Source organism: Lutra lutra, chromosome 6 (assembly GCF_902655055.1).
Source record: "Lutra lutra chromosome 6, mLutLut1.2, whole genome shotgun sequence".
NCBI lineage: Eukaryota > Metazoa > Chordata > Mammalia > Carnivora > Mustelidae > Lutra > Lutra lutra.
The window spans coordinates 84821524-84893612 of NC_062283.1; positions in this window are offsets into that span (position 1 = coordinate 84821524).

Sequence of the window (72089 nt, forward strand, 5' to 3'; positions counted from 1 at the left end):
GTTTGTTTGTTTGTTTGTTTGTTTAAATTGTGCACGGCATCTGGACTTGTAGCCATTACTTTAAATGAAGTCTTTACTTTTGCAGGTTGTTCCTTGTTTAAATAATATATCTACCAGGTCACTCAAAAGAGAAGAGGTATAGTTTAGTAATGCATTAATTTCTGGAGCTTAATTAGCTAACGGGGATAATTCATAACGAATCAATTCTTGTCATACAAAAGACATGCAGTGGAGACTTCTTCAAGTTGCTGTGAGTTGAAATTACACACCCTTGCACGGATACCTTCACTGGGCGATAGACGTCATCAACATTATAAGTGGATAAATTCATTTTCCTCCTCTAAGTACAACCCCATATTGTGCATTGATGCTCAATTGATGCATTGAGAAATGGAGCATAAACAAAAACCCCAATAAATTCTTCGCTACTGGTAATGTGTTATTTAAACAAAGTTAGCTTTTGAAAAGGTAGACTATCCCTGATGGACACTCCACACAGTTTATAAATTCAGGGCACTTGCAAGAATAATAGCACTTAAATCGCACACATTGCAAAGAACTTCACAGTTCTGTAGATATCTTTCCTCACTTATTCCATACAACAAACTGTTAAATGGGCAAGAAGTATTTTTAGACCCATTTTAGGGATTAGAAAACCAAAACCCAGAGAGCATAAGTAATTTTCCCAAGATTACGCAGCTGGTGAATGAATGCGGATTCAAACCCAGGCAGTTTGGCTCCAAATCTGGAGCTCTTAAACACCATATTACCTCTTAATGGACAAAAGAGAGTAGAGAGAGAGAGCGCTCATGGAAGGAAGTTCTCAAAAAGGGAAACCATTTCAAGTCAACTGTGTAAGCTTTCACTTTAAACAACTAGGAAAAGAAGAGTATAAGAACCCTAAGAAGAAGAAAATAATTAAAAGATCAGAAAGCAATGAAATTGGAAACAGAAAACAATAAAGAGAACCAGTAGACTAGCTTAGACACAAAACTGGACAAAAGAGAGTCGGGGTCTATTTTTTGCCTTGCACTACAATAATTGATTGTAGTTTTTGATTCATAAGTTAGAATATTTATTTTTAGGATCTTAGTATAAACTAGCCCTTATACTGAATCATCATATCTCATTACTGTATTTATAAACTACCTAGTAGTTTATATTATAAGGCCGAGAGTGTTTCTTTTATAGCCCATCAATTTCACACTTAAATAAAAAGCATGTGTTTTGAATGTGTATTAATGTTTTGTGCACACCCATTCTTATTTCACAGTGGTTTCACATATTGTGGAATTAATTGTTTTAGGCATAAAAATCATCAGCTTTTTCTGAAGTGAACATCTTGCCTCACAAAAGATATGGAAGGAGAACTGTGCCATTGAATTAGTCACGAATGCTTGCTCTGTTTTTTTTGCGAACTCTGCCAAACCAAAAGTGTTTCAGGGGTTTATTTTACCTTTCAATGGAAGGACCAATTCCTTGGAGGGAAATTATATTTTGCACATTACAGTTAAAAATTATGTTTATTTTATTTTATTTTTGCAGCGGAGGTATTGTGACAAAACCATTTTCTCTTTGCAGCCTCTATTTGCCAAGATAGCCTTGAAAAGTTTGCTCATTTTCCTTTCTGAGGACTCTGTTATTTCAAGTATGTTTTTTCTCTCTCTCTTTTTTTTTTTTTTGCCAGCTGTGCAAATTTTTATAGAACAGCTTTAATATGAATCTTTTATGATTGTTCTTCAGTCATCTGAGTTATACTAAGCACGAAAGGCATAAGAGATGCCCACTTTGGATACTGGCTAAGAGAGAAAGCAGCATGCAATGCACACAAAGGAAACTCAATCCTCTAACAGCTAATTAAAAAAGCATTACTTTCCACCAGGGCTGACCTCCAGCCATATAAAGGATAAAGATGGCTGTCTGTCAATCATGTTTACCTAACAAATTCTGGCACGGGATCATGATGAATGGACAGATCTAAAAAGGGACGATATTGCTCAGAACTCCTAGGTACTCTTAATACCACCTTTAAAGAGACAGAAGACCTCATCAGTAATTTGAAACCCCTGCCTCAGTGCTAGGGATACACCAGGGCTAAATTTGCCAAGGACGTCAGATACTAGACACAAGAAGGCAAGAGAAACATATTTTCACATCTGCAAAGATTTTGATGTAAGTGTATTTAAGATATCATAATGAGTTCATGTACCTTAATGTGTTTTTTTTAAACTTTTTTTTTTAATCACTTGAGGATATACCAGAGAACTAATAGTAGACTGTGTTTATTCTTCCCTGTAATTATCCCCAAATCAGTTAGGAGGAAGGAATCCTTGAAGTCATTTAGTCCATCCCCCTGTTTCCAGGCAGGACAGCAAGAGCCTTTTCTTCTTCAGTCATAAAAACACTAGGTGAGTCAATAATTTACTTTCCTATGATACAACAGATAGTGTAGGTTTTTATAGCCAGGAAATTTCTCCTATGTCTAAACTGAATCCTACAATTTTCAAAGTAGTATTTTGTTCTGCCCTTCATTAGGAAAAAAAAAAAAATCTTTCCATCGGCCATAAAATATCTCTTCACAAACTTTTCACTATGAGGACTACTTTGAATAGAACCCTGATAGGAAAAAGTTCACTCGAAGTTCATGCAAGGGAAGAGTAGCCAGTCTAGATCCTCTCTCTATCCAGCAAAGGTGTGATTATCTCTTGCAGGCTCTCTCTCTCTCTTTTTTTTTCTTATTTTTAGTTGAGGTATAATTGACACTAACATTATGTTAGTTTCACGTGTACAACATAATGATTCAATATATTGTATGTATTGTGAAATGATCACTGTAATGAGTCTAGTTAACATCTATCACTGTACAATGTTTTTTCTTGTGATGAGATCTTTTAAGATTGACTCTCTTAACAATTTCCAAATATGTAATGCAGTATAATTAACTTTAGTTACCATGCTGTACATTACATCCCCAGGACTTTTTAAATTTTGTAACTGGAAGTTTGTACCCGTTGACTCTCTTCCCCTATTTCACCCACTCCCAACCCCCTGCTTGTGGCAACCACCGATCTTAAAGTTTCTGAGAATTTGTTGCTGTTGTTGTTATTGTTATTGTTGATGTCTAGATTCCACATATAAGTGAGATCATACAGTATTTGTCTTTCTTTTTCTGAATTATTTCACTTAGCATAATGCCCTGAAGTTCTATCCATATTGTTGCAAATGGCAATATTTTTTCTTTTTATAGCTGAATGTTATTACATTGTATAGATATACCACATCTTCTTGATCTCTTCAGCCACTGATGGACTCTTAGGTTATTTCAATACCTTGGCTATTGTCAATAATGCTGCAATTCCATATGACTTCTGACCTGTATTTTTCAGGAGTCTTCACTATGTCCAGCTTGTCCTTATCATTCTTGTTGAGCTTACCTTATTCACTTCAGTACTTATTTTGGATCACAACAAGGAAAATTTGATTTTTTTTGTATTAATGGTAATAATGAAACTAACAGTAATACTTCTAATAAAGCACAGTGTCTGGAAAGCAGAAAATATAAATTTACGATTTGGATGGTTTATACCTCATTTTTGAGCTTCAGCTTTGTCCAGTGATGGCATGGTGGCAAGGAATAATCTGACCAAGTATGCTGGAGGAACATTCTCTCAAGATTCTTATTTCTTGGGGTTCTATTTGTGATTTTTGAATGCACTTTAATTTATTTTGCTAACTCAGGCTAAGACTATGAAGTATCATATCTCTTTTGATATACTTTATTTTGCCCTAGTTAAATATTATGAATTTTTTTTTCATTTTTTTGGCCACGTTCCTTCCCCAAAACCACATATCCATTCACCACATTTTTTTTGGCATGCACATATAGGTTGTAATACATTTACAATTGTTTTCTAATTATTTAGTGAAAGTTATTCTTGTCCATTCAAAGTCAAGAGGTAGTAGAGAGTAGTGGCTCTGGTTTACTCATTCCCTGGGGCAAGTTATAGAACTTCTTGTGCCTCAGTTTACGTTATTATGCCTCTTAAAGCCAGGTATCATAATAGTACTTTCTCTTAGGATTACTATGAAGGTTACAGTGATTGATGTAGTGCTTAGGACAATTTCTAATACATAATAAACAATGTATATGTAGCTACTATCTAGAGCTAACAATCCACCTAATATTCTAATGATATTGTTGGTAAGTCCAAGTAATTGATAAACACACAAAATTCTCTGAAGACGATATCTGGGTTTTTGCTCAGTTGCATTTGTCATATGTGTTTCTCTTTTTCTCCCCTACTGGCTGATATTCTAGTATAAGCAGTTTTTCCTGGTGAGGCTCCTTCTCGTGTGTGCTACTTTATAATTTGCATAACTACCTTATCCCAATTATTTCAATGCATTTGTATGACATACGTAGGTAATTGCTTTCAGAGTCAAGTCATCAACTTATGCCAGCATTCTTCTGATTTGTTAGATGTGCAAATCCAGGAAACAAATTGAGGGTTTTAGAGGGGAGAAGAGTAGGGGGGATGGGTGAGTCCGGTGGTGGGTATTAAGGAAAGCACCTATAGCATGGAGCACTGGGTGTTGTACACAAACAATGAATCTTGTAACACTACATCAGAAACTAATGATACACTGTATAGTGGCTAATATAACATAATTAAAAAATAAATAAAATAAACATTATCAATCCAATTCAGTATTGGTCTCATTCATCACCTTCAAATTTTTCTTAATCCAATGGTTTTGATCTTTATAAATAGATATTTGGGTGATAAGTTTTAATATATTTCTCACGTTTTGTGTATAATTTTGATGACCATAACCTGTTCCATATCTTTAACTGGAGAATGAATCAGGGTCAAACTTTGGTCTTTTCCCCAATTACTAATAAGAAATTAAGTTGTATGTATCTATATATTCTGATGAGATTATAGTTCCTTTTTATATTGCATGTCCAATATTTATTATTTTACTGTGTAAGGGAATGAAATGTGGAAGCTGGGGACTTCAACTTAGTGATAGGAAGTCAGTGTCATCTTGGGGCTCTGTGTGTGTGTTTGAGATTTCCTTGCCATTCCTAAGGAAGGAAAGAGAATTCGGGTAATTTATGACATGTTAATGATGCTTAGTGGAAATATATCTGTATCTTGTAATGTTTAAAAGTGGTGAGGAAATTTAATTTGCCCTCTCTTTTACTCATGTTATTAAAAAAAGAATATTTGAGTGGAGAGAAAGTGAAACATTAAGTGGGGAATATTATGTGGCTCCTTCTTATTTGCTTTCCATGAGCTTTACCCTAAAATTCCTGTAAATGCTTGTCCTCATAATGGCTTTTGGCACTATTATTTTTGGATAACTTAATAAAGAATGCAATACAAGAAACAAGTGTCAGAGTTTTGGGCTCTGAAGGCAAATTTCTGTAATCAATCATGAGATTTACAACAGATTCTAAAAAGAGAAGTGATTTTACAGAGAAAGGATTTAGGGTGGCATAATGTCATCATAGGAAAAATTCTAAGTGGCATTCAGTTCCAGTGTACTCCACAAGTGCAACTGATTATTTCATAAATTGTCTACATTATCATATTATGTCAAAGGGTCATAAAAATTGGGGCATTAATGAATGTAATTTAAAGTATTTGACCTCAAAATAAAGTCACTCTCTTGAGACCAGTAAGAAGAATAGCTGTCTTCCACAGAAAATTTCATGATGGAGCTTACTTAATTTCAGAATTACCATGGTAGAAGAGATTTCGAAGTGTACAGTTAGTGGCTCATAGACTAAAAAATCCAGGGAGTTACTTTCCGTAGCATGTTGCTCCTGCATGATGTGACCATCCAACACCATTTTGGAGGGGTTGAGGAGAGAGTGGAGCAGTTGTCCAGGCTCAGCTTTCAAGGAGGGGAATTACAGTATGGTGGAAAGTAAGTTGGATATTAGAACCCATGAATTGGCCATGTAGTCATTTAAAATACCTTATATGAAAAATGTTAAGTGAATAGTTTAGTTGAGGCATTAAAATAGTCCGTGCCACAATTCAAAGAGACCTGTGAGAGCATGAAGCTGTGCTTTCCCTTTTGGTTTCATGGAAAATTCCAAATATTTGTAGAAGTAGATAGAATAGTATAATGAATCCTTAGTATCTATGGCTTGGCCTCAACACACGGCCAACACATATCACTTTGTTTCATCTTTATTCTCACCCCCTCTACTAATACATTATTTGGAAACAAATTCCAGACATCATATCACTTAATGTGGTATATAATATCTTAATGTGATATAAGTAAATATCTTAATGTGTATCCTTAACAGATAAAGACTCCTCAGTGTTTAATATATCCATAATACCACTATCTTTCTGAAAAATTTGACTGTTTCCTTAATATCATCAAAATCCCACCAGTGTTTATATTTCTTTGTTTCATATTTTTTCATAGTTAATATGTTTGAATTAGGGTCCAAACAAAATTTATGAATCATATTTAATTGATATATCTCTTCAGTCACTCCTTTTATTTCCTCCTCTTACAATTATTTGTTGAAAAAGCTGGGTTAGTTGTCTTGAAGTTTCCCACATTCTGGATTTTGCTGGTTTCATCCTTGTTTAATTAAAAGTTCTGTTCCCCTTGTAAATTGACAAAGTTTAAAGGCTTGAATAACACCACATTTTCAAAGAAGATGGAAAAACTAATCCTATTAACCCTTCACTCATAAAGAGGGTGGAAAGAGTAAGGCTTAGAAAAGGAACATGTTTGAAGAGAGGAGTTAGTCTGTTATGGGTCCTTTTTACTTCAGATCAGGAGAAAAGGGCCTTAATGAGACCACCCTGAGAACTTAATATAAGCCCCTGCGTTTAGTCAGTGTTTGGATCCTGCCTAAAAACCTGAAAGGTCAGTAATGGAAAGACCAGCTACTTTGATGCGGAGCCAAGGAGAGCTGACTGGGTTGAGATCCGCATTCTTCAAGTTTGTCAGACTATAGGATGTGTGAGATCATCTTATGAGGCCACAGTGTGAACAAATGGCATGCGATTAGTTTAGATTCTAACAAGAAGGCTCCTTGGAAGAAGGCATTGGTGCCTCTGGGAAGAAGGAGCAAGAGATTGGCCAGGATACAGATGGATTTGCCCTAGGTAAAGGAACTTGGAGAAAAGATCTGAAGGCATTGATATGCTGTAGCTTTTAGGGGATAATTCTCCTAAGGACTGATGTCACGGCCAGTGCGACAAATCGACCAGGGATGTGAGGGTAAGAGGATGGTGAAAAGAAATTAAGAGACAAAGAGATGGGGGCAGGAGGAGCACTGAGGAGGATGTCCAACAGTGCTGATTTTATGCCACAAATTATAATCATTTATAAGGCAGACCACAATAGGAGGAGTAATACATCAGTATCTAGTTAGAAGACCGTAAGTTCCTATAACAAGTTTACATTAACTACAAGCAAATCTTGTGATGCCAGGTAGTCACGGCTAATGCCATTAGCAAGATAATCCACCAGGGAGTGGGTTATGGGAAGTACAGGAACAACAAGGACCAACTAAGAATTCATGACCCTGACCACATTGTTCCCTTCTGTAGGGAGAGTGTGTGGGAAGTCACATAGGCGAGCACACGACACATAGCACAGACCCTTTCTCAGTGTTACTCAACTTTCCTGTCCTTGACCCCTTATCAAGGTGTCCGGACTTTGAAGGAGACACAAGTCAGGGCCTGGTTTGATCCACAACTCCAACCATGCCGTGGCCTCCAACAGACTGATAAACCCCCCCCCCTCCAGAAGTTTGAGTCAGATCCTGCCTTCTGTCTATTTCATGGTCCAGTTGAGAGGAGCAGCTTGATTGGAGAAGCCAAGCTGATTCCTTGTAATTGCGGCACATTGGAAGAAAGACCGAACTTTTATGAAATAGACGTGATTATTGCTTAATGTTTTCAGTACAATCCAAAATCATGATGATACCTGATGTTTGTTCTTTGGCTCACCCCACCCTAATTCTGGACTATAAGCTCCAATATGGAAGGTTACTCTTACATAGATCACCAGCAGCTATTGCAACTGTGCCTGGCATAAACAATTGTCCAGGAAGTATTTGTTAACTAGCTTACAACTACTTTAACCTATATGTCTGAATTAAATCTTAAATATTGGTATCACTTCAGCAGGGTTTTGCAAAATTTACTTAATGGTTATCAAATTGATCTCTTTTGCATTCTTCACAAGAAAAGAATATTTTCTTTTCTTAAAAGATTTTATTTATTTATTTGGAAGTGAGAGAGAAAAGAAGACCCCCAACTAAGCAGGGAGCCCTTCGTGAGGCTCGATTCCAAGACCCTGAGATTAGAGCCTGAGCTGAAGGCAGATGCTTAACCAACTGAACCATCCAGGTGCCCCAAGAATATTAAGTTTCTTAAGTGTCTTTTTCTTTTCTTTAATCTTATTTACTCTAAGACATAAATTTAGAATTTCAGAGATTTAAAAGAACAAAGTCAACCCTCTTATTTTACAAAGGAAATAACTCAGAGAGGAAAAGTGTCTTATCCAAAGGCAGTGAAAAATCTATTAGAACAATTATTATTATCTAATAATTTAAAATTATTAGAACAATTATTAGAACAATCTATTAACAAGTGAGTTATTTGTTGTTTCTTCCATTTACATTAATTTGTTCTGTTAATTAAATTGTAAGATTATTGTTGAGGCACTGCTTTATACTTATACATAAATCTCCACAGCATGTATCCTAGTGTTGGCATATATGTAGTTTTCAGAAAATACAAATTACTTGAGTTATTAGAGTATCAGAATGTCACTCAAAATGATATCAAGAAAAATTACATTACAAAAAATGTGCTTTATTCAGGTACCTTCTTTCAACATTTAAATATTATTATAAAGGTAATTATGTTAAGTGAAATTGCATTTTATAGTCAGAACTATCTAACCATAAGTGTGGAAAGACAAGGTATCCAAGAGAACATTTACCCAGAGTTTTGTTTGCTGTTTGAACCATGGTTTTCCCATTTTAAGAAATAAGGGAAAATAAGGAAATAAAGAACAACTAATTTGAAAACATTTTTATTAAAAGGAGTATAGAACAGCAAATGGTCTAAATAAGTCTCTTCACTAAAGATGAATTCAATTTAGTGGAATGAACATATGGCTTAGAGTTGACTTGTAGACAAAGTCTACCATGAATTATCTGTGTAATGTGGGTTTAATGCAACTTTATGTGCTTTTATTTTCTTGCTCTATTATTTCTATGCATAGCTCACTGGTAAAATACAATAATAAAAACACTTTTGAAATTATAAAAGTCCATCGATATGGAAGGTTCTATGTGACCATGTGGACTTCTCTGTGCTTAGCCCCTGAAAAGAAAAAAATCATGCTTCTACAACTATCATCTATTTAGATTCATAGATCACAGAGGGAAAGGGACGGTAAAGGTCGCTCTCTTTACTGAAATGTCTTCTGCAGCAGATTTCCTAAAGTTGAAATGTGTACCACTGGTGCAACACGTGGGACTTTAGACAGTACACAAATGAATGTCTTTAAGTTATTCAAATGCTTATTTAAAGTGTTTAAATTATTTTAGAAAAAAGAATTCCAAGACAGAAAGCCTTCACTATGACAGATATTATTGTCTTTTCTTTCAACAAAATTACTTAGGCAAAAAAGTTATCATTTAGTGTAAAAAATTGAAACATGGTACATAAATGTGGTGAATTAATAAGTTTTTTTTATTTTTATTTTTATTTTTTTAAAAGATTTTATTTATTTATTTGACAGACAGAGATCACAAGCAGGCAGAGAGGCAGGCAGAGAGAGAGAGAGGAGGAAGCAGGCTCCCTGCTGAGGAGAAAGCCTGATGCGGGGCTCGATCCCAGGACCCTGGGATCATGACCTGAGCCGAAGGCAGAGGCTTTAACCCACTGAGCCACCCAGGCGCCCCAAGTTTTTAAATGACTAAAGCTTGGGAAATACTTTTCTACAACCATCTGTGAAGAAGAATGTTCACTTGGCTTTTGTTTGACATACCCAGATAAGGAAAATTCACTGCTGGGTCAGAAAGTTTATTCTGTCTTTGGAAAATTTTGAACATCTCAAAATCTTGCTCTTATCTGTGCAAAATCCCCCAATGTTTATAGCAGCAATGGCCATGGTCGCCAAACTGTGGAAAGAACCAAGATGCCCTTCAACGGACGAATGGATAAGGAAGATGTGGTCCATATACACTATGGAGTATTATGCCTCCATCAGAAAGGATGAATAGCCAACTTTTGTAGCAACATGGACGGGACTGGAAGAGATTATGCTGAGTGAAATAAGTCAAGCAGAGAGAGTCAATTATCGTATGGTTTCACTTATTTGTGGAGCATAATGAATAACATCGAGGACAAGGGGAGATGGAGAGGAGAAGGGAGTTGAGGGAAATGGGAAGGGGAGGTGAACCATGAGAGACTATGGACTCTGAAAAACAACCTGAGGGTTTTGAAGGGGTGGGGGGGTGGCAGGTTGGGGGAACCAGGTGGTGGATATTGGAGAGGGCACGGATTGCATGGAGCACTGGGTGTGGTGCAAAAACAATGAATTCTGTTATGCTGAAAATAAATTTAAAAAATTAAAAATAAAATCCATTACATTGTAGTATCCAATATTTGATGTCAGTTCTGAAAATTCAGGCACCCAGAATCAGTCTAATTTCCTCCCTATAGTCCATGGTCCTCTACCACACTGCCCTGCTAAATGTCCATATCTGAAGAGGGCAGCAAATTGCGCTTTAATAATATAGATTGGTGAAACTGACATTGTTCCAGTTTGCTGACTCTCTCCAATATTTTGATTCCGGCCAATTGTATATGGACTAATAATTACTTTTCAGTTTTTAAAAGTTTTATAAAAATTGGGAGAAACTTGTTCATATACTTTGAATTTTATCACACTTAGATAATAGTGATTCTGTTAGCATTTCTGGGGAGAAATGGCCAATCCAAATGATTCCATATCATTTTGAAATGATATTTCTGTGAGATATTTTTAACTCTTTAAAATTACAGTTTTCTGTAAATTTACAGAAGGCAAGCAAACTTGAGCATTCTGGCCTTTCATTGTCTTCTAAATTTAGTTTATTTTGTAGCTTTTGTTTTCAAGTTAAAACTGCTATCATTTCTTTGGGAGATGTCACTTATTTTATGGGAAAAAAAAGCTGGTTTAACTTGTACATCAGCATATTTTATGCCAAATCACTTCCTTGAACTGAGATTTCATGGATGCAGCAGTTTCTCATTTTTGTCTATGTGTGCAAAGGAACAAGAAAAGAATAATGTAAAGGAACAAATCTAAAGCAGGACCTCAGACTCCTAAGAAAAACAGCTTTCTGTCTACTTCATTGTCCAACTGAGAGGAACAGCTTGATGGGAGGAGCAGAGTTGATGCCCTATGACTAGAGCTCATGACAAGATATAAGTTGCAAGAAATGGAATTAAGTAACTTACTTATTAAGTAATTTGCCCAGACCCACAACGTCATTATAGTTCTGCCAATCCTGAGCAGTCCTGATGGGAGGTGAGCTGAATGACTTCCTAAAGCAAGCTCACAGGGCATGAGGGACCTCCAAAGCCATAGCTTGTGACTTTTTCCAGTGGAAGTGAGTTTTGCCTCTGGGGATATTATTTTAAAAAAGAAAATATTACTGTGCTGATTGGGATTTTTACTAGTTATGATCACTAGAGCAAGAAAATCTGTAATGTTACCCTCATAACTGGAGTGAACTTCTGCATGCCAGCATCCCAGCAACAGAGTCCGGTTGGGATGTATGATGAATCGAGGTTTAAAAAGGGATCATGGAGAAAAGGGGGCTGAGAAACTGATTTGGCTAAAGAGACTGGGTCTCCAAAATGAGTAGCAAGTGCCTAACAAAAATAGTGTTCAAAAAGAGGAGTAAACTTGATCTTGATTGTGGCAGATGCTAAATATTATAGGTTTGTTAATTTGACAGATGAGGCAGATCAAGGGAATGGGTGGTATATAAGTCAGTCAAGCAAGGACACTGTAAATCTGAGAATGATCAATCTATTTATGGTGAATCCTCACATAACACCTGTCAGTGTACATTTTCATGGCCTCCGTTGTATCCAACTTTTCTTCCTCCTACACTCTCTTTGGCTCAGTCCATTCCAGATTCACTGTCTCCTTTGGTGTTCCTTGAACATGTCAAGTGTGCTCCCAACTTAGGCTCTTGTCCAAGAGCCTAATATTATCATTTTTGTGATGCTTTTCTTGAACCATTCTACTCTAAACTCATATTCTCCTTTATTCAGTGCACACAATTTCTCTTCCTTGCTTTATTTTTCTCCATAGCACTTACACATTCTGATAGGATATGTATTTTGCTTAATATACTATACAATCATCACACTAAAATGTGCTCCTTCCATGAGGGCAAGTATTTTGGTAACTTTTATTCACTGCTGTATTTCCAGAACCCAGAAAAGTACCTGGAACATAGTAAGTGCTCCAATATTTCATTTGAATGGTACTTGATACCTATCCTTCTTCATCTCTAGCTCATTTGTCCCCTCTTAGTTTCTGATACTTTAAAACCTAGGTTAAACCATAACTATAGTTTGTTCATGGAATCTGTTCATTCTATAAACTTTCTCTAGGCTTTTTTTAGATTTGCTTCTGCTTCCAAAACCCGAATCCCTTCATATTTCTTTGAAATAGACTATTCAAAATTAATTCCTATTGAGCCACCTTTTCTTTTTTTCTTTTTTGTTTTGCACCTGGCAACTGTTCACCCTGTGAATCAACTTTCTTGGATCCCACATTAAGATCCCTCAGCCATGGCTGGATATTCAAACCACGTCACCCAGGGCTATCTGCCCTCTTCCCTTGGGTGAGGGAGATACTTAATCGATACAAGGGTTAAAATTACTGGTTTTGTAAGATGTAAATGTGATCTGAGTTGGATATCAAATGTTTTTCAAACGTGTTCATTCTCATTACCCTTTCTCAATCTACTTCTAGTTAATTCTCTTCCTTTTTAGATGTCTCTTATCTCATGTAGATGTCTAACAGCCCTGGTTAGAGATCTCATTCCTTATAAATGATTACCATCTCTTGTCAATTTTATTTCTGAAAAATCTTGAATATGTGCCTTTCTCTGAATTCCCACAAATGTTTCCTTAGTTAGATTTTTCTAGACCTAACTTCTTATTTCAATAAATATTACACACTTCTACCAGAATGTCATTTAAAAATACTAATGCAAACAGGTAATTTTTCTCTTCAGAATCTTTCCACGAGCCTAGGTAATTCAGTAAGATATGAAATAGAAATAAAATTTTAAAATATTTTTTTAAAAGAAGCAAAAGGTACATCACATCATTGTGTAAAGAGAATCCAGTAATGTCAATTCTGTGAGATTATCTGCAAATTACTTAATAGAATCAATAGGTAAATTTGACAAAGTTGTTAGTATAAGGTAAACATACAAAAATCAATTATTTTAACCTGCTAGCAACAAACAGTGGAAAAATTGCAAAATAAAACAATTCCATTAATATCAGCATAAAAAAATTGTTTAAGAATTTAGTTAATAAAAGGTGGATGATGGGGCGCCTGGGTGGCTCAGTGGGTTAAGCCTCTCCTTTGGCTCAGGTTGTGATCTCAGGGTCCTGGGATTGAGCTCCACATCGGGCTCTCTGCTCAGCGGGGAGCCTGCTTCCCCCTCTCTCTCTGCCTGCCTCTCTGCCTACTTATAATCTCTCTCTCTGTCAAATAAATAAAAAAAACTTTTAAAAAAAGATGGATGAAACATATAAACATAAAACATTTTAGTAGATGTTAAGCAAATGTTTATTAAATTGACACCAAATACTTGTGTCTAGAAAATATTCTCCAGTCATTTCTGGGAATGTTATGTATACTTAAACCAAAGTAGAAATGCAAAGAGTGTTATCAACTTACTTGGAAATACAAATGTGCTTTGCTCATCCTTAGAAAAATAGATTCTTATACTCCTGTGGGGATTGTAAATAATTTTAAAAATATCTCAGTGACAGTCCCCATATTAAACTTTTATTTTGTCTCCACGAATATTAAATGCATAGAGAAATAAAGCTAAGGGTTTTGCACATTTCTATGCATTTCAATACACGTGTTTGTTGTGGAAAAAAGCAGCAGATTCAAAGAATTGTTTTTATTTCTGGTAACATGCTTGTTTCATCAATAGGTGTGATTTTAGTATTTCAGTAAATGCATTTTGGTCAAATAACAAGTTATCAAATTTAAAATATCAAATTTAAAAGGTGTATGAAACAAGGTTTATTTGTTTGCATTTTCCTTGAATGGGGTCTTGTCAAGCCCTTGGTTGGGTTCAACATTGCTGAACATTTGCCCTTGACTGTGACTGCCCTCGACAAATGTAGGAGAGCAGCCAGATTCAACACATGATTCTCAGGGTTCGTTTAGGGTTTTGATGGTGGGGTGAAAAATACATATATTTGTTGTTGTTGGGTGAACACGTTAACTGACACTTTTCTAGATATTTTGTGACTACATGAAATTATATCTGGGTACTAAATTGTTCGTACAACATTTCCTATTTTGTAGAAACTAATTAGGTCTAAATGACTAATTCCCAGTTGCAGAGTCATGAACGCAAAATACGATTCATGGAAGTAGGAATGACTTCACATCCAGGACATGGTAACGCTTTATTTGTGTGCATTTAAGGAAGACAGGGGCAGAAGTTCATCTGCTGCACCTGTTACAAAAAGTTGTGAAGGCAAGTAATAGTCTGGAATCGTCCGTACATCATGCCCAGTGGCACTTCAAGAATGACCGCATATGCCAGCCACATGCTGGCAACCCTGCTTCTTCCGTCTTACCATGACTCACACACAGTGTGTATAGAGCAGGAAGAAACTGAAGGAAGGGACTCAAAACCTCCACTGGAATCAGGGTTAAAAAAGGAAGCTGTTGAGTGGGGGTACAGGATATATTTTCCTCTCAATTTTGTGATAAATGATAGGTTTGTATTTGTTGATTGAAGAATATTCATAAAGTACCTACATTATTGCCATTGGTTATGCTTCTGAATTTGAATCAGGGATTCCCTGCATCCCACACATTTTTTTTTAAAGATTTTATTTGTCTATTTGGCAGAGATTACAAGTAGGCAGAGAGGCAGGCAGTGGAGGGGGGGAGGGAAGCAGACTCCCCGCTGAGCAGAGAGCCCAATGTGGGGCTCGATCCCAGGACCCTGGGATCATGACCTGAGCCGAAGGCAAAGGCTTTAACCCATGGAGCCACCCAGGCACCCCACACACATTTTTTTTTTAAACATTGGCATTTTCTAAGAAATTCATCCTCTAAGGTTTGAAACAAATCTTTGATTCCTAGCGTTTTGTGATTTTCATTAGCTCTTCTCATTAAGAAAGGAAAGAGAGCAGACAAGCATTGCTTACTGAAACTCTGCATAGGTAGTAACATTTCTCAACCAAGATCCATATACGTAGTTCACACTTAGGGAACTCTAGAGGTTACAGATTATATGTTGTTCCAGGATGCAAGCTGCAGTGGACACAGGTTTTTGCTTTGTTTCACTGCTCAGCATTCTTTTTCTTTTAAGTCATCATTTCTTTTTATGTTTTTAATTGAGATGCAATTGGCATATAACATTGAATGAGTTTTAGGTGTACAACACGGTGATTTGATATGTGCATGTGTTGCAAAATGATCAACACACTAAGTTTAGTTCACATCCATCAGCATGCATAGTTATGATTTCTTTTCTTCTCATAAACACTTTTAAGATCTACTCTCTCAGCAACTCTAGATATACAACACAGTATTGTTTTTCTTTTCTTTTTCTAAATTTTTAAAAAGATTTTATTTATTTATTTGACAGAGAGAGATCACAAGTAGGCAAAGAAGGCAGGCAGAGAGAGAGAGATGGGGAAGCAGGCTCCCTGCCAAGCAGAGAGCCTGACGCGGGACTCGATCCCAGGACCCTGGGATCATGACCTGAACCGAAGGCAGAGGCTTAATCCACTGAGCCACCCAGGCACCCACAACACAGTATTGTTAACTGTAGTTACTGTGCTGCACTTTACATCTCCATGACTTATTTATCATATTTCGGAATTTTGTATCTTTTGAGCACTTGCACCTGTTTCCTTTCCTTTTCTTCTTTTATTATTTTTTTAAAATTTTATTTATTTATGTGACACAGAGAGAGATCACAAGTAGGCAGAGAGGCTGGCGGGGGGGTGGTGGAAGCAGACTCCCTGCTGAGCAGAGAGCCTGATGCGGGGCTCAATACCAGGACCCTGAGATCATGACCTGAGCTGAAGGCAGAGGCTTAACCCACTGAGCCATCCAGGTGCCCCTCCTTTTCTTCTTTTAAACAGTATCCTTACTGCCATTATTGTAGGCCTGATGTCTTCCAGTCAAGACAAAGCCAAACCCATTGGATGTTCTGTTTTATAATTTTAATCTTAAGTAGAAGAACAAACAGACCAAAACATAGTTGTTGTTGTTGTTGTTTTCCCTTCCTATTGGCAAGGTTCTTGCTGTCCTTGCCCAGCTATGAGATGACTGTGGTTGTTCTTGCTTCCTAGCTTTGAAAGCTTCCTTCATATGCCAAAGCCTTATTCTTTATCCTCTGATAAACTTTGAATTCTAATTGTCCTATTGATGTCCTTCCAATAAATTCTATGTCTGTAGCTTTCAATGAGAGATATTTAACTGATATATTACTCATAATTTCATTTTTATAATTTCATGCAGAATGCAAATAATCAGAATGCAAATGACATTATGAATAATAAGGAAATTACTCATAACTATTTTACATTTATTGTTGATAACAAATGGTAATTATCCCACAATTACTGAAACAGACATGTTAGAACACTGTGGTTGGAAAATGCTGATATTTAGCCTTAGAAGCTATTGGTAATGGCAACCTGTTCCTTGTTAACTCTGAGTAGAGATGGTCTCTGGGATGCTTTATAGGTCTGGGGCTCCAGGAGTTTGATGACAACACAATCATACCATTCGTAGGAACCTGCTGGACTTGGTGGAAATTCTACTAAGGGGACTTTTTGTTTAAGCTGAAGTGGGAATGAAAGGTGTGTGTGGGAGATGCAGGAGGAAGAACTCAGAGGACATGACTGGAGGAGGTAGAAACAGAATAAACAGCTTTATCATGCGACTTTGGGACTTCTACCTTGTTGTGTAAGTCACGTTTCTGGGTTTTCCAACAGTGACGATGTACTATGTATATATAGGTCATTTGCAATTACTTTTAGAATTATAGCCCCTCTATAAGAGGACTGCCTCACTGACAGAGCCCACCGAGAGAGCATCCATCTGTATACAAATGGCTACACTGTTAGGCTCGCTGCTGATTGGACCAAGTGATGGGCAGCTAACACTGGGTCAACCAATCTAGTGGCCTATAGAGCTGGTCTGGTATGCCTCCCGAAACAAGGAATAATGGTCATTAGCAAGGATAAGCCCCCTTTTATCTTGGGGGGGGTATAAATAGGGAAATCTATGAAAAGAGCTAAAGAAAATAGTAAAGAGAATATATTTCTTAGCAGAGCCATAAAAAGTCAAAGTTCTGTATAAGATGAAATTAGAAGTGAGTAGAAACCATAAAGTAAAAAAAAGAAAATAGTTGAAGTAAACCAACAGACTCCCATTTCTGGTAACACAGTGGATTAGAGAACCTGAAACACCTTCTGTACTAACTGGAAATGCAGTATACAATACAACAATTATCAATTTAAATGCTCAAGTGAGCTTTTAAGCATGTGTTCATACATGTGTGTATAAATATATACATATACATATGCATATGTAAAAGCAATTTCTGAAAGCTAGAACCCAAGAGGAAAATGAAAACCAGAGCAGTTAAGAGGGAGTTTATGTAGGAATTGCCTGGGGTATTTGGCAAGCTTAGTGGCCAAAGATTTTGCTTCTATGTCCTTGGAAATAGAATATTTAAAGCTTCGAGTTACCTTGAGATAGAAGTTCTGAGTGTTTTGCCTAAAGCCAGGACTGCAACTTTAATGAAATGCTAGATCAGAAACAAACTGCCTGCAGTACAGGAAGGTGACAAGGGAGTTTGCCCGTCTTGTCCTGGAGTCACTCTGTGATGTCTTCTAGACTATTTGCATCTATGAGTCTTCTGCTCTGATTTTGAGATTTGAATTTTTCCTTCCTGTAGGGTCTGGAAGCCCCAAGCTGTGAAACTATTTATTTTTTTTAAGTAGCAATATCCACTTTCTATGTTAATTTAATGACAATTTCATAATTTCATAATAATGTAAACATAACACAACTCTAGAGAAAGACATGATCTTAATGTTTTCTGAAGATGAGATTACAATCTGCCTTATAAACTCACTCAAAGAAACAATCCACCATGGGGGAAATGGGCAAATTGCAATAAGCATCAGAGTAGGCCAATAAGAAATTCAGATAATAAAGTGTTTAAACAAAGACTCTCTGGGTTTTTAAATAAATACCAGAAGATAAGGAGAAAATATAAAACTTGAGACATGAATCACACCCTATTGAAAAAAACCCTAGGCATTTTACAGATGTCAGGAGTTATGAAACAATTTTTTTGTTAAGCAATGGTCTAGAAGTAGTGACACAGAAGGGGGAAGAGAAGAATGCAAATGATGCTTTTGTAACATCTTTATAGTAACAGTGCAGGAAAATGAACATCCATCACGTTGAAAGCATCGGGGCTAGAGCAAAATTTTAGTGTAAGACAAGATTGTCCTGTGAGTGTATTTTAAAGAATGCAAGGTAGAATTTATTTTAATGGGAAAATGTTTCAAAAGGCACATTGAAAAGAATTAAGATGAAGATTAATAGAAGGAAAAACAGTTGGGAACGTAAGCCCACAATCATATGCAAATAATGGCACTGGAAAGTATTGAATTTGCTAGAAGGATCCGTATTTTGTCTGATGGCTTGGAACATCTAGTTGAGAAAATGACTGCACTGGTTGCCCTTGGGGTGACATATTTACATCTGAATTCTCAAGTAGTGTCTAAGGATGTTCTTCATATGATGAAATCTTTTCTTTTTAAGCAAGGTCATAGCGTCTTGGAAAGAAATTTCCTCATGAGGAGCTGTGAAATTATATAAAAGCTGATACAATGCCTGGACCTCTGATAAACGCTTTTCATGCAGTATCTCATTTAGTCCTCACTTCAAGCCCAGAATATAGGTAGTACTACTACTATTCACCTACAAGTAAATGGAGGCTAAGCTATTTTAAGTAATTTGGCCAATATTATACCCATAAGCTAGGGATATTGCATTTCCACTGTTTCAAAATTAGCTAGTCAAAGAGGTAAAGGAAGAGTAATCTACCTCACGTATACCGTATGTATGAAAGCACAGAGTAAAAAAAAAAAAATACTGTGTTTATAAACTGATATGGCCAGAGAAAAGGATCTGTATGGGAAAGTTATGGAAGGTAAAGAAGACAGTCAGGAATCAAAGCATGGCAAGATTCATGTGCTGAGCTGAATTTTCTTCTAAAAATCAACAAAGCCCTCTATATAAACAAGACCTATCACTTGATTTTCATTTTAGGGAAATCAGTCTTGGAATAACATGGTGATAGGACTGTCAGGGATTGGACCGGAAGCCAAGATGCCAGCCAGTGTTGCAAAAATCTAGGAGAATTACTTCACTTAGTAGAATCTATGATATCCAGTAATCGATTGTGTGTGTGTGTGTGTGTGTGTGTGTGTGTGCGCGCGCGCGCGCTGTTGAGCTGCGGAAAGGGACTAAGCAGTGACTAAGAAGCGTGGACAGTGATTCCATACAATGAGGCAGAGAATGAAAATTCAGTTTTGATCCAATTGAATTTGTGTTTTCCTTTGGGATATAGAAGTGTTGTAGGTGTGAATTCTAAGGCCTTGAACTTAGTTTTGTGTAACAACAACAAAAAGTAACCCTATTTCTTACAACATATTGTGTTAGTTATCTATTGCAGAGTAATAGATTACCCCCAAGCTGAGCTGATTGAGGTTTATTCCGTTAGATGAAAGTCCCACTGTATTGATTCACCAGTGTTCTGAGGTCATGCCTTAGGTCTCTATGAAGTCTCAAGAGATTTTATGGTCACAAACTCAGCTTCCTCTTTAAACCATGTTTTTCTGATAGTATCCGATAGTAGCCTGGATTTGATCTTTGCCCAGAAGCCACTTAGTGTTAGCCATTTGTAGAGGTTGGGAATATTCAACTTGAGCAACTCTTGGCTCCTTTTTGTTAACAGTCCTTCCTTTAGCTTATTTCTGTCTCCTCCCACTGTAATATAAGCATCAGAAAGAAGAAGGCAGCACCTTCAGCATACTGCCTGGAAATCTCCTTAGTTACTTGAAAGGTTAGTTGACTAGAGGAATTTGCATTCTGTTAGTGGCCAGTTGTCATTTGCACTTGAAATGACATGCTTGCGTCTGAGGTTCCAAGTGATGTAACTAATTAATTGGTATATTTTCTACTTTCCACATTACCACAGGTGGCAGTGTTGCTAAACTTTCTGCCAGTGTGTAAGTATCTCCTTTCCTCCAGTTTCCAATAACATTCTCCCTACTTTTCTTTAAGCCTTCACTGGCAGTTCTCTAAGGCCATTAGGATTCTGCTAACAATATCTTTAAAGCCCTTCAGATTTTCCCTAATACTCTTCTTAGAGTTCTTCCAGCTCTGCCCACTGCCCTGTTATAAAACTTTTCCTCCCTTTTAGTTTTTTCTTATGTCAGCACCATATGCCCAGTTACTGAAATCTGTAGTCATTACCTGATAGGAAATAAATTACCCTAAACTTGGCAATTTAAAACGATAAACATTTATTAGTCAGAATTTCTGTGTGTCAAGAAATTGGCAGCAGCTTTGCTGGGCGGTCCTTACCTGGGTCTCCTCTGAGTCAAGATTACAGATAGCCACGGCTATAAATCGTCTGAATGATAGACAGAGATTAAAGGATTGGATTCCAAGATGGTTGACTTGCACAGCTGGCAGAGTTATGCTAGCTGTTTTCACATGGACTTCTCTGCGGGACTTGAGTATTCTCACAACATAGCTCCTAACTTGCCCAGAATGAGTGGTCCAAAAGAGTAAAGTAGAAGTTGTAAAGTCTCTTATGACCTAGACTTGGAATTCATATTTTGCCATTTCCACAGTATGCTTCTGGTTATACAGGTCAGCTCTCTTCAGTGTGGAGAAGTACCATACAAGGACACAAACTCTCACAGTGGGAATCACTGGGGTCTACCTTGGAGGCTACTACAATAATTTAAACTCATCGTGTCCTCCCATTTTCCTGGTCATTGTCAACTCAAGGTTTTTCTTTCTCTTTCTATTTGTGAAGTTGCCATTATTTAAACATTTTAGATCAACTATCCATCCCAATTCCACTGTTGTCACATCTATAAAGTCTCACTTGTTGGGAGAGGGTGATCTGGTTTTCATCTGTTACCATCTACTGATAAATACAAATTTGTCTCTTATCCTTAATTATTGTGATTCCTTGATACTGATATAGGCCAAGTGATTCCCAGACCCACCAGACAATGGGCCTTATTGGAGTATATTGTTGAGTCTTCCTGATCTTGGCTCAGGACCTCTTTAAACTTCTTGTCATCTCTGAGCTATTTCCACATTCTTGCAAAAGACACAGAAACCTTTCAAGTTCAAGGATGCAAAAAACTCAACAAGGCTCTTTCATCCTAGACACATTGGATGCAGGGGAAACAATATGAGGCTGAACACCTATCCTACTGTATTAATCCAGATGCTGACAGGAAATAGCTGGTACACTAAAAATACTAATTTGAAGACACTAATAAAGGCAATATTTATAAGGTCATGGGCAGGTTTGGGAAGAGCTACAAGGAATATGTAGGAACCCAAAGCCTAAGAACAGTGGCAGTGGAAGCTATTGCCACCTTGGATCTAAGAGGCAAAGAGAGAGATTAATTATGGGACCCTGGGAAAGGTCTCTTGACAACATCATATCTGTTTTCCTCATATAGGGAGGCAGTCAATTCACAATGATATGGAAGAAAGGGAGCCTGGGAATAAGCATCCTATGTCACTCTCTTCTTTCCCTTCTGTTAGTTCCTCCATTAATTTAAGCCAATCAAGAGCCAAAAGGCAAGGAGGTACATGGATTCTATTCATTCTGCTCAGAGACAGCCTCCTGGAATATAGAGTCAAGTGGAGAAGGGCAGAAAGTAGATCTGGAGAAGCAAATAGACAATATTCAGATTACACCCAAGAAATCAGACAAGTGCTTTACACCTGTAGTTTCAAAGTGTGTTCCCTAACCAGAAACACAGTTCTGAAACATACTGATATAAATAAACATTAAACTCCTCCCTTCCCCATCTTCAAGGAAATCAGAAGAGAGTCACTTCCTTAAATGCAGTCTACAAAAAATGTCTACTCAAGATAATGATTCTAAAATGAATCAAGGAAAGACATCCAGAGGCTTTTACCCATGTCTCCCCAGACCTCAAGGAAGGAACAGGTGTGTACGAGAGTGGAAAGTCTGACTGGTGCAGGCTTAATAGATTATTCTTTAACTGGAATAGGAAGGACAGAGGTGAGGGAGGATGACAGAAAACAAGCTTGGAAGAACCATTCCTGTTGCTGAGACTGACCTCAATCCATTTACCTACAGGATAGAGATAATGAATGTCCATGAGAATGTCCACCTTACCGTGGTATTGTGAGTGTTTGATAGGTTAATGCGTGAAAAGTGCTCATCTTAATGAACAGAGTATGAACTCCGTTATTAGCCATAGCCACAGTTCATGGTGATTAAGAGTAAGGAAGTTGGAACTAGGTAACACAGATTCAAATTCCAGGTCTGCTACTTTTTAGAGGTGTGAACTCAGGGAAGTCACTTAATCTTCACATGGGAGTTTCTTCAGTAGTGATTATAAAAGCACCTACCTTATGGGGTTATGAGAAAGGTTAGAAGATTTAGAAGAGTAGTTTCTGCATTAGGTATTTTTATTTATTAAAATCAAGTAATGCATATTGTTGGACAATCCAATGTTCCTGATACAAATTGTAAAGAGTGTGATGACCGTCCTTGTCACTAAATCCTCAGACCTATGGATAGAACTAGCACTATCCGTTTAAAGATAATGTGTGACTTTAAAGTTTTTACTGGTGTTACTAAAATATTCTGATAAGAATTTACTCTCCCTCCAACAATGTGTAGGTGCTCATTTCCTTGTATTCTCACTTTGGCCAAGTTATAATTTTAAAAAATCCCCCAATTCATACGGAAAATGTGAATCCATGTAAAAACCTCATCATCCACCCATTGGTTTACTAATTTCTAAAGGTCTCACATAAACAAAATCTTAGATAATTTGGAAACTCTTCCTAGATTCTGGCACTCTCGGGTCCCTATGCCTTTGAATTTAGATAATTACCAATGGTGCCATTTAAAAAATTATGTATTTATTTATTTGACAGAGAGAGAGACACAGCAAGAGAGGGAACACAAGCAGGGGGAGAAGCAGGCTCCCGTGGAGCAGGGAGCCCGATGTGGGGCTCGATCCAAAGACCCTGGAATCGTGACCTGAGCAAAGGCAGCCGCTTAACAACTGAACCACCCAGGTGCCCTGGTGCCATTTTTAAAGTGATGTCATTTATCCAAGATATCTTGAAGATTTGGGAAACAGATGTCTGTTCACACAGGAGCCAATATATAGCTCTCATTTCTTATTTCCCGTAATTACCAGGTATGAACAAAAGTTGAATTTTCTAGAAGTCATGACTCAAATCTGTAAACTTTGATTTATTTTATTTTTAAAAATTTTTATTTATTTGTTATATTCAAATAAACAATATAGCACTTATAGCACTCTTTTTCCTTTAAAGAAAGTGTTCTAAAAAGTACAAAAGGCCCCAGTAGTTTGGTTCTATTCAGTTTAGATAGCAGCCAAAAAGTCCAGAAGCCCAATCCAAAATTATTCTGTTTCAGTTTCCATAAAATCAGATTAAATATCGCATAAGAATAGGCTTTCTTGGAAGATTTCTGGTTCAGGACTTCCTGGCTTTGGCATGAAGCAAAAACACCACAATAGAGCAAGTAGTTGACTCAGATTGGAATGTAAGCAGCACCTAGAAGTCTAAACTTGAAATACTATTTGCATCTTCTATCTGAATAACTCAAGGGGATATATTTTTGTCTTTCTCTATAGAATGTCAGATTTATGTTACAGTTTGTTAGCTAATGATTTTAACTTAATAGTAACAAACAGTATTTAATGGCTTAAATATGCTCTTACTTGCAATTTGTCGAAATGCCGTTTTTCAAGAAACAATCATTTGTCCTTAAGTAGAATACATACCCCTTAACCGCCCGATCATTACATTTCTTTTTCATGCTTCTGTGTGGTATAATTTTTGCACTTTAAATAGTACACTATTAAGCCATGCAGAGGATATTTTTGACTGTATCATACCTATGGGTATTTGGTTTTTAAGCATTATATGGTCTCTTAAATGGTCTGCTATTGCAAAAACAAATTTAGAATGAAATTACTCTCTTAACCATATCCCTGAAATGGTTTGAATTCTAACTGTGGATAAATCTTAGTTCTCTTAGAGGTTACCTCTCCCCCTTAGACCATCTGCAGTAATTAGATGGGCTCATGCAGTCCTGTTGACAGCTCCTGCGTTGATTTACAAAGTTTGGAATTAAGGATTTTTTTCATGAAGGATATTTGCTGAGCGTTTTCCCTATGCCTCCAAGTGCTACAAAGCCTATGTATTTTGAAGCTGGTGTTTTATAAATCTTAGTCCGTAGTGGATATTTTTATTCCTTTTTTTCTCTATACTTCAAATCAATTATATTCTAATTACTTGATTTAGATTTTTTTTCCTAATGAAATAATGAAATTTTTTTTTTTCCTAATGAAATAAACTAGTCTGAAAAGGCTGTATATTGCAGGATTCTACTATATGACATTCTGGAAAGGCAAAAGTGTAGACGGAATGATCAGTGGTTGCCAGGGCTTCGGGAGAAGGGATGCATAGGTGAAGCAAAGGGAATTTTTAGGGCAGTAAAACTATTCTGTATGATACTGTCATGGTAGATGCATGATATTATATATCTAACAAAACCCATAGAGTTTTACAGCACAAAGAGTGAACCTTAATGTATGTAAATTTAAAACAATTATTAAGGAAGTTGGGGGATCTCAGGAAGGAATACACATTTTAATAAGAGAATATACATGACTTACAAATGGATGAAATGGGTGCCTGGGTGGCTCAGAGGGTTAAAGCCTCTGCCTTCAGCTCAGGTCATGATCCCAGGGTCCTGGGATCAAGCCCTGCCTCAGGCTCTCTGCTTAGCAGGGAGCCTCCTTCCCTGTCTCTGCCCACCTCCTCTCTGCCTAATTGTGATCTCTCTCTGTCAAATAAATAAACAAAATCTTTTGGGGCGCCTGGGTGGCTCAGTGGGTTAAGCCACTGCCTTCGGCTCGGGTCATGATCTCAGGGTCCTGGGATCGAGCCCCGCATCGGGCTCTCTGCTCAGCGGGGAGCCTGCTTCCTCCTCTCTCTCTGCCTGCCTCTCTGCCTACTTGTGATCTCTGTCTGTCAAATAAATAAATAAAAAAAAAAAAAAAAAAAAAAAATGGATGAAATGACCTCACTGAAGAGGATGAGGGTCAAAGATGCTGACCTAAATAACTTTGGAAATGAGCAGACTCTGTAAGACTAAAGAAGAAAGAACAGCACAAAAGTGCTACGCTCTAGTTGATAAAGTCGTTTCTCACAAGAGCACAGGCAAATAATTCTGACAGTGACATATGTACAGTGCAACTGGAAAGCTAAGTAAACGGCAGATGGCAGATGGTGGGAGTCAAACTCGTCACTGTTGTACTGGAATCTACAGACAAGAGGAAGAGACTAGAGCAATTCATATGGTCATAGCTTAGAATTGGAGACAATCAGTATAAACTCATATTTAACTTCATACGGATGTGAATGGTTACACATAGAAATATTTACAGATGTTTGTATATGCATGGGTTAGTGTATATATTCATATTTATTTGCTCTGTCAGTTGAGGGGACCTAGAAGCAAAATCCCAGTAGTGAAGAGCAGACCTAGTGCCCAGATGTTGGTTTCTAATACCTTTCTTCCAATAGAAGGAACTGGAACTCCTTGGTGGAATGACTGACTCTGGGGCTAGGGAAGGAAATATACAAGATCAACCTGGAGCATATTGTGGTGCTAAATAGTAAGGAACTACTGAAAAAAACAAAAAACAAAAAACAAAATAAAACACAACTGGTGGAGGTATGCCCAAGAAGTACAGTAGCCAACTGAAAAAGCTGCCAGTGTCCCAAACTGGGATAACTGGAGTAATAAAATAAATAAAGTAGTGTTAGTTATAACATGGAGTATATATATAAGAATATGTATAATTAATTATATGTAAATAATATATAATATAATAATATATAATATAATAAACACCTGTGAATCCATAATTACATGAATACATAATTGAATAAATTAATAAATGCGGGAGAAGAGACAAATCTCCTGTTAGAAGAATTCCAGATAATTTATGTAAGTGCCCTGACCTCAAGTGGGGGGAAAATAAATCTATACTTCTTAAGCATGGTTTCTGCATAGTGTCTTCCTTCCGAAGAGTACACTGTGAACGAGGGGATGGAAAAAACTTTAGAGTGGAGAACTTTACAGTGGAGAAACCGGGGTACTTCAGCCAGGTAATCAAGGTCAACATCAATAGTAATAAATGAAGTTGATAGTACTTACTGTCATTACATGATAGTTGACATGATGTGTTGATAATAACATGTAATCTTTGTGATCTTACTCTTCCAAACCCCAGTCTTATCATGAGAAAAAAAATCAAATGATTTCCAGTAGAGGGGTATCCTATGACTACGTGACCAGCACTCTTCAAAACTGTCAAAGTCATAAAAAAAAAAAGAGTGTCTGAAAAATTGTCAGAAATAAGGAGACATAGCAATTAAAGGCAGTATGATATCCTGGATGGGACCCTGCAACAGAAAAAGGATATTAGATAAAACTAAAGAAATTTGAATAAGCTACGTATTTATTTAATAATAACATATCAATATTGGTTCATTAATTGTAGTAAATATGCCATACTAATGTATGCAAAGGGAAACTGGGGGCAGTGTTGTTGGAACTGTGTACCATATCCACAATCTGAAAACTACTGGAAAATCGAAAACTACTGGAACTAAAGTTACTCTAAATCTGGAAATCTAAAACTACTCTAAAAAATGAAGTCTATTTAAAGAAAATTACACAAATAGCACACACTTGTATTGAGAAAACAAATTAAAGCAAATGAAAACTATAAAAAGTATAAAATGAAAACTCCTTGCCGTTCTTCCAGTTTTAATTACTAGTGGTAACCAAATTAATTTGGTTAACATCTATTTTTCTAAAATTTTCTGGGCATATATACATGTGCAGGTATTTGCTTTTCTCATAGAAATGGGATCATATTAAGACATATTTTGTAATTTTCTGTTCAAATAAATTAAATATTATATTTAATATAGACATTATTCTATAAATATTTGAATACCTACTTCACTCTTTTAATGACAACATGATATCCTATGTTACAAACATACCATATGTATTATGTATAATTTTTGGTGATAAAACTAACAACATAGTGTACATCTTAAGGAAACATCTGCCATGTTAGTCTATTGTTTTAAAGAATAGTTTAAAGAATTTTAAAAGTAATTTCTTTCTACAATGATTTGGGGATTTTGTGTCTTGATTAGGGAGATCATAGAAGTAATTTTACTGTATTATATTCCATTATTTATTACTTTTAATATTTAGGTTTGGATATTTAATCCATCTGGAAAATATTCTTTGTAATTTCTTTTTCTCCTAAATGAAGAGTCATTTTAATAACATCAGTTATTGAATAGTCCATTTTTTTCCTGGAATTTGAAATGTTACCTTTTTAATATGCTAACGTCTCCTATAAGCATAGAATTAACTGCCATCATCATTTTATTCTATTATTTTTCTATTTCTGTATCATCAGTTTTAATTTATGTACACTTATAGTGTGTTTTGATAGCTGGTAAGATGATTTCCTCTTTATTATCCCTTCTTTTATAAAATGTCTTCTTTTTTATGTGTAATTTAAGGATTAATTCTTTAAAAAAATAGTTTCCATGCTTTCTTCTCCTCCTCTTCCTGCTCACCCGTCTCTTCTTCCTTCTCCTTCATTTTTGCTGTTAAATTTTGCCTGGAAGTTTTTGTTGGGTTGTTTCTTTGTTTTTAAATTTTTGTGGCTGGCAGTTTGAATAGGATCTTTTTGTAAATGCTTTTTTTTTTTTTAACTGACTGTTGGCAAGAAATATTTACAAAAGCTATTTACTTAATATCAATAATTTAGCTGATTACCTTACTGAAAGCTGTCTTTAGTTTTGCTATCATTACTCTTTGTTTTTCTATTGGGAAAATGATAGCCAATTCAAACAAAAGAAGGTAATTAACTCTGCCACAGAGTTCATGTTATGGTAAGAAACCCATGACAATGAAGGGTACTACCCCAACATCTACTGAACTTATATATTTTTGGAAATTATTAAGTTGATCCATTAATTGATTGATTTTACTGACACATATTAAAACAAGTGTTTATGGTTGTAATTATGATTAATTTTTTTGAATGTGGCATGAAGCCAGTTACTAGGCCAATGGATGATTGTTTTATATGGAAATTACATTCTGATTAAATGTAAGTATTTACAAATGTTGGGCCAGAATTATGTAAATGATTTTAAACTTGTACCATTCTGTCCTGAGACAAGATTCTGATTGTTAGGCAAAAGCCTGGTTAAATCAAACTAATACACTAACTTGACCAGAGCATAAATACATTAACAAATAAAATCTCATTTAATCCTCACAATGACCATTTTAATTTGATATTATTGTTCTCCATTCTTCATAATTGCCTAGCAACCAAGTTAAGATAGAGACAAAATCAAACATCTCTTGGTTACACATGTAACTTTAACTCATATAAATCTGGAATTTTCTTTTTGCTTTGAGTAATGGCAATAGATGTTCATTTGGTTAAGTCTTTAAAGCAAGGAATCTACTTAAATGTTTCAAAGCCAAATTGCCTTTGTTTTTCCTCCCCCAATCACGAGAAACAGGCTTTTCAGTGGGAGGAGGGTAACAAAAAGACCTAAGAGAAAGAGAATTGAAGGCTGGGCAAAAAGGAAATGGTTGAAAAAGGACCAAATTGGAAGAAGGCTGTGTGAAATGGGGATTTGGGAGCTGTTGGGGAGGCGAGTGTTGGTAATATATGATGGGCTGGTGTCAATGAGCAGGTATTGATGGATGAAAGTATATGTGTATGTGATTGACTAGTGGTGGGTAACATCTGATTTGGAGAGGTCATGAGTTAAATTAGAAGGTAACATGTCTCAAATTTACTGCTACATGATGTTGAAAGCCAATAAAACTGCAGTTTGAAGAAACATATTAATCAAGTAACATGCAGGATTTCCCATGCTTCTCCTCCAAATGATACTGCAACATTTCAAATAGAAACATTGCTTTGTACATACTAATATTAATCCTCTCCTATCTTCCAATTGCCCAAAAACATTAAAAAAAAAAATATATATATATATATATTTATTTATTTATTTATTTGACAAACGGAGATCACAAATAGGCAGAGAGGCAGGCAGAGAGAGAGGAAGGGAAGCAGGCTCCCCGCTGAGCATGAAGCCCGATGCAGGGCTCGATGCAGGGCTCGATCCCAGGACCCTGAGATCATGACCTGAGTTGAAGACAAAGGCTTTAACCCATTGAGCCACCCAGGCACCCCCGCCGAAAACGTTTTTTTGTGGAGTCCTCTGAATAATGTAGGAAGAGATTTCTTGGTGTTGGTATTTATATTAAAAAGCAATGTGCCTATAGTCTGAAGACAGACACTGCGGATATCAGTTGATATGTATTCAACTCTATCAGGGAATATGCACATTGGATAAAATATGGTTATTTTAACAATTTTCTATTAACTACATGAATGTTAAGGCATTTTAGTTTTAACAAGCAAACCAAAAAGGGTGTCAAGATTTGGAAAAGAATTTTATCCAGAAACCTCACTTTTGAGAACTGAGGAGAAAACGTATAACAGGAATAGAAAGACTTTATAGTGAAAAGCACTTGAATCATTAGAAAGTACAAGTGGGAAGCAGTAAGCGGTGCCATGACTGAAAATGGGCATCTAGTTTCTCAATCCCAATGAACATTTACCAAGTGCTACTGGGTGTAAAAACCTGCCTATTGTCAAAACCATGTAACTCTAGTTATAGATTAATTGCCATCTAGTGATTTTCTCTGTGTGTCTATAGATGTGCTCATCTGTGTGTACATGTGTGTGTATACATGTTTGTGGGTCTCCCTGGGAAAATTGACCTATAGAGTAGTGTCACATTAGCGTTCTTTTTTTAGCACGTTGTTATTGGGAACACATACAAAGATTGGCACTTAAGGGTGGGGAAGTCTGTCATTTTCGGGCACGGCTTGGTTAAAAGTAGACAAAAGGAGCCAGGCTTGGAAGGACTGACACGCAGAACCAAAACAGCTGTGGGGATCAGTCAGATGGTGAAGAGACAGAGCCAATCCAATATTCTAAGAGGCTGTCCAGTCCAGCAGAGTGGAGACAATAGTAGTTCCGACATCAACCAGTTCAGACAAGACAGCATCCAGGTGTCCCACCTGAAAGGTGATTCCGAGGCAGTTGGCCTCAGAGTTAGTGTCAGCAATTATAGGGCTTTAGTTATGAGAAGGGGCTCAGAGTCAGACCTCCTTTTCAAAGGAGGCACAAGAAATAGCCAAATTCAAATCTTAGAACCAGGCCGAATGCACCAGACTAAAATAGTGACATGACGTCGAGTCCCTAAAAAGTGACTTCTTTCTGACTAAATGCTCAAGGCCAGAACTGCTCCTAGAGGTTTGATGTGGTCTAAGCATATAGGAGGAAGAGTCAGGTGAGGGGAAAGAAAGAAGAGTCAGATCCAGGCAGGGAAAAGTTTGAGTGTAAGGTATGATATCTTTTCCCTATTAATATACGGTAAGTGGCAAATACCATTTTGAGGTGTGTTTAAGAACAGGTTTGGCAATAAAGGTTTGGCAGGTTTGGCACTAAATTTATGCTGTCTTTATCAAGTGAACTGGGAGATTTGCATCTTTTTCTGTAGTCTGGAATAGCTTAGCAACAATGGATTTTTTTAAATGTGGCCTTTTATTGTGACAGACTTTCTTATTATTTTGTGTTTATTGCATTTATCCCTCATTTCTTAGCAATTTGAAGTGCTTTATAGACTCTTACTTTTTTTTTAAGATTTTATTTATATATTTGACAGACAGAGATCACAAGTAGGCAGAGAGGCAGGTAGAGAGAGAGAGGGGGAAGCAGGCTCCCTGCTGAGCAGAGAGCCCAATGCGGGGCTCGATCCCAGGACCCTGGGATCATGACCCGAGCCAAAGGCAGAGGCTTTAACCCACTGAGCCACCCAGACGCCTCAGACTCTTACTTTCTTATATGCAGGGGGCGTAAGTTAGAAAGTTGGAAATTGGAAAAACAATGCTGAAAACTCACAAGAAGGGAGTGAAGAAGTCAAGGCCAGGACAGCGTCTTGAGGGCTGTTCTATAAATACTTTGGGGCTTTTCAAAGAGACATTGCTTTAAGGGCAAATATCCGGTCTTTTATTTTGATTTTTACCTAAGCTCTCTTTATCTAAATTACATGATAAATATAATTTATTTATATTTATGTAAATAATATGATGTGTTTTTCAGTAACAAAATATTTTCAATCCTAGAAAAGCAAGGCTCCAGTAACCACAGTGACCTCGGCAAAAAGTGCAGTGTAGAGCCACTAAAAGAAGGTGTGAGATTCCACAGCTTTTAAATGATTTGTGAGTCATGTCTCCTTCTTATAATGGATGGCTTTGGTCAACTGTATACATGTAAAAATAGGAAAATGACAGTTTTGCTTTTACTGAAGTTCTTGTAACAATGGTCTGTATTTCCTATAGATAATACACACACAGAAATTTTCCCGTGTTCAGAATCTAAAAGAAATGCATATATAGATGTATGCTGACATATAAAATTTACTTTTAAATGCAATTTACTATATGAGCAATTCTTTTTTTAAATATTTTATTTATTTATTTGACAGAGAGAGTGATCACAAGTAGGCAGAGAAGCAGGCAGAGAGAGAGAGAGAGAGAGAGGAGAAAGCAGGCTCCCCGCCGAGCAGAGAGCCTGATGCGGGGCTCTATCCCAGGACCCTGAGACCATGACCTGAGCCGAAGGCAGAGGCTTAACCCACTGAGCCACCCAGGCACCCCTATATGAACAATTCTTAAAGGCCTGTTGTGTGTTATATTCATTTTTCTCCACTTAATAATGATCTCTACATAGGATCCTAGACTCAACATAAGAAAGATATAGTTAGTGTTTACTTTGGTTCAACCTAGATAGGAAAATCTAACCATAACCTTATTGAAACAGAGTTTTTGAGTTTTTTAACCAAATCTCATGGCACAAACTGTATCAAACTTTGTTTAATTTTTGTTGATAAAAATTTAAAGCACACTTTAGACAAAATGAGGATATTTTAAATATAAATAATAAATTGATGGCAAAAATAAAGATGGCTTTAAAATTACTTCTGTGTTTCTAATTTATATGTTACCCATAATATTATGAAATATCCTGCGTGGGAAAAGGCATAAAGCTATGGTCTTGGGGGCATGGATGCAAGCTGGATCTGCTAGCATAGCCAACTCAGGCACACAATGAAACAAATCTTTTGTTTTTTTGCTTTAAGGCAGTTTCAACTGAGAAAGGAGTCATATGTATTGTTTACTTTGTCTTTATATTACTCATATGGTCAAATTCGGGTTATGATTTCTTTGAGGAAGCCAGAAAAGTGAAATATACAATTTAAGGACATTTTCTAAACAGGATATATAAACATATTCTTGCATATTATATGTATTCTATACTTAAGAAGCAGAAGGCTGAATCCACTTAACAATATAGATGTCTATTTCAATTCTTTAACCGTAAATTCCACAATTTGGGAATTGCATGCTTAATTTCTAGGTACACATATTTTATTAATAATGCTTCCAAGCAAACCTTTTTTAACCAGTCAGAAAATATTTTTAAGTGGCTATAGTTTTTGGCTTTGAACAACACTTTGCTTTGAGTATTTGCCTCTAACGGTGAGCCTTTCAATGTGTTATTCAGCTTAATATACACCATGTGCTAAAATGTGGTCCTTTACATTTTGGAACTAGGTATAAGCTCAGTTTGAATCCCACTAAAAATCTATACAATATAAATGTATACTCGTTAAATATCTTCTGTATATGGCATAATTGAAAAACAATTATAAAAAAATTGAAACAGAATCATGCTCTTCTTTAGTGGACATCCTTTATTGGTTTCTCAGTATCCATTGTCCTGTTTCTCCTTCCTTAGAATGCCCTGATTTTCAGCTATGTGTTCACCTTTTTTCTGGGCAGTCCAGCAAGTTAGAAGAAAACTCATGTCTTCATGTCTGGTCTAAGATAATCCCCTTATCCTTGCCACAGAAACAGGTTTAGGAACCCAGGGCTAAACCAACAAGGCAACAGCAGTTATTTCACATGTGACATGTTACCCAGTTTGGACACCTAAGACATGAAGAAAGATTGCTGAGCTCTCCTGGGAGAGAAGTCTCTTCTATGTTGTAGTGTAAAAATTAGAGGCCTAGAGCTGCTATATGGCCATTTTGTTCCCACTTGGAGGATGCATTCCAGCTGGGGAGGGTGCAAAAGACACAGCAGAGAAATGGAGACAGAGTCTGCATTAGTCAATTCTATCTCTTGCTCTACCTATGAAGTTCATAATGTAAATTTCCTCAAGGCTTAAGTCAGTTTCATTTTCTCATCAAAAACACACTGAATTTATACATTTAAAAATACAGCCATCATAGAATTTGGATTTTCAACATAGTTCTACTCTCAAGAAATTTAATTATTTTTAAGGAAGGCAATTCACTCAGTATTAAATTAAATAAGATTTATTTTTAAACATTTTAAGTTTTTATGAGGATAGATTTATAAATCAGAATCATTTGTCAGACCATCTATTCTGGTTTGGGATTTGAAAAGTATGGCTTCCAATTTTGGAGCTAATCTTATGGTATGATATTCTCAAATTTTGGTAAGATACTTGAAGCCCAGGTTCTGCAAATCATTATAATAATATTTTCCCATCTGTTAATGGTTTCATTGCTTTAGTCTGCCATGAAATAGTTATATATATATCCTGTTCTCACCATTTTTCCACTCAGAGTTTCAGTGACTACAATTTGGTAGTGAACAATAGTACAGCATTCGATTTTTTTTAAGATTTTTTTTTTATTTATTTGACAGAGAAAGACACAGCAAGAGAGGGAACACAAGCAAGGGGAGTGGGAGAAGAAGAAGCAGTCTTCCCACCGAGCAGGGAGCCTGATGCAGGGCTCGATCCCAGGACCCTGCGATCATGACCTAAGCTGAGGGCAGATGCTTAAGGACTGAACCTCCCAGGTATTCGATTATTATTATTATTTTTCAGAAGCATTCCCAGTCTGTGCCAGGACGGTGCTGGCCATCAGTATCAGCCACATTGCAGACACAGCCCTCTGAGGTTTATTGACTTGTGGTTTAGGCAGAAAATGAGATGAGCAATTAATTCAAAGTGATAAGAAAGCTATGGGGCTAAGTATAGAGTCTTATGAGAACACATGGTGGGTGGTACATAATCCAGACTTGGATTAGAGAAGGAGACTCAGAAAAAGTGATATCTAACCTGAGACTGACAGGCCAAGTAGAAAATAGCCATTAACCATGTGAAGTTGTCAAGGAAGAAGGAAGGCGTAGAAGTGGGGTTCTGGGTGGAGGAATAGCACACAGTCACAGAGAGAGGAGAGAACATGATACATTGTGAGCAACTAATTCAGAATGTGGAGCATAGAGCATCTTCATGTCATCAGAGGCCTGAGTAGGTAGGGTCTTACTAATGAAATTGAATTTATTCTGAGAACACTGGAAACTCTGGAAGGAAGAAACTTTAGACAGGAGGGTAAGAGGATATCCTTGCCTTTTAGCACCATCACTAAAGAGGGATCAAGATTAGAGTCAGGGAGACCAGCAAGAAAACGTTTGCAGTAATTTGAGCGAGAAATGATGGTGGTTTGAGTTTTTTTCAGGAAAAACAATGAGCAGAATTTAGTGATTAATTGGGTGTTGTGAAAGGTTGGGGTGTTAATTTAACATATTATTTAATAGGCGTTGGATCCCACAGACTTTCTGCCATGGATTACTTTTGACTCAAACAGAAGTTTTACTTTCTGCCATGGATTACTTTTGACTCAAACAGAAGTTTTACTTTCTTCCATGGAATTACTTTTGACTCAAACAGAAGTTTTATTCATAAAGTCATCAAGATGTCTCTGCTCCAGGAAAGGGAGCCTGCACAGAGATGCCTTATCAATACAATAAACTGACTCCATCTTTAGAGTAATTGAAAACACAGCCTTGTGTTTGAGCAAAAGCAGTCCGGGCAGAGGACATGCAGTGAAGTGTAAGATTCTCATCCTCAGGGGGTTCTAATGATCACAATCTCACCAGTGCTCTTGAGCACTGAGGAGAGAAGTGACAGTTGGCACAAATCCATGATGGATTAGTAGCTATGCATGCGGTTTTGAACTTCAGAATAGCAGTGAGGTCATCTCTGTTAGGAAATTTTAAAGCAGTAGAAAATGAGAAAACATACATTTCAACGTATAATTAAAGGCAGTTAATTAAGGTTGTTTGGGGGTACTTGTAATTTGAAGAAACTGTTAAGAGAAAAGGGAAAACTAGAGACAGAAGGTACAAACTCAAAAGCAGTTTGCTCAAATGAATGAAGGATCAACAAAGGAAAAGGGAGAGGTAAACATATTCTTTTTATTTTTTTAAGATTTTATTTATTTATTTGACAGAGAGAGAGAGAGAGATCACAAGTAGGCAGAGAGGCAGGCAGAGAGAGAGAGGAGAGGAAGCAGGCTCCCTGCTGAGCAGAGAGCCTGATGTGGGGCTCGATCCCAGGACCCTGAGATCATGACCTGAGCTGAAGGCACCCCCAGTCAACATATTTTATGCAGAATTTCAGTTGCTTTTGTATAGCAATGTATTTTTTGCAGTAGTTTGGTTTTTTTTTCTTCACTATATATTCTCTAAGTATGAAAAGAGAAGGAAGAAAAAAAATACTCTCCAAGAAAACATTTCTGGTCATAACATAGTGCTACTCAATGTCTTTAAGAACTGCTAAAGACAAAAGCAAAGCAAAACAAAACAAAACAACAAGCATGTGAACTTCTGTTATATCCGCATGGTATCAGCCTTTTTCCCTCAAGATGAAATGCTCCACACGTGATGCATCATTTTCTACTATTTACAGTTTGAAGAGAAAAATAACAAAAGGTGATCCTTATAAAAATTTGACTCTCAAGCTAAAATGTACTTATTTACTTTAGGTTGGTTTAGTTTCTGACTTTTTTTAAATTGTGAAATATAAACACACATATAGAGAAGCGATACAGAAAAAAATGTTAAGTTCTAGAATCTATTACAAAATGTTCATCCTGTAATCATGATCTAGGAATAAATAGAAAATTGTTAAGATCCAAAAGTACTCCTTATTTACCCCAGTATCTCTTATTTCCTCTTTTCCAAATTTCCACTACCATAATTTTTTCTACTTCCTTAATTTTTATGGTAATCACATTCATACCTATCTCTATGGTTATATCACATACAAATGCATCATTTAATACCATAGTGTAGTGTCCGATTTTTTTTTTTTGAAATTTACAAGAATGGAATCATAAGGTATGCATTCTTTTAGTCTGCAGTCTTTCATTCCACATTATATTTGAAGCTTTAAGCCCAGTGTTGTTGGCAGTGGTGTATTCATGCAATTCATAAGAATTGAATGGTTATACCAGAATTTGTTGATCTATTCTACTTTTGATGGACTTTTGGGTTGTTACCAGTTTAGGGTTGTTATTAGCAACAATGCTACTATAACATTCCTAAGCATGTCTTTTGGTGCACATGTGTTTGTTTCCACTGAATATCTACATAGGAGTGGAATTACTGAGTTGATAGATTATATGTAAATTGAGCTTCAGTAATTAATGTCAATTAGTTTTCCAAGAGGTTATGAATTTACACTCCAATCATCAGATTATGAGAGTCCCCTTTGCTCCACCTCCTCACTAACACTTGAGATGGCCAGTTGTTTACTTTTAAACAGTTCAGGTGGGTGTGTGGGGGTTACTAATTTTGGTTTTATTTGCATTTTCTTGATTACTAATGCAGTTGAGCACTTTATCATATATTTATTAATGTCTTTGGATTTTCTCTTCTTCGAAGTGCCTATGCAAATCTTGCCCATTTTTCTATTGGGATGTCTTTTTCTTATTGATCTTTAGGTATCTTCTTTTAGAGTCAGTATGTGAGCCTTTTGTCAGGTACACATATTGCACATACTGTCACTCAGCGTGTGACTTGCTTCTTTAATCTTCATAGTATCTTTTCTTTAAGTTTTTATTTAGTAGTGTCTTTTGATAAATGGGGATTCTTGATTTTAAAATAGTCCATTTTGTCAATCTTTTCCTTTATGGTTAATGCCATTTCCTGAAAAGTTTTTCTTACTCTAAGGTCATGAAGATATTCCTTTCAGTATCTTCTGGAGTGTTTGTTATTATTTGCTTTTCACATTTAGACCTAAAATCTACTTAGAATTTATTTTTTGTGTATATATGAAGTAAAGGAAAACTTCCATTTTAAAAAATATTGATATCCAATTATCCCAGTACATTTTACCCTCACTGTTCTAGAGCTAACTTTTAAATAAATCAATAGTTTATATATACATAGGTCTGTTTATATGATTCCCATTCTAAGTCATTGCTCCAATGTATCCTTGTACCAATAACTCACTGTTTTAATTACACATTATCATTGTTATATATATAGTCAATATTCATTGAGATTTACCCACATATTTGCCCTTTCTATTGCTTTCTCTTTCTTCCTGCATCCCAAACTTTCATCTGAATTTATTTTCCTGCTGCCTGATGACTATCTGTCAGTACAGGTCTCAGGAGAGGAATTCTTCCAAATTTTGTCTGAAAAATATTTACTTTTCCTTCATCCTTGAAGAATACTTCTTTTGGGTATAAAATTTTGAGTTAGCAGTTATTATTTTCAGGCCCATAAATATATTATGTCATTCTTCATTTTTTACTTTTTGTCTGTTGAGAAGATGGCTCTTTGTCCAATTGTTGTCCTTTGATGACTGTCCTATTTCTCTTGTTTTTTTGAGGGCAGTTGGGATTCAATGGGTTTGCTATGATATAACTATGTATGAAATGTTTTAATGCTGCTTAGGGCTTTTAGGGATTCTTAAACCTGTAGTTCAATGTTTTTCATCAACAACTATCTCTTCAAATATTTTTTCTGTCTACACTCTCTCTCCGATGTCTGATGTTTCAAATACTTCCACATCAGATTTCCCACTGCATCTTCTAAGTCTTATATCTACTCCTCTGTATTTTTCTTCTTTTGCTCTCTGCTTTCTTCCAGATATTTTCTTTTTCTGATTTTGTAGCTACTAATTCTGCCTTTAGCTGGGTCAAATTTGCTGTAATACTTGAGTGTTGATTTCTTAATCTTGGTAAATGTGATTTAAATTGCAGAATTTCCATTTAGCCTTTTCTCTATAACTTCCATTTCTAATTCTCAATCTTGTTTGTTATTTCTTTGATCATAGAATACAGTTATTTTACAGTCTGTGTTTTATATCTCCATATATTACCAATATTTGGAGACCTTCTGGGTCTGTTTCTTGCCTTTATTTCTGCTGATTTCCTTGAAAGTGTTGTTCCCTAATGTGACTTGTTCTTCATTGTGTATCAGAAATTGATTGTGTAAGATTGAATACAGAATACCTTGAGGTTTATGGTGGTGTTATCTTCCTCCAGAGAGGATCTATGTTTGCTTTTACCAGATGCCTGGGCAGTACTGACAAAACCTGGGATTCACTCAGTCCAATTTTAAGGATTTCCTGTCCTACAGCTATATTTCAGCTACTGTGGATGTCTTTTTGTTTCTTGCCTCCCTTAAGGTAGGACCAAGCAAAAGCAAGGATAAGCACCAGGGCTCCACTGACTACAATCCTTGATCCCTGATCCTGCAAATTTGCTGAAAGCATAGCTTAGCCTCAAAACTGCCCCATCCAGAGTCAGAAATGTTCCCAGAGGAAAAATGGCCTCAAATCTCAGACTTACCATCCCAGGCTCCTATATTTTCTCATATTTTATCCAATAATTCTTTACTATCTTGGCACATTTCCCTTTCCAGTTTGTCCAGTTTGCTCATTTCCTTTATGTTGGAGGTTGATAAGAATTACCTCTGCTTGGAGCAGAATAATTTTTTTAAAGCATGAACTTATTGCCTCATTTTTTTTAAGAAAAAGAAATATATTAAAATGTAGAATTATCAGCACTTCATAACTCAAAGCTGGGGAAGTGTTGTGGATAAAATTTTGGGGAAAATATGAAATATGCAATTTTAAAAAATTTTGATCTGATTATATTAGTCACTATCTTCTTTACTTTATTAGGGCTACTAAGATATAACTGGAAATTCTACAAGGGAAGTCATTGCTACATGAGTGAATAAAAGCTTGGAAAGTGTGCTTTCAACTGCCACCAGAGGAAAAGAAAATGTTGGATTGTAGCTAACATGCATTTAGGATCCTAAATGTAGCCAGAATTTTAAATGCACAATTTGGTTCATAGTGAAAAGAAACATAAAAAATATAGTGATAGATTGTTTTTCCCGGCTACAAATTCTAAGACTTTATTTGTTATGGGTTAGACATAATAGAAGAGAAGCAGACAGTATATTATATTTTTAGAACTAGAGCAAAGCAGGGAAGTGATTGTAGTCTAATGATGTTCAATATGTGATTTAAAATTGAGATGAGCTGTTCTAGCATTTGAATGGCAAAATGGCTTTCACTTTTCTGTCTATTGGCCAGAATAGCAAAGTGAAAACAGAACTGTAAACTATTTAGAATTTGCTAACTAAATTCTTAATTGTTTCACATTAGCTCTGTAGTCAGTCTCCTCTCTATTCTTACTTTGTGATATAATTTAATTAGAGCAAGGCAGAGGTTATGATGACTGCACTCATTTTCTTTCTACTTGTAGAATTAAAAAACATCAGAGAAAGAACTATAGTTTCGGGTGCAGAGTTAGAAAGCCACTGGCTGGCAATCTTTCATACTCTTCATCTTGGAGCATTTCTAAGATTCTTTAAACATTCTATACTGAAGGGACTGTGGTGAAGGAAGTGGTGGAAAGGAGCAATGCTGAACTGGTTTTGTACAAAGGAAGGCAAGGTATTGCTGTAGCTTGAGAACAGCCAACCTTACACTGCCAGGCTCTGTCCAAAATTATGTACCCAAAACCCAAGGTTTTGGCTTCTGTCAGTCTGGCAGACCAGACACTGTGAAGGGCTCTCTGAGGGGGAAAAAAAGAGATCTGCATAAAATGTATTTTAATTGGACTTCTGGACTTGCAGGAAATAAAAACCTGCCACCTGGAAACAAAAACACAAAAATATGTGCTGAAAAAGGCATCATTAAACAAACTTAAAAGTAACTTTGCCTTAAATATATATGCCTGTATTAGGGCTACAGCTAGGGAACTGTCTTTGGCCAAGAGGAAAATGGGAGAAATAAATCAAAGACTCATGGATGAACCCAAGAACTTTCCAAGGTCAGTAGTACCTTCCTGCTTCTAATAGAAACAAACATAATTCTTCTCCAAAGGTAAGCATCCTCATTTTTTTTTTTTTTTTTTTTTTTGGGTAAAGATAAGCCAAATGGAGATCAGAATCAAGGATCACTAAACATATAAGAAAATTAACCACTGAGTGAATTTCAGTGGAAATCACAGGCAACTTATGATATTGGAATCATCAAATAATAACTACTAAAATAACTCAGTAGATATCTTTTAATTAAAAAAATGAACTAAGACTAAATTTAGCAAAAATCTCAAGTGGTGGCTTATGCAACCTGTTATGTTCTTTCAACTCTACCTCTTCTTTAGGCAGTGAAGAAGCCTTGGGACTTCTCTGCCACCACAGTATGGCAATGCACTTGTCACTCACTACCTGGGAGAATTTATATCATGGTACAATTTATGCCATGGTACCTTCTTGACCAGTGGAAATAACTTAAATGCAGTCAAATTTATTAATTTTTATAGCTTTTTTTTCTGTCTTATTTCATAAAAATGTTCCACATCTAAAATTTGTAAAGATCTTTTCTTTTTTTTAAAGATTTTACTTATTCATCTGTGAGAGAGAGAGAGCAAGCACAAGCATGGGGGAGGGGGCAGAGATAGAGAGAAGGGGAAAAGCAGACTCCCTGCTGAGCGGGAAGCCAGAGGCAGGGCTTGACCCCAGGACACTAAGATCATGATCCAAGCCAAAGGCAGAACTATAGCTGACTGAACCACACAGGCACCCCTCTAATGATCTCTTCTTATACTGTTTTTTGGAATTTAAAGATTTGTCTTCTACATTTCAGTCTAATCTACTGGAATTATTATTTTGTGAGGAGATATAATTGAAAAATCTGATTTTTTTAAAGTATGGATGACAAATTGTCCTAGCTCTTCACATGAGTCTTAATCTGAGCTCTTGATTCTCTTCAATGGATAGATTTATCTATCTCTGTCCTAATACTACTATATGTGAATTAATTTAGCTTTATAAATAGATCTTGCTATCTGGTAGGAATATTTCCTCTCCCATTCTTTTTGTTCATTTTCTTTAATGTCTTCACTCCTCTTGGATTTTTGTTCTTCTATATAAATTTTAGAATGATTTGTCAAATTATTGAAAATAAGTGCTTAGCATTTTTTAATTGAATTTAGAATTTTGTTGGAGATAATTTATATTCTTATGACTTTGAGTCTTCTTACCCTTGAATATGAGATATATATTTAAGTACTTAGGTCTTCTTTAGTATCTTTCAAAAAGCTTCAACATTTTCTCCACACTTGTCCTATGCATCTTTTGTTAGATTTGTATCTTTGTACCTTGTCCTTTTTGTTTCAACTATAAATGGTATCCTTCATAAATTATCTTTTATGATTATATTTTATAACAAATAATAATGTAATTTTCTTTGTACACTTATCTTTTATTTAGCTACCTTGCTACAGTTTCTTACTAATCTAATATTTTTGTCTACATATTCTTTGTTTTCTAGGTAGACTATTATGCCATATACAAATAATGAAAATATTTTCTTTCTTTCAGATACTTAGAATGTTGTGCTTGGCTACATGACTTGGTTTAATTATTGGGATGTTATTGAACAAGAGGGAAGAAGAAACTTAAAATACGGATGCATAATTGGGCTGGTCTCCTGAACTCCTATCTTTAGCTTCAAGAAGACCATGCCTTGAATAACCATTGTTCCAAGGAAGATGAAAGACATGAGTTGCAGATCTGGATTCAATCCATAGCTTGGAGCAGGCCTAGCCAAGCCCAGACTATATCAGCCAAACCTCAGCAAAGTGAGAAATCAATGTTTATTGTGGCATGTCACTGAAATTATGTGGTTGTTGTGGCAGCAGCAGACTGATACGACATTGAAACTCGACTCATGGGAGACTGCTTCCTTTTCAATAAATGTTTCCGACCAACCTTACAATCTACTGCCCTTTACATTCTGCCCTGTCTAGTCCTATACCCTTAAAGACCACCCTCATAGATAGTTTCCTGGTTCTTGCTTTTATATTTTTGCCATATTTAAGTTTTTTGATGTGTAAGCTATCTTCTCCCAAACCAGGAAAGACTCCACTTGGACTCTTCTGAGACTTGACACTATTGTTTGGCCTGTAGACAATACATGATGAAAGGCAGATCTTGAGGAAGCTAAATCATCATCTTGCAAGGTAACCGCCTTAGGTAAGATCTTTATGGGAAAGGGAAGGCTACTGTCCTCTTGCAAGGGGGAAGGAACTTCTGCCAGTCACTGGATTCAGTGAACCCTAGGTGTTCAAGATTCTCAGGCTCATCTACTCAAATGTCCCCATCATAGGTCTCTGAGTCCCACTCTTCCTGGTCCTCAAATCTGTGCATTAAGTCTTTTCTGTAGTTTTGCCACCCTTATCATTAAAGCTCAAAAAGTGTTTGATATAAGTGCTTATTATGAGTCAAACCCTGATTAACTTTCTTACATACTTTCACTTAATGCTTTCCATATGTTTGTGGCCTGGATTACTATTATCCTCATTTTTAAAATGAAAAAAATAATGTTTACAGAAATGAAGTAACTTGCATAACAATTTGAATAATCAGGTCTGTTTGACTTCAAAGCCCACACAATGATATGTGGTATGCCAATAAAAATGAATGGAGCATAGAAATAGTTTCTTATTTTACAAAGATTATTAAAAATAAAAAATAATTTAAATAAGTTTTTTAAAAAACTAAAGATATTTTTAAAAATACCACTTTTTTTTAAAGATTTTATTTATTTATTTGACAGACAGAGATTACAAGTAAACAGAGAGGCAGTCAGAGAGAGGAGGAAGCAGGCTCCCTGCTGAGCAGAGAGCCCTATGTGGGGCTTGATCCCAGGACCCTGGGATCATGACCTGAGCCGAAGGCAGAGGTTTTAACCCACTGTGCCGCGCAGGTGCCCCTAAAAAAATACCACCTTTTTTTTTTTTTTTTTTTGGTGGTGACAAAGTTGGAATGAGACATGAGAGACGTAACAAGTTGACAGGGATAGTCATTCATAGAGTGGGATAGAAATTAAGATTACTGAACAGCTATTAAATTCCAGACATTATTCTAGATGGTTTCATATGCATCTGCTTATTTAATCTTACCAATATTCTATAGTTTTAGACATTTCCCAGAGCTAGTAAGTGAGAGAGTCATAGTTTAGACTCAGCTCTGACTTTGTTCCTAGGTCCTCTCTATTAGATCCATGTTAATCAAAATGTGGACCATAGACCAGCAACATCAGCATCACCTGACATGTTGTTCCAGCTGTAGTGTTTCAGGTGAGACCCAGACATTCTCAATCAGAATCTGCATTTGAATAAGCTCTTTAGGTGAGTCTTATGCATGTTAAAGTTTGAGAAGCACTGCATCATTGCATATAATTTTCTCAGCATGTGTGTACTGGTAGGACTTAGAAAAGTTTAACAATGGACCCTCAGGAAATTGGTCTTAAAAGAGGCTTGACAAATAGCAGTAGCTGAATTCTCTCAGTAGTTTTAAAACATGATCCAAACGGGGCTTAGTTTTATGGAAGTTCTAGCTAATTTTGTGTCTAGCTCTCTCCTTCATCCATACTAGAAAGTCTCAAGTTATTCGAATAAGTTATAGTGAAGGATATTTATTAAGGAGTCTCTGTATGCTGAACACAGTTCTAAGCAAGACTAAAAAGTCAGATATGTTTCATATCCTTAAAGAGATTTTAATATAAATGGAAAGAGGGGCACCAGGGTGGCTCAGTCGACTGAGGAGCTGACCCTTGATTTCAACTCAGGTCCTAATTTCAGGGTACTGAGTTCAAGCCCCATGTTGGGCTCCATGTTGGGTGTGGAGCCTACTTAAAAAAAAAAAAAAAAAGATCTATCTATCTATCTATGAAGGAAAACCCGATGAAACCAAAGAAAAGAACATGGAAAAAATAACAACAAAAAAGGCACACAAAAAATGTTCTAGAATAAAGTAGGCATATGAGAGAAGTATGTGTTTTATGGGAGTTGCTGGAGGTGTCAGTGACCAGAGCCACATGAGTTTAGATCATAAGGCTTTCTGCAAAGGTGATTCTAGTCAATGTTTTGAGTGAGGAAGAACTGTAGTTCATAAGGCAGCACTGAGGCATCTCATGGGGTGGAAATGACAAAAAATGTCTGTTTGGAGGAGGGGCCAAGAAAACCATGATTCTTATATAGAGGTGAAGATACATGTCTAGTGAACAAAAAGTAAGTTGAGCTAAGGGTCCACATTTGACTAAGTATGTCAAGTGTAGGAAAGGAAAGTAAGGAATAGTAGAGAAGGAAAGGAAAGGACGAATGGAAGAATATTTAATTTAATTTAAGAATATTTAAAGAAATGTATTAGTCCATCAGAGAAATAGAACCAATAAGATGAAGAGAGACAGAAATAGAGAGAGAGATGGAAAGAGAAGAGAGTTATTGTAAAGAACTGGCTTGTACAATTATGGGGTTGGCCAATCCAAAATTTGTTTTTTGTTTTTTTTTTAAGATTCCATCCATTTTTTTGACAGACAGAGATCACAAGTAGGCAGAGAGGCAGGCAGAGACAGAGAGAGGTGGAAGCAGGCTCCCCGCTAAGCAGAGAGCCTGACGCGGGGCTCGATCCCAGGACTCTGGGATCATGACCTGAGCCGAAGGCAGAGGCTTTAACCCCCTGAGCCACCCAGGTGCCCCGGCCAATCCAAAATTTGTAAAGCAGGCTGAAAGAATAGAAATTCTGCTAAGAGTTGATGTTGTAGTCTCTTAAGTACAAAGGCATTCTGGAGGCAGAATTGTTTCATCTAAGACTTCAGTTTTTTTCTTAAGGCTTTCAACTGGCTGGGAGGAGCTCACTCACCTTATGGAGGGTAAGTGCTTTACTCAAAGTCTACTGATTTAAATGTTAATTACATACAATAAATATCTTCATAGCAACATCTAGACTAGTGTTTGACCAAACAACTGAGCACCACAACTTAACCAAGTTGACACATCAATTAACCATCAAAGCATATGTGGAGGCACAAAAATTGCTTAAGGTGTCCTTCTAGGGTTGGTAGAATAGGGTGATTATAGGCAGTGTTGCTGCAAATGTCTTCGGAGTAAGGTGTGGTTAGTGAGTCTGAATGAGATGAAGCTATTATAATTAGAAAATGTGTTTTAACTGTATTTTGACAATTAATAGATATCAGATATTCAATGTCAGTATCACAGACATTAACATGACATCCCCCATGTTATTCAGCAAAATTAGTGTTCTTTATTCAGTTCTGGACATCATGATTTGAACAAAGTAGAGCTCATCCTCAACAGTATGTTCAGAATAGTTGACTCTTGAAATAAGAAATTTAGGGAGAGTCAATGGTTAATTTTTAAAATACCACAAGAGGAAGCTAAGCATTCTGTGTTGCTCCAGAGTTCTGATTAGGACCCATGGGTAGGAAGTACATCATGTAGGTAGAAGTTTCTGGCAAACAGAAATTCATAGAGTGAAGCCAACTATCCAGAAAAGCCTTCCTAGAAGCAGTGACCTGAATCTGGCTTACACACCCTCAGAGGTAGCATGAGGAAATTCCTGGGTAGGATTTCAGGTTGTCTATTCTGCTTTTAAGATGCTGTGATTTGAAGGGAGTTCTTTTGCTTAGTCCTTTTGCTGCCAGTTGCTTGGCTAAATAAATATTTGGACATGAACAATGTAAAAAGGAATCAGAAAACATTGGGTACATTTATCTGCTCTTTTGATTTCAGTGTGTGCTTTTAGTTCAGCAGCTAAAATATGAGTGGAGTGGTGGGCCTATGGGTTCTTTTTATTTCTTTTATGCTTTTCTGTATTTTCCAAATTTTCTACAATGAATGTGTATTAATGCTATTTTTAACAAAGCTTAGAGAATGGGAACAAGGCTACAGTCTACTTTATGTTGACCACAAATGAGCCTGTGTATAGAAGCCTTTCCGGCCCTTAGAATAGTGTAGGGGTCTGTGAGACAGCAGCTGGGAGACGAGAGAAGCCAGAACTTGGCGTAACCTCTTATTTTTTAAAAAAAAGTCTCATCGTGGTTTTGACCAGTATTTTTTAGCATGCAGCTATTCCAGACCCCCTATTTTGGAGCAGATTCATAATACCAAAACGAACATGTGATTTTGCTCTCCTTTCTTAAGTTGGAAATGCCCCAAATTCAATGTCTCAGGGTGTGTCAAAGAGGTAAAAACCTAGAGGGTGGTAGAGATTCTGCTCAATGTTTCCATTCCTGTGATATGACAGGAGGTCAAGTCAGCAGGGAGAGTGAGCCCATGCAGGAAGCAGTGAGGGACGCTGGGGTATGGAGGTGAGCTGAGTGGAAAGCTTCTAGGGAAAGGCAGAGCTCCCACATATGTGTCTTCATTTCTGGTTGGAGAGATCACCAGCCAGCTATGGGAACACACTGCAAGGAAGCAAACAGGCTACACTTTGAGACCAAGGCCTTTCTACCTCCCTGTGCTGCGGTGAGCTCTACAAACTCCTCCTGTAAGGATGGGCCACACAGGTCACTGTGAGCTGTTGTTTTCTTTTGCAAAGACACCTTGCTGGAGATACAGTGATGTAAGAACTTGAGCACTGATGACTGGTAGCTTTTATTGCTCACGACGTGTTCATGAATCCCAAGAAAGACTTCCATCAACAGATTGCACTGGGACCCAAGAGAGCTATTGGCATTAGAAGACTGAAACTGTTCTTAAGAAAAACATGATTTTACTCTTATTAAAGCTCCCAAACTGGTCAACTAAAATTTGGCTGTGACTTTTCAAGCTCCCTGACTCAGCATCAAATGAAACTAATAACTGGCCAGTAATCTCAATCTTGTTCTCTTGATCCACCAGAGAAAGCCAACCTAAAGTTTATGTCATTTATCATTTATATAGTATATGAAGAAGCATGAATTTAAACTTTGAAAAATTCATTGAAGACTTTTCTTCATTAAGATGATAAGGCATTAAAAGAATAAATAAGATTGAAAAATTCCATCACATTGTCAAGAGGAGAGCTAAAGAGAGCAATTCCAGTCCTTTCTGTGGTGTAAGGATGGGCTGATTGTCTTCAAGCTAAGGCTGAGACCTGTATGCCAACCAGAGGGTGAACTTTAAGGGGGATGAAGTTAGAAAAAGAAGGTGAAGTAATTTTAACTTTCCCTCTGTCTTATTTCTGATATGGCCTAGGGCTAAAACCTGTGATTACCCACCTTTGCCAAGATACTGCTTTTGTTTCTTAGTTTACTATTGATGGTTCTGTTAATGGGGTCGCTATGGAAAAAATCATTGTGAGCGTTAAATTTGTTAATAGATGTGCAACACCAAAACATGGCCTGGCATATAATAAATGTTCAATAAAGTTTTAGCCGCATGATTGCCCCCATCTAATGATCAGTGCCTCTCCAGTCTTCCCCTACCCTTGTGTATGGTGGGGCTATGCTTATTACCCTGGATTTTTACATTTCAATCTAAAGGAAAAGGGACCAGGAAAGGAAAGGAAGAGAAAGAAAAGGAAGGTAAGATTTTCTTTATAGAGTGTGATTACTGTTTGTAAAATGCATTTTTGACTGATATACAATAAAACCGTTTCAGCAGATTCAGGAATTTTAGAGCTGCTACAGAAGCACCAAGAAACACCCCTATGGATGACAGCGAGTATCTTCAGTTTCTGTATGAATGCAAATTCCCATGAAAACGTAATAAATGTGGTGATAGAAAAGAAAGGGAGACTCTCCAATATTTTTCCAGTCTACTGCCTGGCTTGCTTTTGACATAGGGCCTGATATCCTGCAAGTCTACAGGGATGTGCACATTGTCTATTTGAATGACTATTTCAATGTACCCAGTCCACTGATATTAAACATGTTTTATTATTTCCCTCTGCCTTCCATTTAGTAATCAAAAAGTCAGTAATGATTTTCTGACTTATTTTAAAATATAAGTAATAATTTTTGACTTATTTAAAAGAGTAAAGAGTATAGGAAATATGTATGTGAAATACTGACTTTTATACATAGTTTCATTATATTAAGTTCTTTCTTTGTAAAGGGAACTATATTCAAAGAAATAATACAAATGCAGGGGCCAAGTTGTTCTACTTATTTCAGAAATAGTTATTTACCTGAAATTCCATTTATTCCCCTATTATTCCTGCACATGTACACTGTACTACATATACATATATATACTATATATACATAAAATCTAGTGATATTACTGAAATAGAATCATACATTTTACATTAAATTTATCTTTTTTTATCTGACTGTATAAGGTGAAATATTTTTTGACCTAGTAGTCTGGGTGAAACAGCTGCCCATGTTTCAAAAATTTCAGGGTTCAAACAATGTTAACTAGTAGCTTTCTACATTTCTCTTTAACTAAAGTACATATTTGTAAGTAAATGACACTGCTCATTTCTAGAAACAGCAAAGGACTACATAGTCTCTACCCTAAAGCATTTTACAAGCTCAGAGTAGAGAGAAGACTAAAAGAAATAAAACAGTTAGTTAATAAACTGGATGGTAGGACAAAAGGGAGGGTAGGGGTTTAGAGAAGAGCTATCAGGAAGTCTGGGGAGGGGGTGCCGGAGTGGCTCAGTGGGTTAAGCCTCTGCCTTCAGCTCAGGTCATGATCTCAGGGTCCTGGGATCGAGCCCCACATCAGGCTCTCTGCTCAGCAGGGAGCCTGCTTCCTCCTCTCTCTCTGCCTGCCTGTCTGCCTGCTTCTGATCTCTGTCTGTCAAATGAATAAACAAAATCTTAAAAAAAAAAAAAAAAAGAAGTCTGGGGAAGACAGAGCATTTAGGGCAGAGTTAGGATTGTGTTTTTAGGGATGCCTGTGTGGCTCAGTCAGTTTAGTGTCTGTCTTTGGCTCAGGTCATGATCCCAGGGTCCTAGAATCAAGACCCACATACAGCTCCCTGCTCAGTGGGGAGCCTGCTTCTCCCTCTCCCTGCACTCCCCCTGCTTGTCTTCTCTCTTTCTCTGTCAAATAAATAAATAAATAAAATCTTAAAAAAAGATTGTGTTTTCAGCAAAAGTCCCTCAAAAAGATCTGGAAATGTTTCCAGTTGTTGAATTAGCTGTGGCAGACATTGCTGGTTGGTTAACATAATAGCTATTTCTAGCACCCCCATTCTCTTACTGTCTCCCTTGAAGATGGGGAGAGGCATCATCACCATCTGAAAACTGGTACTCTACTTCAGGCTCTAGGAAAGCTTTCCCTCTCCTCATCCAAGGGATAGATGTAGTTGCTTCTCTTTCTCTCCCCTACTTCTTGTCTGGATGGATGCTAGATGTGATTCCTGGAGCTGTGGTAGCCATCCTATGACCATGAAGTGACAAGGATGAGGACAGAAGTCCAGTGCAGTAAAAATGATGATATGAAAAGGTAAAAAGCATGAGTTTTTCAGTGAATTATGGCATCACTGAGCAGCCAAAACTGCCTGTAACCTCTCACTGCTGGACTTCCAATTATGTGGGGGGGAAAAGCCTATTTAAAACAAAAAGTGTTGTCACTGCTGGTCTCATTCTTAATTGATATGCCAGTGTAAATGAGCAAAAATATAATAATATATAAGGATAGTCTTTAGAGTGTCGTTAGAAGCAACTTAAATGTAAATAAACAGAAGACTGGTTAAATCATTTCTCATCAATTCATACGATGGGCTATAATATGCTTCTGAGAAAGAATGACAGAAATCTAGAAATATTATGACAAACAATCACCAAGACACAGTAATTGGAAAGAGCAAGGGCAGGGTAATATATACATTTCAATCCCTCAAAATGAAGATGGCAAATGTTGATGAAAATAAAAGATTAGCATTAAAAAGATACAATTCAAAATTAAAAAGACTAAATAAGTATAAATAAAATTTAAAGGATTAAAATTTTATGTTTTTTGGCAAAAGTTCATAATGACTAAAGTTTGAAACTGCACCAAAACTTTTGAGACAATGCATAGTATACTATATTAAGAAACAAAAGGCTGACAGTTAAATGATAGATGGATAGATGATAGATACACAAACGTGCATACTTACAAAAGCGTACATAAATCCTCCAATACATTGTAAGCCAACGTATGGACTTACATGTATGTATAAAATACCTTGCATATAGGGACAATCTAGACTGGCTATCCCAATGGACAGTCAGAGGTGGAAGCAGGCCAGATAGTGAGTCTGGGGTAAAGGGGATGGGTAAACTTTTAATATGTACCTCATTTCAATGTTCGAATTCTATTTTTACTTTGCATTTTAAATACCATGGGACTGCTACGGTATTTTTTAAGTGAATAATGTGAAAAGATAAATAAAATACATGAAGAAATAGTTTGAGAGATACTTTCTTGTGGAGGACAAAGGCGATCTAACATAGTTTCATCCATCACGAGCATGTCGGAAGTGCTAAGTACCCACTTATGAGACAGGAATGACAATGAGCTATACCCAGTGCCCCTCAGTTAAAAGCGTCTGCTTTGGAGCAAGGGATCTTCAGAGAGTTCTATTCCAGGAAATGAATGAGAGACAGAAGTTCAGTGATCATCTCAGAGGAGTGTAAAAATTCTGGGATATTTGTGACTTTCTGTGTTTGCTATTTCTGTATTCTCTGCTGTCTCCATAGTCAAGAGCAACAAGCCAGGTGACAGAGATAGGATCTTGTCCCTCTGGGACAATATGGAGGAAGAAGGCCCGGAGGAATTGGCTGGCTCAGGGGCACATTTTGGGTGAGGGTGTTGATGCTGGGGAATATGTCAGGAGACAATGGATTGAAGTAGAAGAAAGGAGAGCAAGTTGGGGGTCCTGTAGCTTGCTAAAAGGAGGAAAAGGCTGCCCTGGGATAGAGAAGGGGTCCTTGGGTTTAATCATCCCATGTTTGCCCCTATCCATGAGGCCAGTGTGATAAATCTTTACGCTTTAGACTTATCAGACTTCTGCTCTTTGGCCTCCTTTTGTGGGTAAGAACTATCATGACCTCAGTTGCTTTCTGGAGCCATCACTCTCCTCAGTACCCCTACTCTAATCATGTTCTTCCTCCCCATGAAGCATTATAGACTAACCAGAGGGGCCCCGGGGCTCTCTGGACCACACTTGGGAGAAACTCTGGCTCAAATGATGCATGAGTAGGAAATAAAACACAGTATATCAAGTAGTTGTCCTCACTTATCATATCCAAATGGTGACAGTTACAAGGAAAAACTACAGAAAACTCAGTAACACAATATACTTGCCTCAAACATTACATCATCTTTCAGTTAAAGGAAGCCCCGTTTTTGTGATGTATGGGATGTATCTTAGTGAAGTGAGTTCTTTGCCCCTGGGTTTTGAGCTGTGGTATGCCATGGTTGAAAAATGAAAGTGTAATAGGCATTTTCCTGTACCCAAAAATGTTTAACACATTTTCTCATATTTTGTTAGGGGCAATTTCTGTACGGTTGGTTAAAAGAAAGGCATTTCTATAAAAACTACGAAATTGCTTAGTATCAGTTATTCTAGGCCATGATGTGGATAATAATCTGGTTTTTAGAGAAGCTGAAGCTCCCAACTTTTTTGTTCTATAGCATCCGATTTTTGACTAAAACATGAGTGGAAGGATTTGTTAAATTGGGCTTTTTTTCATCAATAGCATCAAGGAAATATTAAATATTCTACGGAAATGTATCAGATTTCCACACTGCAACACACAAATGCACAGATTGATTTCCAAGACCATAGTTTATTTCTGATGATGCACATGTGTGTTTTTGGAGGAGAAGGTATATATGAATTTGTCAGTTCATAGTGGAGAAGAGAATTTTTCCTCTGTTGGTAGGTAAACAACATAAATATCTGAGATCTTGTTAATAGACTGCTATGGACTGAATTGTGCCTCCCCAAAATTCAAATGTGAAAGTTTCTAATCCCCAGTGTAACTATATTTTCAGATAAGGTGTTAGGTGGTAGGTAGTGTTACATTAGGACATTGGGGTGTGGTCCTGATATGATAGGACAAGTATCCTTATAGGAAAAGACACCGGAGCCTTCATGCTTTTCTCCCCTCTTTTTCTCTCTCTTTCCATCTGAGCACAGAGCAAAGGCCATGTGAGCACACAGCTGTGTACAAGCCAGGAAGAGAGCTCTTCCTGGAAACTGACCCTTCTGGACCTTAATCTGAGACTTCTAGCTTCCAGAACTGTGAGAAAGTACATTTCTGTTGTTTAAGCCACCAGGTCTGTGGTATTTTGTTATGGCAGCCTAATTAGACTAATACATGAGCCAAATAATAGTCTACAAAAAAACAGAATCCCTTATGAGATCCAACTTTAGAGGCATCTTAAAATCTTATTCAATTTAAGCATTTTGACAACACAAACAATTACCACTTGATTTTTATTTCAAAATTCTCTTCGTAAAAGTTGAAAGTGTTTAAATGTAGCACTTTCAAGATAATCCTCACTCAAGAACTACTAAATTCACTACATAATTTACCACATTTCTTACCCTCTCTTTGGGAAAGGCATTCTTAGAGAACTATCACAGAGAACTGCAAAGGTCTGAGGTGAATTTCGTGTGGAATACTTCCAGCAATGCTTTGGCAGTATCTCTGTAGGGTGACCAAACCAAAGAGCTAACAACTCATTCTCCCCATCTTTGAGTATTTACAGTAAGAAGATGAGCTCCTGAGAGCTCCAAGAACAGATGCCATCATTCCAAACTCTTGACTGAATGATTCGTTTCTCAGAGCTTTAATGATGTTTTTCAATCTTAGTGCAGTTGGTTTAGTTCTATTAGCTCTTTTCCCCTCCATGTTTCTTAAATGTAGTAGGATATGTCTATATCTCTCACCAGCTCAATTTCTACTTCTGGCCCTCCATCTGCATCCACCCCTGCCTCTTTGGCCGCATCACATGAGACCGTTCCTGGAAACCATTTTTTCTGGGAGATTCTGGTGTCTAGCTTTTAAACATGCTGCAACCCCGCTCCTGCCTCATGTCTCACTCGATCTGCTGTCTACTTGAGCTACAGGAAATTGAAATCTTCAAAAATAAAATGCAAGTTGGTGACTTGCCACATATTCTGCAAAGTGTGACAAAAGAGGAAGAAATCGGAGGAATAAAGAAGCTTGACTCATACTGTCTCAGAAAATTCTTCTACAGCTGAGTAGCCCTCAGTGGGATAGCTGTCTGACTCTGAAAGCCCACGGAGGTCTTAAACATTAGCTCCATTTTCCAGGGGAGGTTTACGTCAATGCATTGCTGATTTGAAAATGCATCAATATCTCTAGACTAATGTTGGAAGCAGCAAAGATCTGGAATCCTTCTTTCTTCTTTGAGGGAAGGGGAGGACTCCTTGTGTGCTGGCTGTGACCAATCAAGTTTTGCTTGATGCCAAAAAATTAAACACAGTAAGGCCAGACCCTGTCAGCAACGAGTTGATTGCTTTAAATAAGGGAGATTTCCTGAATGTTTAAATTGAAACTTCGACTTTGATTAAAGCAAAGAGAAGTACCAGGATGGCTTCCTAACTATTTAGTTCCTAAAATTCCTGTGAGGTCTGGAGATGACAAATTCAATTCTGATGTGCTGTGTTTTACACTCTGCAGGCTGTAGTAAAAGGAAAAACTAATCAAGCTTGGGTTTCCCATGGGCTGAGCTTTAAGATGTTTTCCTATTTAAAGCCATGGAAATATGTTAAAACCCACATAGGCAGGATGAAGTTTATACAAGGCAAAATGTATGTGACCGTGTTTTTGCACAGTGTGCATATTTTGACTTTTCGTTATTTTTGGTTTGCTTAATCTTTCATTCTGTTTAAAATTATATTCCTACTGCATTTTTATTATAAATATGGGAAAGAATGTTTTGAATAAATACATACAAAAATCACAATATATATTGTGAAATGACTTCATTGTCAAGTAGAACACATTTGCTTGGATTTAAAATTTGTATTAAAAAGAAAAAATGGAAAGCTGATGAATGACTGACCAGCATATAAATATATGGCTACATATCCAGGCATGCCAAGATAAAAATTACAAATTTGTTTTTAGAGCCAGTGTCCTTATCATATAATTAAAATATTAATTACTATGTAAAAATCATCAAATGAAAAGAAACAGGAAAGGGGGATCAATGAATCCATATGTTATTCAAACAAGCTAGGCATTTCATACATAAACGAAGGATTGAATTGTACATAAAGCATTGTTTGCTAACAAATCACAGTTAAAAGTAGTGCTTTCCATTAGAAGATGAAACAAGGGACTTCCATTAGTATCTCTGCTTCCCTTTAAGCTGGTTATTAAGCCAGATTCTCATTAAGTCTTTTTATGTCTCTAAGGTTAGGCAAAACCATAAGGAAGTTGAAAATGTTGTAAGTATATGTACGTAGATACATTCTGCCTATCTCCATGCGCCAGTCTGTCTACCTAAGTTTCTGGAGGATAGTTGTTTTAGAATATTAGCAGAATGACTACCCACATCAAAATTTTATCCCATGGGAGAATAGAAATTTTTTCAAAGATATACTCAGTTATTAAACTTAATTCATGACCCTGTTCTCAAACTTAGCATACAAGTAAATGGCAGTCCTCAGAATATGATACACTTAATTTTATGATTTGGTAAGGAGAATAGTACTCAACTTTTGGAGATATAGTAATTTTTTCAGATCATATAGCTCAATGGTTTACTCTTGTTTACCAAAATGGTGGAAGAGAAATGTATGTTCACTAATAGCACCCATGGGTTCTCTATCATGTCTATGTTAGATTACAAAGTGGACATGTTAGACAATGAACAACAATTGATACAATTTAATAGTCAAATCTTGGGGTTTTCCCTTTTTGTATGTTAGCTTTGAGAGAGCCAAGATAGAGCCAACATTGAATTAACTTGGATGCTTAATGGAAGTGGCAGAATCCAATAATTGCTAGCCTTTGTATAGACAAAGCTGATTAAATGAAAACTTGACATGGGTTACTTTTCCATGGTTAGATCTTTCGAAAATGCAAAAGTTCTTTGCACAGCTAAGTGAGTGACTAATCTTTTACAACTTTTACCATGATTTCCCCAGTAATTTACAGAACCTAAGAAGTCTTGAAGCTGATTTATTCTTGTTTTCAAATTTTATACATGAGGAAATTGAGACCCAGAGACTTGAAATGCAGTTTTTAGTCCTGCAGCCAGCCAGTGGGAGGTCAAGTTCTGGGCTTTCTGCACTGATGTCTATCACCGCTCACCATCTCCCTTGCAATGATCATTTAGCATTTGTCATTAAAGCCAGGTAGTACAAGCTAAGATAGTGCCTTATAACAGGAAACTCAGGATGGAAAATTCAAAGTTCTTTTGAAAGAGGTTCTATTTTTCATAAACAAGTCTTTATCAACAGTTTACATAAAGGGTGGATGTGCAGTTACTACGGGGTTGCCCGTATAATCGTTTCAGATTTTTCTTAAAAATATAAAAGTTCTTAAACAAACAAAAATAAAAGTTCAGTAATAGAAAAATATCATTTTGACAAACCTTTCCACTATAGTTAAGTATAAACTTGGCTCTTGCGGTCTTTGAGGAATTTATACTTGTGTTAGGAGGGAAGTTAAGGACATATTTATGTGAATTCCAAATTAGCTGTTTCAGAAACAAATAAACTCTATCTTTTCGAAATGAGAATGTTGGAACACACGATTATAGATCTGGTTGGTTTTGATCTTTGGAAGTCCGTGGTGAATTGCATTGCATGTTCTCTTCCTGCCAAACTACTCCAGGAACTGTTGTTACTGCTGATGAGCAGTTTGACTTTAGAACCATAATATAAATGGTAGTTTAAAGGTCCTTATTTTCTTTATGGGCATGTTCATTTGGATTGATAGGAATGACTGCACTTCACCCAGAGAACTGGTTGGTGGAACTTTTGGGTTTTGTGTAATGGCAAATATTATCTGGAGTTGAAAATACTTTGATGACAAAATCAGATCAGATTTTTAGGTAACTGGTAAAGAAATAATGGTTGAACATTAATTACTTGTCAAGTTTAATTGAAGTTTGTGCTCAGATCATAATATATTTCAAGCTTTAAATTGGATTATTTTATCTGTCTCAAAAAGCATTGTTTTTACTATCTTTTCTTTTTTTTTTTAAGGATTTTATTTATTTATTTGACAGAGAAATACAGTGAGAGAGGGAACACAAGCAGGGGGAGTGGGAGAGGGAGAAGCTGGTTTCCCTCTGAGCAGGGAGCCCAAAGTGGGGCTCGATCCCAGGACCCTGGGATCATGATCTGAGCCAAAGGCAGAGGCTTAATGACTGAGCCACTCAGGCACCCCTGTTTTTACTATCTGAAGCTTATTTAAATGGTATAAAATTTTTCATTACCAGTTGATTCTTCGAGCCAGAAGATCGGCACTAAGAGTCTTGTATAGTTTGATGGGAGCATCTCTTGCTGTATTAAAAATTCTGAAGATCAATGTTGCCCAGTAAACAGGTGGCCAGTCCAAATTGAGGTATAATGTAAATGAAAAATACACACTGGATTTCAAAGACTTAGTAGAAAAAAGGAACACAAAATATCTCATTAAGTTTTTAATTGATTACATTTTTAAAAAGGTCTTATTTATTTGAGAGTGAGAGAGTGAGACAGAGCATGAGCTGGGGGAGAGGCAGATGGAGAGGGAGAGGCAGACTGCCCACTGAGCAGGGAGCCCAATGCAGGACTCGATCCTGGGATCATGACCTGAGCTGAAGGTGGACACTTAACTGACTGAGACACCCAGGTGACTTTGTTGATTACATTTTGAAATGACAATTTCAAAATATTGTGTTAAATAAAATAAAGTGTTAAACTAAACTCTTGTTTCTCTTTTTTGTAGTGACTACTAGAGAATTTAAAATTATAGGTGTAGCTCACACAGTATTTCTAGTGGACAGTGGCACCTAGAAAATGAGATTTACATATGTGACTTGCTTTATATTATTAGATCATGCTGCCATGTGTAGTCCATACATAGAATCTCTGTCACTTCTCCCTTAGCATGTTCGTAGAAAAATCAGCTTGGAGGTTGAGCATCTAAATTCCATCCTGATATATGAATAAGGCACTACATAGAAGTCATTGAGTACCATACTTGAGAGTTAAGTTTTCTTTTCTTAACAGGTCTGTTATTAAGAATCTTTGAGTTAATTCAGAAGCCAACATCAGTGGTTGGTTAGTTAGTCTTACTTTTCCCCCAATTTTTCTTATTCAATCCATGAAAATTTATTTTTCATCAAATTAGATAAGTTTTTCTCTCCATTTTTTCCCCTAAGAACAGAACTGCCTTAACAGACCACTGTAGGTCATAATGGATTCTCCTATCCTTGCCAAAATTAGGATGATTATTGCCTCACTTTAAATGGCTGATAGGAAATGTAAGAGTTATTCAGCAGCAGTCTAACTATTCCACAGAAAGTCCTCACCCCCTTTTATTTTCACAAGATGGAGAAGCAGAATCATCATATGCCAGTATCTTCTTAGTGGGAAATTCAAACAAACCAAGGTAAATTGAGAACCAAATTGAAAAAAATCTCCCCTCTTTGTCCATCTCTTTGAACTTGCTGATCCTGAAAGACGATGACTATGAATGAGATCTAAGATCTTAGGGAACATCTTGTCCATCTTTATCTTCTCACTAATCCTAACACCACACCAAATATACAGTGGAAGTTAAGGAAATTTTTGTTGAATGGAACTTAATCATTCAGAAATACGAATTATCTTAAGAAAAGGATGTTTATGGAGATTATTTGTAATAGAATAAAGAAAAGGAAGTAAGAGAGAATGGGCACCAAAATGTGAACTTACCCCTAAAGTGTCTTTCTTTAAACTTGTATGGATACAATGTGTTGAATTTAACTAACTTTAGTTTGGACAGAAGAAAGAGGTTTCTTATGATCTTTTGAAGCTTGAATTTCTACTTACCAGAATGCCAGAGCTTCTGTCAGTCAATAGCACATGCAAAATTTATCCAATATATTATTTGACATAGAGGTTACTCTGTCATTACTAACTAACTTGAATCTGCCAGAGAATTTTTTATGGAAGTGTGTGCCTGCCAAAAAAGAAGTGTCTCTTGATTGATTGCCACAGCTGACCTAAAAGCTCAAGGATCACTATGTAATAACCCCGTTATCATATATTAACCACAAAGCCCAAGTCCAAATCACAGTAAGGGTCTTGTTCAAACCCACAAAACTTCGGAAAGCCAGAGCCTGGGAGGATTTTCATCCTTTCGGCAACCCGTAACATCCCACAGCCTCTGTGTGAGATTGGGTGTCTGGTTTGCAGTCCCTGAGAACAAATACACTGAAAAACCTTTTGAATTAAAGGTTGTTCCATAATCCGAACATTTCCTTCTTTTCCTCTGGTTTCTCCTTTTTAAAAAATCCATTTTATCTTAAAAATGTGAGGCATAATCATAATATTTTAAGCTATAAAGTGATTACACATATAGATTACTGGGAATGTAAGCCAGACCAACAATATGTCATGAAAGTGGTTTATATAATTTCATTTCCTCTTTTATTTTGGTAAATGCCAGTTGAAAAGAGGGGAGGGAAGAGTGGGAGTGAAAATCTCCATGCTTTTGAAGTACACGAGAGTCTATAAGACTGAACGTAATGGCATCTCAAGCCTGTATGGTCTGTCATGTATTAGTCTGATTTTTTTTGTGTTTTAAACCACAAGCTGCATTGAAAGCACCTTGAGGGACTCAGAAGAATTTAAATCAGTAGGACCTCAGATCTGGTCCTTGGATGTTTGGGAGAGAAGGGTCTGGTAACTGGGTCCCTAGTCCATATGGACATTGATGGATTTGAGATATTAATATATTTATGCTTTATATAATGTAATAAATATTATATGGTTTATAATATTATATCATTTATATTTAATAAGTGTGTTATATAAATTATTATATTTTATTAATTATAATATTTAAAATATAATATAAATTTAAAATAATAATAATTAAGTATAATATATAATAATTATGTTTTATATTATGTATGCATCTCATGACTAAGCTGACTTCTGAGTCTATGTTCTTTTTTTTTATTTTTAAAGATTTTATTTATTTATTTGACAGAGAGAAATCACAAGTAGGCAGAGAGGCAGGCAGAGAGAGAGGAGGAAGCAGGCTCCCTGCTGAGCAGAAAGCCCGATGTGGGGCTTGAACCCAGGACCTGGCATCATGACCTGAGCTGAAGGCAGCGGCTTAACCCACTGAGCCACCCAGGCGCCCCTGAGTCTATGTTCTATTTATGAATAAAGTTCAAGGAGTATATATTAGTGATGGCCTAATAATTGTCAGGTAGAGAGCTAGATACTCAGTTGTATTTAGGGCAGGTGACTAAAGCACTGAAACCTCCAGAGACTATTTTTCTCTCATCTGTCTGCCATTAAAAGTGTGGTGTTTTGTTTTGTTTTGTGTTGTCACTTGGTAGAAAAATCATCTTTCTGCAAGTGATGACAAGGGCAAAGTCAATAGCCCTCCGTGAGAAAAGCCAGTTACAGTATGAGAGAATGTCAGCAGTACGAGAAAAGGCTCTCCAATTTGGCCAAATTCTTTTCTTATTTGCCGACTTGTGATTGAAACTTTACCCCTAGTACTTCATTTCTATGGATAAAAGTTTTTCTCTTCTTTCTTTTTAACAAAGATTTTCTTTATATATTTAAGAAAGAGAGAGAATGAGTTGGGGTGGGGAGGAGCAGAGGGAGAGGGAACAAGCAGACTCGGATCTGAGGTAGGAGCTGCATTGGGGTTCCAGCTCATGATCCTGAGGTCATGACCTGAGCCGAAATCAAGAGTCAGAGCTTAACTGACTGAGCTACCCCGTTACCCCAAGACTTTTCTTTCCTTTGAATGCTCAACACTGTCCTCACCCCTATCATAAGAAGTAAGGTGGGAATGGGTGGAAACATCCTTACTTATGTTTTCTTTAGGTTTGAGTCCCTAGAGAAGGTACTCATGATGTAGAAGTGGGAGAGAGAAAAACGTCACAGTCTGGGTAGGCAAGAGAGATGGAGTCATGAGGGAAAGACTGGCTACAGATTTCGTGAAGCTGAGTAAAGTCGATCTGAAGGATGGGTACCTACCAAAACCAGTTTTATGTCAGGGTGATGGGTTAACTACAACCATGAAATCTGATCCTTATGGAGATAAGGTGAGTAAGTTATTCTTGGAATGGCATCACATTTTAAGAAGACACCAAGGGATTTGAGTTCAAGTCTGAGAAAGGAGGGAGAAAGAAAGAGAGGGAGAGAGAGAACCACAGCCTGGATCAATTTGAGAGCAGAATTAAATGGTGAAACTCTACAGAGGGAATTCTGAAGGCATGTGCTGCGCTGACGTGTTCAGATCTCCGTAGAGGTAAAGCATACATTTTGGTCCTAACTAATTTTTATTTCAAAAGGATAAGGGAATGTTTATAAGCAGCTCTGTTCAGCACTTCAGCTTCATGGTGTCATCGATGGCACTAAGTAATTGTTTGGTACCCAAATACTACCAAAGACTCTGCTACTATCTTCCACCCCCCTCTAGCTAAAGAGCCGACATTTAACATATTTACATACTAAGATAAACTTTTTTTTTTAGAAAGTTACAATTAGTCGATCTACTTTGAAGATTAATTAAGGACATTTATAGCTGTTTGTTAGAGCTTGTCCTTTAAAAGAAAGGTCTGAAAAAAAACAATAAAAGGAAGTTCTGTTAGATGTTAAGATGGTTCTTATATTTATAGACCTCCTGGCATAGTTTGTTCATGTAGTTCTGTGGCAATTTGTTGGCTGTCTCACAAAGTCTCTTTTTCTCCTGTCCGTTACCCATATTTCCCTTCTGGTTATTAGTGGACTCCAGATAGGCAGTTATATGGCCCTTGTCTTTGCTGACTTGCTTCTTTGTTGTGGTCACTTACTCATGGCCTGACAAGGCCGGGCCCCTACTGAGGGGTCAAGGAAAGAGCTGCATACCGGGTTGTTATGGTTCAAAGAAACTCTATTCTTAATTTGCCATATGATATCCAATTCCCAACCTCAAAAATTGCTTAAGTAGACTCACTCAGGTTTACCAAGAAGCTGACCATGTGATCTCAAAATCTGCCTCTAAGTTCAGCTAGATCATGGAAAAAAGCAAAAGACATTTCCCAGTGCATTCCATTATAGGTTATAGGAAAGAATACTGAGCTTTGCTTGGCAAATAATCTCTTGGTAAGATTTGCTTCATTGCCTATTTTTCACTAACCAATTAAGCATTTCATTTCCAATGATTGAATCAGATGACCTATCTGGCACAAATGTTAATGAAATGAGCTATAATTACCAGTTTCTACCCACTATATTCCTTAAAAATAGACCCTTCATTGCCTTGTCTAGTAGTATAATAAACAGCAAGATTTCAGAGGTTGACCTCTTGTAGTACCTAGTGTCTATACACAAGCTTTCGTACTTAATGGTACTGTTTTATGTTATCTTCTTATTAGTTCACACATTTAAGCCTTGTTTTCCTGGTGATGATTACAAATCATTGCAGGCAGCATTCCATCTTGTGTTTCTTTTTCTTCTCTTAATATCCACAGAAACTCAGCATCGTGCTAAAGGCAGACATAGGCTCTGGACCACATGCTTGATCAAAAGAATTAAATGGTTCATCCGGTTTTCATCCTGTTCATCTCATCCTGAAACGACTCCCAGTGACCACATTTCGCTATGGTATGTGATGCCTTGGTTGTCATTGTGAAATGTTGATCCTTCTCCTCATCCATCTAGACCAACCTACTAGGCACCTCCTCTGGGAGCTTTTTCGGACCACACTGAGGATAATTAGCCACTCTCTCCTCTGTGTCCCACTGTGTTCTGGGTGTGCTTTGATTATTCTGTATACCACCTCCTTTATAACTCCCTATTATCTGTTTAAATGTTCATTTTCCCTATTTGAATATGAACCTTTATGAAGAGATCTGTATTATTAGTCCTTCATTGACCTTGGTATATTGCAGGCTTAGTAATCTATTGAATCAGGAAATAAACACGAATCATTAGGGGTGGGTCACCTTTAATAAACTGCTGTTTATGCCTATTGACCGGCTTTTAGTGAAAATTCCAGCAGACTTTAAAGGAAATTCCATATGTTGTTTGATAGTTGAAGGTCCGTGTTGAACTTTTGAGTATTTATTTTATGTTGAGCCTTGGCACTGATATCTGTCTACATTTACTTCTTTTTTCTAATATCCCCATGAAATTTGAGTTCCTCAAATTTCCCCTTCCTTTGTCTTCCAGTTCCTGTTTTCTTCACTTGCCCTTTGGACATTTCTATACTTGATATGTTTGAGAGAATATTTACTTCTATTCTCCTTTACTTTCTGTGCTACCTAGAAAAAATAAGACAGACCTCTCAAGAAGAGAAGACGATATGGAACTTTGGAAGTTGCAAGAGCATCTTAACTCTCCAGGCTATTTGGAGGAGAAGGCCTCTGCTATGAACAAAGAAAAGTATGAGTGAAAACAGAACTTAGAAACAAATGAAGTAAGGGTCATATTCCATGATCAAAAAATCACCTCCTCCTCCAAAATTATTCTCAGCAGGGCTCTTTTTGCAGTGATTTCATAGAGGTCAGTTGATATATAATTGAATTTTCCAAAAAAATACTTTTCAGCAAATGAGATTTAGTCTCACAGTGATATCAGTAATCTTGAAAAGCTGTGCAATGTTTTGAATTTTTCACATGTTGCCTTTCTTAATGTAGCCAGGTACCTATGTATCAAAACCCAAAGTCATGACTGTGAGAAGGACATGGTTCATATCTCCACTGGCTATAAGTTGCTGTGCTTCCTTGGGGACACAAGATAGAAACTTATGTTATTCTCAGTGGAGTTAAAGCAGGGATGACTAGAAGGACTGAAAGGTCTCCATGGAGGGGAGAAGGAAGAGATGTACATCATCATCTAGACTTGTGACTCTCTGAGTATTGTTCCATTGTTGTGTTTGAGGCTTTATATCATTTGCTTTCCACAAGTTTTTTTTTTTTTTTTAATATGTTAGGAAACTTGTCTCTTGAGATCTCAGTTTTCAGACATTTCTTTTTATTACTTCATGTACGTGGTACCTCTTGGGGGGAGATACTTTCTTCTTCACTCTGTGCAGTTTCCTAGACAGTCTTGAGGACACCAAGATACTGTGTATCGTTTTGTATTTTTGTCTTGCCTAGGGTAGACTTAAACTATCATCTCAGGTCAGGTGCATGTACCTCTGGTCCCTCCTGTTGGCTTTGGCAGGACCTGACAGAGTGTTGATTCAATTCCCACTATACTTGTGGGTGGTTTGTGAACGAGCAATGGTTTTCTTTGTGCATCAGGCTGGACTGGATGCCTGAGTTCTGCTCTCATAGATGGACCTGCCTGGAGAAGCAATGTTAAAGCAGCAACAGACCCAAGTTCTCATTCTGGTCCAAAGGCTACTGTCTTTATTTATGTATTTTTTAAAGTTTATGTTGAAAAGGTTTTTCATTCTCAATCACATAGCTTCTAGTGACACTAAAACCAAGAAAAAATAAGATAGTGGAGAAAAACCTAGTGGTTTCTAGAAGTAAGAGAGGCTGATCTAGTTTAAACATGGATATTTTTCCATTTCCTTCATTATCTGTATGTAGCTTTAAGTTTGGTGAGGAGACTTCCAGGAACAAGAAAATGTGATCAATGTCTAGAAAGTTGGAAACTGCAGAGATGGTGTTTTTCTCTCTGAAGAGAGAGAAGGGAGAGAAGAGGCAGGAGAGAGGGTGTTTGTCTCTCTGAAGACAAACAGGGAGAGAAGAGGCAGGAGGTACAGAGGCCAGACTCTGAGAGGGTACATTCTCCCTCAGCAGTTTGAGGGTTGGTGATGAGGAGCCTTTGAATAATTGCAAGTGGAAGGAGGCATGTTGTGGTGGAAAGATTGGAAGCTTTGGACAGAGCAGGTGAACAGATATCCAGATAGTCTACTTAGCTGTGTGAACTTGAACAAAACAAAACAAAAAATTCATCTTTAGTTCACTTATCTGAAAGATACAATCATAGTAGTAAGGATTTGATAAATATACTACAAAGCATCTTGTACAGAAAGGGGCACCCAAACAGAGGCTAGGTAAATTAATGTTTGTCCAAAACAAATGCACCCCAGTAGGTGCTTATTCTCCTTCAATTAGAAATAAGGTTGTTTTAGTGAGGGGAAAGCTATGGTTAGCTAATTTGTCCCAAATGAGTCGGGGAAATGCAGGCCAAGAGGTGATACACTTCCTCCCCAACAAAGCTGAAAGGCACAGAAAGCATTCAATACATACATAAAGGAAAAATACCCTAAACTTACATTGGAACATAGAATAGCCATCTCACCTAATTTTCTGGAGACTGAACAAAATGTTCTAAGCAGGCTGACTGGTTCACTCATTTGTTTCAGGGACCTCGATGTCTATACTTTAATGCTCCCCTCTTCTGGACTTAGAGCTGGCACTTGAAAATGACATGGAAGCCGAGGTATGATGATCAGAAGTACCACCAAAGGCAGGTATAGAAATTTCCATGTTATAAAGACTTGACTGTGGATACAACGTTCTGTTGTTAGTCAAAACTTTTGAAAAGAAGTGAACAAACTACACTGAAAATAAAGATGGTCAGGAGTATTGGCCAAAGAAGTCGGCAAAGTGGAACAACACAGTGTAGGGCCTGGAGGAGCCGACTTCCAGCTAGAGATCTGCCAATATTAAACGGCACGGGCTTGCATAGATTAGGTCACCTATGACCCTCAGTTTCCTCATCTGTGAAATGGTAGAGTTGATCTAAATCACTAGATTTAGGTCTAATTGTGTATTTTGTGAATCTTAATTCATATTTCCATATTTCTAGATTCAATAGAGGGTCATCAGTCTGACTTCAAGGCCTGTCTCCTCCCCCAGCAGCTGATCGGTCACTAACACTTGTTCAGCATTTCCGTTAGAAATCCGAGCTTTAGAATCAGAGACTTTAAGGCAAATCCCAACTCAGTCATGTCTATCAGCCTAAGGAAGTTCATCTTTCCCTGCATTTCAATGTTTTCATCCACAAAGTGGGGCAACAATAGTATTTATAGCATAGCCTCGTGGTGTGGCTTGAATGAGATAATGAATGTAAGTCCTTAGCACAATGCCTGGTGTCTAATAAATCGTAACTATATTTACAACCTCACTTCCAAACAGCTCTTGAATGTGACTCTTCCTCTTCGCCCGGAGTACTGAAACCAAATTGGTCTCTTTAACTCTAGTCCAACTGTTTGCCCCGGCAGAGAGGTCATCTTTCAAAAGCACATGACATTTACAAAAACAAGAAGAAAAATGATAGGGCAGTCACAGAAATGGATGAGAGGATGCCTGGAAAAGCAGGGCGTGATATGACAAATTTGGGACCAAATTTCTTGTGGTCCTGTTTCAGGGTGACAGAAGTAAAGGTCTTCTTGGAGTTTTGAGGCCATTTTGACTCATCAGTTTGAAGCTGAGTCGCTTATGGTGGGACACTGTGAGGACCCTTTGGTACGCCGCAGGGAGTACGACTCCCTAAATTCGATTCTGAAACCTTCCTAAGAGTTTCTTTGTCTTGGGGAAGATTCGTTTGTCCACTGGGGAGATGTGTGGTTGATTGACCTGTGTGGCCACTGCCTTTTGGTCAGATGGGGAGACAGGCTTGGGTAAAGGATGAACCAAACCAGGCCCTGGGTTGACATTGTCACATGTGATTTGGAGCTCAGCAGGAGCTACTCTGACACCTTGAACTCCACTTCCCTGTGTCTTTCCTGAGATCAGGGAAAAGCAGCCAAACAAACAAACAAACAAACAACAAAAAAAAACCCATGGGCACCAGCAATGTATCAGTGATTCCAGTGAGGCCCAGAATTTCCTACTATGAGTCCTATGTGGTGTAAGAAAATTCACTGGATTTTTCATTTGGAACAAGAGTCTCTCTTGCTTGAAAAAGATGATGACTCTCTCGCCAATACAAATAAGTGAATAAAAGTTTAGCTATCATAACTGACCTGCTAGCCATCTGGTTCGTTGTGGGGAGAAAAGTTAGCAGGGCACCACTATCTCAGAACTCTGAGCAGAGAGCAAAGAGCGACACCCAAGAGAACTGAGGGCTTTTAAACTCCGTTCAATTTCAAGCCAATGGTAGTGGCAGGGCCCAAGACTGGGGAACAGCCAGGGGGCTGTCCAGGCTGATGGGCATCACGTTACAGGGCCGGAGGGACTGGAGAAAGGGAACATTTGGCTCTCATTACAGAACAAAGGGACAGGGTGCTAGAAAACCGAGTGAATCTGGGTCAGAGGTACCTGACTCTCCCACAGGTGCTGTAGTCAATTTGCACATCTCCACTCAGGAGGGAGCCTCCCAAAGCCATCTCCCCACAACCGCACTTGCCAACAATAACATTTTACCAGGAACACAGCTTGTCAAGACCAGCATTTTCACCAGAGCGGTGGCGTGATGAAAATCGTGTTTGCTCAGGGGCAAAGCTCGCTGTTGCTGAGAAGTTAGAGGTGTTAGTATGTGATTTTCGTGAAAGCTCCTCCAAATATTCAAAACGTTGGTATAATTTTATTTTTTACAAATCCCCTTCTCTCATAAATTCCTCACTTTCTTTGGAGGGGGTTGGTGAGGAAGGAAAAGACAGAAAAATCTGTGATTCTTATGAAGAAAAGATATTGATCATATTTCAAGATCTAAACTTCATATTTTCCTTAATTATGACAGAGGAGCACACAGTTTGATGGACAGCACACCACCTTTTTTCTCTTCTATTTTTTGTTTCTAACTCACCACTCCATTTTTTCTTTTTTTTCTTTCCAACCTGCCTGCTGATGAAGCATTCATTTGAAAATCTATATTTTTGGCAACCTGACCATTGGTCAAAGTTTTTGGTGGCTCCCCTGACTTCTGGTTATTTCTCTCTAGCCTTCATTTTTTTCCTTCCTTCTCTGAAATCCTCTCCAGGCCTTTGGAGCGAGAGGCGTGGATGCCACACAGACGGCCGCTCTGCCAACTTACCACCCGAACCTTGTAACTGTATTTTAAGTCATTAACGGCGAAGCCCCAGAAATGTTGGCGGAGGGTACGTTTCATCTGAACCAATATAAAGTGTACCATGCGGGAAAAGCAGGCCTCAGGTATTTGCAGGGGTCCTGTTATGTGGTGGTTGTGATGAAAATAAGCTTAGTGACTTTAACAGCTGGCCCTTTATTAGCAAACCTGGTTCTACTAAAAAAATATGGAAAATCAGAATTGATGTAGAGTGTTAATCGCAAATCCTTTGTATTAGCGAGACTTCTGTACTGTGTTAACTTTTACTATTGCAGAGAGCAGACATCCTTTGGAGCAAAAGGCTGGGCAAAAGGACTTCCTTTGTCAAGCAGCACTCCGTAGGGATCCCAGCTATGACCGTCTGGGACATTTGGTCTAGAAGACAAATGATTTTCCTTTAGGTCCCTTGGCAAAACTGAGGGGAGTCTTCAGGCTTGGCTGCTGTCACGATGGAGGACCCCTTCTTGGGACACTTTGGAGTTGTCTTTTCAGGGCACACTTGTGGTAGCTGTTTGTCCAGGCATGGCATCCTGCAAAGCTTTCCCTTTGGCAGAGCTTTTACACACGGTAATTGAAAACAACACATTTTGGGCTGCCAACTGGAGACACCAGAGCGATCACTCTCTCTTTTCTACTTTGGATTTAACAATGTGGCGGTGGATGAGATGGGAGACATGCTCTCGGTATTCAAAATGAAAAACACCAGAACACAACCGTTATTTTATGAAAGAGGCTGGAAAATGGTTAGTAAAAAAAAATCGCAGATGTGTTTCACAGATGGGGGGAGAGTTGGAAGAAGTACTACATTGGGAAATGATCATGACAGGCACGATCTTGTCTTCGTTTTTCTCAACAGATTCTTTTGGGGCTTTCTAAGCTTGATTTGGGGGTTATTTTCACTTTCAAGAGTATCTGTGCGGGGGAGAGGAGGACTTTGAAACAATAGTATTTGAGGGACTATTGACGCTACTTTTTCACCTGTAGCCACACTAAGGGAAGCCTGATGAATTAGGGAGACAACTACCCTCTCAAATTAGACATTACATTTTTGAGCCCTTATTCAAGAAGAGAAACTCAAAAACATGAATATATTTGAATGATAGACCACTCAATATAGACCTTTCGCTTTGTAGAAACTGGCAATAACAAATTGCTCGTTTTTGCCTTAATTTTGACTCAGCAGAAGATTCATTGTTTTTGCACCTGAAGACTGTGGCTTGTTTCATGAGGCCAAGTGTCCACAGGCATTTAATGAATTCACCTAGTGAATTAAGGATATTAAAAGAGTATGAAACTTTATAGATAAGATTTCTCAATCCCTTCCTCTGTCTAAATAAAATTTTAAAAGAGTCCTTTATTTATACTTTATTTGTTTGAGCTTTTATGCATATTTTAGTGACGACTTCTCGTATAGTTTAATTATGTGTCTAAGTGACACAACTAATTATTGCAGTAAAATAGACATATACTGATGTTTAAATCTCATAAACGACTGTGTCTGATTGGCATCCAGAGCAAGTGATACCCAAGAAGTATTGTTCTGTGCTCTGACAATTCCAACAGTCCTGGAAGAGAGAGGAACTTATTGCAAGAATAAGAACAATATTTGTGGTCTTCGTTTGTCTTTCACAAAGTGTTTCAAATACATATTTTAAGGTAACTAAGCTTTTGTAAGAAAGCATGTTTTGGTCTACCTCTGTTTCTGTTGAGCATCCTTCTTGTGGGACCTAATAAAAACAATTCTAGATAGTCTCATTCCTCCTCTTTACAGATGTTCAGTTTAAGGCATTAGAACCATTATAGTCCATTTGCTCTCACTTAGCCTCCACTGGAAGAATGTTGATCTACCTCTTCCAGAGAGGAATCATTTGCTTTTATTTTTAGTTTATAAGTGCATATGTGATGCTTACCTTAGGCCGGGCACTGTTTTTAAGTGCTTTACAAACCTATACGCATTTAATACTTATTGCCCTATGAAGTAAGTACTTGTATTATCATGTCCATTTTAGAGATGAGAAAACCAGTGCATGGAGAAGCTAAGTAAATGCCCAGGGCCGAGCAGGTAGTACATGGAGGTGTAGACTTTGTTCCCATGCAGTCTGACATGAGCTTCCTTGCCCTACTTCCTCTAAAATAGTGTTGTCTATTAGAAATATGTCAGCCATATATGTAATTTAAAATTTCCTAGTAGTGACATGAAAAAGGTTAAAAATAAAATTGAACTTAAATAATATCTTACATGATACAACAGTTGAAGTAAAATGTAGTATTTACCAAAGCAATACAGCTGTGTTTAACAAAAATATGCTTTATGTTGCTCCCGTTTTAGAATTTAAATTCACTTAAATTAAACAAAATAAGAAATTCAGTTTCTCTCTAGCACTAGCCATATTTCAAGAGGTCACGTGTGGCTTGTGGCTGCCATGTTGGACAGCACAGCCATGAAGAACAAACTTTGCACAGAAGCACATTTCGTGGAAACAGCTCCAGAGAATAAAATTAAGGAGAATTGCATTCAGAAAATTTTGTTTTCTCTATTACCCCAGGCTCATTGCCATGACAGTAAACATAGGTTCTCAATTTCTGACTTATCAGAGGGCTGAACATTGGTTGGCACAAATATATCCTCGGATGAGGCTTTCTGATGGGTTTGTGTTCTTAAAGGGGCTATTTCCAGCTGTGCTTAGGCTGTGGCTTATCAAGGGGTGGGAGTGGGCAGTGATCTGTGTGCCTAGCTGGGAGCACTTCCCTCTTGAGAAGAAACATGACCACCAACCACAAGTGAAGAAAAGGAGGAGAAGTTTAGATACTCTAATTCCCCACTCTCCCCAGGCCCACCTTCACCCAATTTTACCAGTATTTCTACCATTCACACATTAATAAATATCTAAAATGATCTTACTATGATTTTGTATTCCTTTCTAAAAATAGACATAACCAACAGCACAAAATATATTTAGAAGTTGGGGATCTTAAATCAAATATAAGTTACTAGGTTGACAGAGGCTAGAGGGAAGAACTTTTGTTTTCTCTTGATCACTAAGAATTAGAAAATAAATCAAAGGAAGGTATATTCTATACTTAATTTTGCAAATCTGCATGCATTTTATATTTTTACTCTGAGCCTAATATATATTTAACTTTGCTACAACTATTAACGTCATTTAAACTTTGCCTTAATGAAAATGGAGACAAACTTCCCATTCAGAAAATTTATTATTAAAAGGTAAAAGTTCTCATTACTGCATGAAAATAAGTACTTTTGCAAATGGATGTCAATAGTACTTAATTGTAATTATGATTATTATTTTTTCTTAGTTTTTTTTGTTGTTGTTTTGTTACTGAAGGGAATATTTTAAAATTGTCATTTTTACCTTTTCAGTTTTTCATAGGATGGGAAATCCTGTGGGGTATAATAGAAAGAGATGGAGGTCTGAGGTTAGCAGACATTGATTTTAATCCAGGGGAGCAGAATTTCAACCCAAGTTCTGCCACTTAAAAGCAGTTTCTCTTTAAACTTGAACTCTTCATTTAATCTTTGTGAGTCTCCAGTTTCCTGTTCTGCAGATTAAGGACAATAATGTGTATTTCTTCAGACTGTTAAAAAGAGTAAATGAGAAAACATATGTAAAATGCTTAGTCTACTGCTTGACACATATTAGGAAGCTAATAAATGTTAAGTCCTTTTCCATAATTACATGCACATTCTTTCATATGAGTAGATCTTAATTCCTCCAGTGCCTCAAAATTTTATTAACAAAAATGCTATTAAAATTGGCTTATGGTAGCGTCTCTCAAAACTAAAAATTCTTAATTGTGTACTTTTTTCCATAAGAAGTTTCAAACTTATGCCTAAATTAATGATTACAGAGCTCAAAACTGTTTAAATGCCAAATGATTTAGGGCCTGAATTTTTTTTTTTTTACCATTT